The sequence below is a fragment of the Cucumis sativus genome, chromosome 4, assembly GCF_000004075.3.
Source record: "Cucumis sativus cultivar 9930 chromosome 4, Cucumber_9930_V3, whole genome shotgun sequence".
Lineage (NCBI taxonomy): Eukaryota > Viridiplantae > Streptophyta > Magnoliopsida > Cucurbitales > Cucurbitaceae > Cucumis > Cucumis sativus.
Genome location: NC_026658.2, coordinates 21,909,836 through 21,981,924, shown reverse-complemented (window position 1 = coordinate 21,981,924; position 72,089 = coordinate 21,909,836). Strand labels below are relative to the sequence as shown.

Genomic DNA, 72,089 nt, shown 5'->3' with positions numbered 1-72,089 from the left:
ATATATTTAATTTAATACATTATTTTCCTAAAGCAATCAAATAGTTTGAATTCACCTCAAACAATACCTTAACTCACAACATGCCATCCTCCAATCGCTTACATAAATCATAAATAAAGTTTGTACTTCAAATATTATTATTATTAAATACTTTCAATTATGACAACAAAAATATAAATAGGAACATTTTCAAATATAGCCTAGTGAAAAAAATATATTTACAAAATATAACAAACTTTCAGATTCTATCAATAATACATATCGATAGACTTCTATCTTGTCTATTAGTGTATTTAATAGATATTGATAGATTTTTATTAGTGTTTGTCAATGAATAGACATAGATAGAATATGATATTTTGCTATTTTTTAAAAAATATTTTCAGTAGTTTCTTCATTTTCAATAATTTCTCTAGAAAATATTTGTGTGTTGTTGTATAAAATAAAATAAAATGTCACATATTAAATATTGTAATAGTGACAACAATTTGTCATGTTTAATTGAACATTGAAATTTTAGAAACTAAGGAGTCTAAATTCAAACTAAGTCCAAATGATAGGAGCTATGTACTAAATTTATAGTTTAGCTAAAACTTATAAATCATATAACAAATCTATAAAATGAGGTAAATGATCCTATTTGTAATATGATTAAAAAATTTATTCTCGTTAATTTTGAACTTTTGATTTACAAGGATATAAATAGGTAACAGCTATCAGAAAACTACTAACAACAACTTAACTACTCGAATAATAGATTAAAAAAAAAAAGAAATTGCAATAGAGGACTATTTTAGCAATAATAGTTAAGAATATAGCAACATTTTAAAAAAATTGCAAATATAGCAAAACTATAACTGATAGACTTCATATGGTATATTAGTGATAGAACAATATTTGCAACATGGTCTATCAGTGATAGACTTATATTATTGATAGAATTTGACAAATTTTGCTATATTTGCAATTTTTTTAATATTGTGCTATATACTTAATTAATTTAAATTTAATTGCTAAATTTGTAATTATACGTTGAAAATAATACTAGAAAACTAACTTCTAATAACATCCACCTCAAATTGAGGTTTGAAAAGACATAAGTTTGTTTCTAAGAAGACACGGTCGATTAAAGGTGACTGATTTTGTTGACATGTTAGCAAGTCATTGTGTCGTTGGGATGTAGTGTAATTCAATATCTTTCCTTATAACTCATTCTTTGATGAAATGGAAGTCAATCTTCACATATTTTGCCTGGCCATGAAAAATAGGGTTTATTGAGCAAGTTGAATAGTAGAGTTATTATTATAAAGAAGAACATGAGTTGAAGAGGAGAAGATACGATGGTCTTTGAGCAGTTATATATCTTAACTAGGAAATTTTAGCAATGGTTGTAGCAATTGCTCTACTCTACTTTGGTTGAACTTCATGATAATGTTGTCTGTTTCTTTGCTGCCCAAGAGATGGGATTGGATCCCCAAGTATACAATCAAACCATTGGTAGAGCATCTGTCTTGTTGATCTCCAACCCAATCAAAATCATGATTGACTGCAAAGACTTTGTGAAGAAAAGTCCTTAACTTAAAGTACCAGCCAAACATCGTAACACTCTTTTTGTTGCAGATAAGTTTATACATAGTTTGGGATAATTTGCTAGCAACAAATGCTATGTTTGGCTTACTAAAGCTAAGGCAATGTAGTGCTCCAACTATTGCTCTAAAGGATTGAACATCATCAAGAGAACATTGCACATTTGAGATCTCACAGTTGGATTGTAAAGTGATAGGAGGGTTGCACGATTTTTCCTCATTAATTCTATATTTAATGAGAATATCTTTGATGTATTTTGTTTGGGTAACAAGGATTCCACTGTTAGATCGAGTAATCTCTAAAGCAATGAATTATTTTAAGGTGCTCAAGTCAATCATTTCAAAACAAACTTGCAACTATGGAATCAACTTAATAATGTAATAAGAATTACTGCCAATGATGATTATATCATCTACATACCGTAAAAGATAAATGACTGGGTTGCTTTGTACTTTGATGTAGAGGGAAGAGTCGGCATTTTAAGCTATAAAGCAGAGAGTAAGTATATTGTAGGTGAAGCATTCAAACCATGCTCTTGGTGCTTCTTTGAGGCCATATAAGGATTTTATGAGTTTTGCAGACATGTTAGGACTTTGAAGGGTTAATGAATCCTTAATTATGGTTGTTGCCTATAGACTTCCTCAAATAGTTAACCGTGCAAAAATGTATTCTTGACATTTAGTTATCTCAATTCCTAGTTGAATTGAGAGGTTATTGACAGTATAATTCTGACAGTTGGCTTCTTCACAACTGGACTAAAAGTATCATCGTAGTTGATTCCCTCTTCTTGGTGATAACCCTTGGCAACTAATTTTACTTTACAACTAGCTATTGATCCATCTGGATGTCTCTTGATTTTACAGCCAATAACACTTCTTCTTGTAAAGGAACTAATGTCCAAGCTCCTTGTTTCACTAAGGCTTCAAACTCTTCAGTCATCGCTTTTTGCCATACAAGAAACTTGGAGGCTTTTGTGGAAATTGTTGTCTCAAAATCATTATTTGAGTTTGTTTATGTGGCTACAAAGATTTTTTTTTCTTGGAAATACTATTTACTTCTTATCTGCATTGGATGAGAGTTTTGAGTAGCAACTGTAGGTTCAATTTCAGTGGCCATGACTGTTTTGTTTTCAGTATTTATTAATGAAGCTTCACTTTCTGTAGTAGTAACTAATGGAACAGTAGGCTCTTGTAAGATATTGTTGTAGTTGTTCTAATTTCAAATATTTGCAATGTTGTTCGTAGTAATAGGCAAATCACAAGAAGAGATAGCAGTAGGTTGTGCACTACCTAGAAGATTAAGATGAAGAAGAGTTATTTGGAAAAATTAAGAAGTGTGTATGGAAAACTGTAAAGTGTAGGAGTAAGGTCAGAGGATGAAGAAATTTCTAACTATTAAATCACCCCATTGTCAAGTTCTAAGTTCCAACACTTTTCAATATAATTGGAGGGTAAATAAAATTAAAAAACACACATATATTAATTTAACAATGTTTGATTAAACAATTGAGGTTAGTTATTGTGTTGTAGGATATCAAAGTCTTAAAAAAAGTGTAAATATAAGAAGAAAAAAAAGTTAATTTTTTCTTTCATATATTGTTTGTGTGTTTTACAAGTTGCCCTTCACAAGCCTTCACTTTTCTATTATTAGAACAATGGTTGTTAAGTTAGATATATTTTAATAAATATTAATAACACATTTCAATTATTTTTAATAAAATTGGAAGCCTTTTTATTTAATTTGATAAACTGGTTTAATACTTGTTATTGAAGAAAAGTTAATTATTGAACATATAACAATAAATGCAGTTTCTATTATAAATCATTATCAACTACTCCTACTATACATACCTTAATTCTCATTTATGTTATGAGGGTACATTTCATATATATATATATATATATCATATCATATCATATATATGTACATGACATTCATTTTTTTATTTATTTGGTTAAATTTAAAGATATTTGTGTTGCAATTTCAGTTGTGTACTTCTGAAAGTTCTAATTCTGTCCTTATTTTAGTTAGAACACAAGTTTGTATTTTCACGTCAATCGCTTTTTAATTCATTCTAAGTTAAGTATAAATTAGAACTCAAACAAAAGTATGATTCAATTCAATTGCCAATTAAGAAATGGTCACTCAAATTATTCTTGATTTGGACACTAATTAACAACTTCATTCAATTTTTAAAAATATATATGAGAATGGGGAAACCTTTCTTTACGATTTTTTTTTCAAAAAATATAACAAACTGGTAAAATATTTAAACAATTTCGAAAGTAAAAAAAGTCTGGCCCACGATAGAAAATACAAAAAATGTCTCGATCAACACACGTGTGTGTAATATATTGAGTTAGATTTGACATCATTTGATTTTTTAAATGATTTTTTAAAAAGATTTTTTGATGCATGAATATTTAGATTTTGCTATTTTTTTGTATACCATCATTTAGATTTTGACAAATTTAAACAATTTTTTTTCTCAAGATTGTTTGGTGTACCAATATATTTTTTTTATATTTATTAGATTTGGTTGTAGTCAAATGTACCAATATCCCACCTATTTTTTATTTGTTCAAGATCGTGTAACAAGATCTTTTATAGTTGATACACGATCTCGAACAATCAAATAACAATTTGAAAAAAATAAACAGTTTGAAAAAAATGAAAGAAAATTTGCTGAAGAAGAGAAAAAGACGATGGAAATGAAAAGAAAAATTGTAGAAGAAAAAAAACTCGAAATATTTAAAGAGATCACCATCAATCTCGTTTAAAGCTACAGTAACCTCGACTGAATTAAACTCCACAATCAGCGAAGGAGACATCAGCGCCAACAAACCAAGCCGATCAAATAAAGCTTACAATCCCACATCAATTGATTTCATTTTAAGGACTTTAATTCTCCAATGCTCGAAAACTCTAAGACATCTAAACCTAACTAAAGACTCGATAGAATTATGAATAATCCAGCCAACCCTAGCCCAACCAAGCTTCTCATTCTAGGATGCATCCACGTTCATCTTCCACCCAATGGACGAAGCAATTAAAAAAAAAACATGACTTGATTGAGTCTTAAGTGGAGGAACGAGAAGAGAAACTCCGAAACAATCAAATTCTAGAAAGACTCTCCTAATGAAACAACAAGCTTGATCGAAAACACCTCTTCGCCAACCATTGCACATGACACGACCAAATCCCCCACCACGCAAGAATCATTAGCTTTAACGATCTCCTCTTCAAACAAATTCACAATAATCCAATCCCAAATAAACAGAGATTTCACGAAGACCCTGCAAAGTATTGAAGACAAATCAATACGAGGAAAGAAAGCCACCCAAATTCTTTTAGCCAACTCGCAATTCTAAATAATATGGGTAGAGGATTCTCCAAGCAAATGAAGCAACAACGATCATTAACAATTCCTTTTTTTTTCATAAATTCTTATTAGATGGTATAACCTCTTTCAAGATTCTCCAAATGTAATTTTTTTGCTTTCGGAAGAACCTTAGTGTTTTAAAGTTTTTCCACCTCACTTTTTGGAGCATCAAGCTGGATGACGAAGCTTCATGAGACATATTTAATCTTAAAGCTAGACGGTACGCAATTTTAAACGTAAATATTTTTTCAAAATTTGAACCCAGAAAATGTCATCATTAATAAAGATTAATGGATAAATGTGTAGGTGTGAGATTTTCGAGATTCACACAATTATATTAGAAGAACATTGTTTATAACAATTGATGCCCCTTTTAACTATTTCTCGTAATTTCTTTAATTCATAACATTTTTCATTCTTTTAGTAAACATTTCAACTTGTAGTCAAATTTTAAAATTAAATAATCAATTTTCATAACTTAATTTAAAGCTGAAAATATTTTTAAAATCTTGGAAACATACCAAATAAGTCAAACGGTGGAAAGGATGTGTTTATATATTCAATTTTAAAAAACAAAAAACCAACCAACCCCATTTGGTAGTATTTTTTATTTCTTTATTATTCTCATTTTTTTAAAAAAAAAATTATGCTTCTCTTTCTTAATTTACTTTACAATAGATTTCATTTTTTTATGAAAAGAAAGTTAAATAGGTTTTAGTTTTTGGTTTTCAAAACTTATGTTTCTTTTCAATTTATTTTATTAACGTATGGTTTGAATCTTTCTTAAATATAAGAGTATAAGAGTTGAACTCTTAGTCAAACTCTAGAAACAAAAATCAAGTTTTTAAAAACAAAAATCAAGTTTTTAAAATGAGCCTTTTCAAATATGGCGTAATGAATCAAAGTATTTATAAAATATTGCAAATTTTCACATTCTATCAATGATACACGTCGATAGGCTTCTATAAGTGTCTATTAGTGCATTTAACATACATTGATAGATTTTATCAATGCCTATCGTTGATAAAATATGATATTTTATAACTTTTAGTAGTTTTGTCATTTTCAATAATTTTCCTTTTTAAAAACTATTTTTTAATTATCAAAATTTGACTGGTTTTTTAAAATATTGGTAAAAAGTAGAGTACTTGAACAAAAAAAGGAAGTGAAATTACTATTTATAAAATTACCTTTTAAAGTAAAAAATAAAAAGCAAAATAATTATATAAAAGGGGTGTTGTCACACCCCGTCCCGCTGACTTGCTTGCTTGTCTCGCAGATGCGATGCGACTAAAGCATCGTTGACGCAATTAAACGTCAAAGACACTTCTCTTAACTTTCTTAACTTAATTTAACCACCAAAACATTTAACAAATAAATTTAAGGCGATCAGAACTTATCGTTGAAAAGATGAAACAAATTTTAACTTTATTTCCAATAAGGCGTTTAATACAACAATATACAAAAACGACACTTAACCCAAGATACAATAACACTTAAACTTAAAACGCCTGGCAACTTCTTGCCTAACAAGCCCGAACTTCCTCTCCTCTTGACCTCAACGCCTAAGTTCTGGAAGATAAATTTTGAAACAATAAGTCTAAAAGACTTAATGAGGTTTTATAAAATTCTTTTTACAATACCTTTTTATAAACATCATTTCGCATAAACAACTTCAAATCATTTCATTTTGCATGAACTTTTCTTTATGCTTAAAAGAAATACATTTATAACTTAACAATGTCACATAAACACACATTAGTTAACATTCATTCCTTTCGCCAGGGATCTCGAATCGTTATCTACGCTTGGTCTCATTACCCTGCGTTTGACTACTGTATCAACAGCATTCGAGAACATACAAATTTGTCCTTGTTGCTCAGGCTGCTAAGCTTTATTCGATTCTTTCAACGTATAAGTCAGCTTCTTATCATCATGTAGTATGTACACCCCATGGTGACCTTGACTATTTATGTGCACATAAAAGTTTGCATCATCTCAAGGAATCAACTATTGGTTTTCAAACCATTTCATAGCATGGAAATCATAATCATCAAATCAAGCTTTAACATGATTTTTATAATGCTAGAACACATATAAACTTTTAGTAGAAATCTCTTTTTGAAATACTTTCTCTTTTGAAATCATCTTTCAAAATAGTAAAGCAGTACCACAAAACATTTAAAAAGAAAACCACTCACAGATCGTAGATCAAACCTTGATTGAAATGCTTGTCCGACTTTCTCTTGTCTTGAAATAATGGAAAACAACTCCAATTAATTCCCAAATCATAAAAAAAAAAAAAAAAGTCCCAAAACGCCTCAAAAAACCTTTCTGAATCCAAAATGCATGCCCATCATGCCATAACTTCTTGAAAAATTATGGCTAACTTATGGTTTTCAAAACGTATAGCTAAATTCCAAGGCTATCTCGCCTAACTTCTTGCCCATACTACATAACCCGACTTTGAAAAGTTATAACTTACAATCTGTAACTCTTTTGATAAAACTTCATTCTACAAAGTTTCTCCAAAATGGGTTAACTTTCTTACCACAAAATGTCAGACCAAAACGCCAAACTATGCGTTTTGTAGCCTTCTGGGAGTGCTTCTTACTCAGATTCACTCGTGAACTGACCTTCTCGCCTTCTCTTAGCCAATACGTCAAGTTTCTCATATCTAAAACACCCAACATCCTTCCTCAATAAACTAGACTCAAATTCTGAACTTTCAAAACTAATTTAAGTGTAAACAGCCAACTGAGTTATGAGAAACTCCTTTTCGAAGTTAGTTAAAAAGTCCAACCTCTATGATCTTTTTTTCTTGCCAACCTTAAACACTAAAAGCGTCTAAAGTACTTTTCCTTTATACTTAACCAAAAAATTTCTTTTTTTCAAACCTCTTAAACTCTTTGAAAAATATACACTACCTAAAGCTCCAGTCTTACATGTGCACCTCTTTTAGCTTTAAAAAAAAATTGTTTTTAACCTTTCAAAACAATGACAAAAAGTAGACTACAATTACAACATAGCAATTTAAGAGGTGAAAATAAGGTTTTTTTTTAAAAAAAAAAAAACTTAATTTTCCAAAATTAAAAAAACAAAATGAAAATAAAATTTCAATTTTTAGAATTAACTTTCAGTAAGTAATTTTGTAAAGAATTGAAAATATTAGAGAATAGAAAAATAAAATTATTATTTATTAAAAGCAGTGTCTATATATTAAAAAGAAGAAATAAGTATGAAGTATAGTAATATATATATATATATATATATATATATATGAGATACAAGTAATCAGAAACAAGAATACAGAGAAAAAGGCATGTCAGCTTTTGTTGAAATCACATTTTAGTATTAAATTTTGTACACTTGCTCTATGAAATATTTATAAATTCTCAAAACGATTTTGTTTTTGTATATTTGTTGTTACTCATTTAAAGGTTTAGACAAACTCAATCTTACAACAACAATAATTACTCAAATTTTAATTTATTGATATAATAAACTGTGTCTTGTTTGATATCTTTGAATATATATGCACCAAACATTAAAAGCATATTCTATTAATTCCAACGTAAACAACAGAATGCTATAATTGAAACCAATTTTGGAAATTGATTGGCACTGATATATATTGGGATGGGAAGATAGATATTATAATAGTTGTGTATATGTGTTAAAATTCATAAATTAAGAAAAGGAAAGGAAAGTGTAGAGAAGAGAAAATAAGAGTGAAAAGGAGAGGACAGAATGATGAAAGCTGACAGATAAACAACTTATAGAGAGGGGTCCCTTTTCTAATTCTTAATTCTTAATTCTTTATTTCTTTTGCCTAAACCATACAAAAGGGACAAAATGGGAACAACCTTTTTAAACTAAATTACTACTATACCCTTTCTCTTTGCTTTTTATTTCTACCCTATATGTCTATTAGTTATTATCAACTTAGATATGGATGACTATTTTAGCAATAATAATTAAGGATATAGCATTATTTTAAAAAAATTGTAAATATAGCAAAAATATCACTGATAGACTTCATATGGTATATCAGTGATAGACCAATATTTACAACATGGTCTATCAGTGATAGACTTATATCATTGATAGAATTTGACAAATTTTGCTATATTTGCAAATTTTTTAAAATTGTGCTATATACTTAATTAATTTGAATTTAATTTCTAAATTTGCAACTATCCCATTCAATTCTCTAAGTTACAACCCTATTTAACACATCGCTTTTTGTTCACTACGTACTTCCTCTCTTTATTTTATTTTACCTTCACCCATTCGTCTTCTTCTTTACTAACTTACTCTCATTCGACGTCTCCCATTTCATGTTTCACATACGGGTCAATCGGCGACCTCTCCACACGTCGTATAGAATAAACACACTTTTCTATGGAACAACGTGTGTTGCACATTCTTGAATTTCAATTTTATAGGTCTATATTGTTGGGTTTTATGTGTTAAAACTACTAGATAGTTTAAATGTAATTCATTGACTGATATTAATAAAATGTTGTTACTATAATTTCAATAAGGTTCTTTTTAATTATATTATTAGTTTTGTCTTAAGAACATAAATCCAATAAACTAACATGTTAAGTTGTTTAATGAGTCTTGAACGACATAGAGACATACAAGAATCAATATTACTTTAATTTGTTTTAAATTCTTGGACTCGGTTTGTCTTTTTTAGTTTTTCATCCTCAATAAAAAACTTAACTAAGATTGTTATTTTATTTTAAACATGCAAATAATGTGAAAGTCTCCTTTATAAACTCATCTATTCAATTATGGGTTTGAGACCTAAGGGCAGCAAATGCTGATATCTCTACGTGCCACCATTGGTTGTGGTAAGGAGAGGAACAATAATGTATGTTTGCTAAACCATTTTCTTATATTATAAACGTTTTTGGTAATTAATTAAACTTTCTAAAATCAAAACCGTTTCAAAATTAAATGGTAATTATTAATCGGCTTTTTTTTTGTCATTAATATTATGATCGTTGGAGTCTCTCCCCGCTCACTATATATTTGTCTCATTCTTCTCTTCTAAATAATACAGAGAGATAACATAACAATTTCGTTCTCTTTAAAAAAATTATCTTTCTCGTATACTGAGCACTATAGTGTCTATTTGAGTGTTGATTTTGATCAGTGAAAACTGCAATCTTGATTGATGAACAAGACTATTTTATAGAGACTTAAGGATGAAGGTCACGACAATTCTTGACTATCACATGTAGCCATACATCCGTTCGTGACAATCACACCAGTGGTTGGTGACAATTATGACGGTCGATGATCAGCTGTTACAATGGTCGGCCATTGATAGGTACGACAATCATTATAGTTGATCAATAACGACCGATCACTACTGTTGGTTTGTCGACGATCGATGGTAACAATTTGTGAATTGTTATTAAGGAGGGTATTGGTAAAAAAGAGGTGGAAGAATGAATTTATATTGTTTTTAAAAAAATTGGAGTGTTAGATTTTAAAATAGAAAATATATTGGGTGGATTAGGAAGTTGGTTTATAATTAATACAAGAAAGGAAGAAAAGAAGAAGATTAAGAAAGAGGCGGTGGAGATTGGAGAATCATTGTTTTCTTTTGTTTTGTTTGCATTTTCAAACTTCTCCTTAATGCCTTCAAAACTTTATCTGATCCGAATTTATCAGTTATTTTGTTATACAAGCCGTAAATATTTGGAAGTTTTGTTACATTTTCTTTTGTAAATGAATCAATATTTTATTAGTATATTGTGATTTATTTCGAAATTATAAATCTACACGATTTTCATGTTTAATTTCATAAATTAAATATAAACATAATTTTTGTTCACAAAATTCTGAAAGCATTTTCCATCGATTAACAAAATTTCCGTACATTCTATCATAAGGTATTCTATTTCAAAACTTTATGGATTTTTAAAACCTTAAATCAAACTATCATGTACACTTTTATCAGCATTTATCAATATTTTCACCTGTATAATAATTTTAAAAAAATTGCATTAGATGATAAAAGAATTAAAAAAAAACAGCTCATATCACCTATTTTTTACATATTGTGTATATGATAAATATGAAAACTAATTAATGAAATCAGACGACTATCATAGAGTTATTAGAGAGCTATCATAGAGTTATGGATTCACGTGATTACATCTAATCTTGTATAAAAAAAAGTAAGGATGAACTCTAAATTATTCCAATCATTTTTTGTTTTTTCCTTCCCAACAATGTATTCAGACGGACCCTCCAAAAAGAATGGATAAACTTTAGTGGACTGTGAGACCTTTTTTTTCTAATACTCAATCACCAAATTATGTATATATAATAAATTTTAGATCTATTCCTCACACGTCGTGCTTATTAATCTTCATTATTGAAAAAATATAAAATTTTGCTATGTTTTGTAAATATTTTCAACAGTTTTACCATTTACAATCATGTCTCATATTTTTCTTGGGTAATTCTTCATTTTTATTGAGGTGAACAGAGTATTATTAACCGTTAATACCTACTTATGTTGGTTCAGTTAAATTTGAATTGACTTTAAATGTTTCAAAATTAATAATATGAGTCTATTTGAAACGACTTAGGAAAAATATGTTTTCTTACATTTCCATTTAAACATTTTTTCTTAAAACTCATGTGTTTGGCAACTTTTTTTTCCAAAAGTGTCTTTAGGTAAAAAGTTGTTTGATTTGTTATATACTAAATATTTTTTTTTTGTCAATATAGTTTCAAGGGGTTTTGTAAAAAATATAACAAAGTGGTAAAATTTTATTATATGTAATAATTTTGAAAACGGAAAAAGCTCACAAGTCCACAATTAAAATATAAAAAAATGTCTCCGTGATTAATTGGCGCAATGTGGCTATTCTTTGTTGCACTATCATTTAGTTTGGAACCAAATCTAAACAATTTTTTTCTCAAGATTCTTTGTTCCACGATTGTTTAGATTTGACTATTTTTTGTACATGACCATTTAAATTTGATTGTTTAAATTTGGGTAGTCAAATCTAAACAATTTTTTTTTCAAAATTATTTGGTACACCATCGTAGATTTGACTATTCTTTTTACACGATCGTTTAGATTTGATCGTTTAAATTTGAGTAGCCAAATTTAAATAATTTTTTTTCAAGATTTTTTAGTATACGATCGTTTAGATTTGGCTATCCAATATCCCAACGATTTTTTTCACGATCTTGAACAACCAAATAATAGTTTAAAAAAAATAGATTTTTTATATTTGATACACGATCGTGAAAAAAATAACAATTTGAAAAGCAAAAAAAAAAAAAAGGAAAAATTGCATAAGAAGAAGAGAAAAAGACAATGGAAAGAAAAAGAAAAATTACAGAAGAAAGAAGATATAAAGGAAGAGTAAACCTGAATATCTTTTAATAAATAGCTGACTTCATGGACTTTTTGATTTTGTTACACGGGCCGTAATATTTTGGTGTTTTGTTATATTTATGAAAATTAACCTAATTTCAAACTATAATAAAAGAATTTGTCTGTGGAGATTTTGATAGAATTTTGGTAACGGTCATCGAGGATAGTGGTTGAAGGTGACTAGAAACAGTTACTATAAAATTATATCTAGAGGTTGGCGACAACGATCGTTGGAAGTCAATTGACGATAGTCATCGAAAACTGGTTGTTGGCAGTTGGCTGATAACAGTCATGGAAAAGGATCAACGAAAGTTGATAGGTAACGGTCACCAAAAAATGGTCAACGAAAGTAAGCTAACAATGGTCACCGAAAAATGATCAACAAAAGTTGACAGGCAATGATCATGAAAACAATCAAAGAAAGTTTAGCAAACAATGGTCACCGAATAGCAGTCGACAAAGGTCATCAAAAAACGATTTTCAATTATTGGCCAACAATTATTATCGAAAGATGATTGATGAAAATTGGCCAACAACGGTCATAAAAAATGGTAAAAAAAAGTTGAGTGTTGATGGTCACTGAAAAACGATCTACGATAGTTGGTAGACAACGATTAATGAAAGTTGGCTAAGGGTTAGCACTTTTCATCTCTCTCACAAAACCCCATTCTCCTCTTTTTTTCTTTCTTCCTTCTTGGTCGCTCTACATTCTTCAGGTTAGTCCATTTTTTTTTTTGCCTTTCACTTTTTCATGTTTTTTATCCATCAATTTTGCATTTGAGTATCTCTTTTTTTCCTAAAATCAATTATTCTAGCTATCAATTTTATTGGCTTTGTTTTTTTTGGGCAACGTGTGAGGTAAATCTTTTGTTCTTGGTGTTATTCTTTTCTTTTGCCTATTGTTCTTTATGCATTGTTGTTGGGGTTTTCTTCTTCTTTTGACTTCTTTTGGTTTAACTCTAGTATTTGTTAATTTGATACCTTGAAGATGATTGGAATGACTTATGGGTTTTCATGTGTTTTTCTTTCTCTAGTTGTTTTGGTTTCCCATCCCATTTCCATCGACACTCCCTAAACTCTAAGCAATTATAGAGAGAGAAAAAAATCAATCTACCAACTCAACCCAACCCAACCTTAATTTTTTTGGTTGAGTTGGGTTAGGTTGACCCTTGCATATTGAATCAATAAGGTTCATTTTTTGCCAACTTGAATAATTTGGGTTGATCCATATTTTTCCTCCAACCTGATTCAACCTAATTTATGTACATCTCTAAAGTTGACCAACAATGGTCACCAAATAACGATAAAAAAAGTTAATAGATAATGATTATCAAGAATAGTCGTCAATAGTTAGCTAGCAATTGTTATAAAAAAAATGGTCGATTAAAGTTGGCTAGCAATGGTTGCAGAAAACAGTTCACAAAATGAACCAATAACAATCACCAAAAAGTAGTCGATCAAAGTTGGCTGACAACAATCGTCCAATAATGGTCAACAACAATTGCCTAACAATAGTCACTAAAAAATGGTAAACAACAATTGGCTACCCATGTGTGAAACCTGGATCCTAATAAAGAGGTTTCTTGTAAATTAATTTTTGAAGTTCGGATAATTAAGATTAAGTAGGCATTTTGAGATAATACTAGGAAAGGGGCAGAAGGCGAAGGAATCAGATAAGAAAGACAACGCGATACAACAAAATAACACAAGAAGGGAAGGTGACAGGAAACACTTAACCAATTATCAGGTGACAAGGTAGGCAAGGAGGAGCCTGATTAGTCAACTAAACAAGTGTTAGGTTTAAGCTAAGCATGGTTTAAGAATGATACTAAACTAACACGTGTGACCCATTAAGTATGAGTTATCGAGATTTGGGAAAGTGTAATATTGACTATCTTGATTTGAGAAGAGTATAAATAGGTTTTGTGAGGCCGTGATTCAGAGAAAGAAAGTCTTATGAAGAGGATCCTTGTTGGGAAAGTTATTTCATATAAGTATAAATATATGGTACATCCATCGAGAAAGGATGCAAGAAGAGGAAAGACGAATCAAAGAAGAATGCTTAAGTTTAAGTTTTATTGCGTGAAGGTAAGCAACGCGATAAGAATAGCTGGAAAGGAAGAGCTTGTGTTGAATGCCAAAGGTTAGGCGTTTAGCGTAGTAAAGTGAGGAGAAGTACCTACGCCTGAAAGAATGAGGCAAAGAAGTAGGTGTCCTATTGAGATGTGTCACTCGCTAAGAAAAGTAAATGTCTATTGTTTTCCAAGGAGATAAAAAGAGTCAAACGATTAAAGAGTTTAGCTTTTCAAGGAGCTAAGGCGTGCGTCTCAAGGGAATGTCTAATCGACACTGGCCTTTAGCCTATGTGTCGAGTTTGGGTTGGTTACATGGCGCGGCGGATTAGTAAGGCGACACGTGTAAAGTGTGTATGTGACCCTTGAATGTGAAAGGCCACTATAAATAGGATCGAAGATCAAAGAAAAACGAAAGTTTTTGTTCGAAAGTGTTAGATTTTTTTATGAAAGTGACAAGGGAAAGTTCTGGATGTTGAACAATTGGTTGTGGGAACCACTAGGCGATAAGAGAAAGCCAAAAGCATAGAAGAAAGGAGTTGAGGCTAAGTATTTTTGTGAGTGATCCTTGTAAATGATTAATTGTTTGTAAATGAAAAAACAAGATTTCAACGCGATTTCTAAGCTGTTATTTATGGTCAAATGTTTTTCTATGCTTGAATATGAGTTATAATAAATGTCGTGTTTTGAGTAGCTTTCATGAGTAGAGTAATGGTGAATCTTTCCTTAATGGAATAATTGTTTTATGAATGATTTCCATAAATTGTTATTTTTTTTATAACATTGACATGAGAAAGAGGTACTTTATTTATGATTGTTTGAAAGTATTCATTCATTGATGCTTATTGCTTATTTTTATTTACTGTGATGATTTGTGAAGAAAGGGAGTTGGGGAGATAACTTTTATGTTTGTTGATTGTGGTGATTGTATAAGTGAGAAAAAGAGATTTATCACAAGATGCTGGTGGAAATTCCAGGTAACTCGTGTGATGTTGATTGAATGTGAATTCCAGGTCTAGGCGTGGGAAGAATTGCAGGTCGGGGTGAGTTGTAATGTGTGTTTAATCCTGGACGTTGGTGAAAATCCTAGGTAACTCGCGTGATGCTAGTTGAATGTGAATCACAGGTCCAGGGGAGGGGAGAATTATGGATCTCAGTAATGAGCATGTGTTGCGAGATGATCTAAGCGTTTGTGCTTGTGGCTCTTATTGTACTCATGATTGTTTTGTTTGTGGTTGATGAAATGAGACTTATGTGTGCGGTTTTACCTTGTTATTGTGATTCTGCAGTGCTTTCCTTAAAAGGTTTTCTTACATCCACCACTCATTAAGTCTGTTTAACTTATGCTTTAAGTTTTTTCCCCTCTCCAGATTGACAGGCATTGAAGCAAAGTGAATGATGGATCTCAAACGTTGTAGCCTAGGTAAGGAGGGAAGGCATAGTTATTCTATAGTTTTACATGGCATGCTAGCCATGATATCTCATCTTGTGTCTAAGAAGGTAGTTGGTAAGTGCATCGCTTCTTAACGAGAATGACCCAACTCAAAAGAAAGGCAAGTGCAAACCCAAGCTGGTAAGTCCAAACCCAGGGAGCCAGAGAGCCAAAAAGCTAAGTCAGGGAAAGGATAGCCTTAAACGTGGTCTGCTAAGAGAGCTGGTGGTTGGGTGACCGAGGTGAAGGATGAAGTTGCACCTTTACACTTTTAGGTACTAGCTACAAAGAGCAGTGTTTAACGACAAAGAAAGAAATAAAAGTTTAAGATCCATACCTAAAATTTAAGTTAAAAAGTGGGAGTTTTGGCTAAGTGTTCAGGATAGGTGTTTTAGAATGGTTTTCGCAAAAGGATTCAAGTAATTTGCGAGGAAGATTTTTGAAGGGGTTAAGCGATAAGAAGGTTGTGTTTAAAGTAATTCGCGTAATGAAGTTTGACGAGAAGAAGTAAGAAAAGTTCGAAGAAATTTTTCAAGTGTGATTAATGGGCCATGTGTGAAATTCAAGCTAAGCATAATTAAGAACACATCTTAAGTTTACACGTGCTCCATTAAGAAGCAGGAGCTAGCGATCTGAGAAGAGCTTAATCATGACTAAGCTGGTTTAAGATCTCTATAAGTAGAGGACTTGGGTCATTAAGTAAATACTAATATTGGTTGAAATTTGTCAAGTGTTGAAGTATTGAAGACTTGTTGGTTTAGCTACACGAGAAGAGGCTTGCGAAAAGAAGAAGAAGGACTTTGGTTCATGAGTGTTTTCTTCTTAAAAGTTTTGTGAATAACTTTTAAAAGCTTTCATGTTAAAATCTTTATTATGATTTCTCTTTACTGATTTGAAAGAAGAATTCAAATGAGAAGTGTTTCAAAAGAAATTTCTATGGTTTCAAGCATGATTTATAATGTTAAAGATTGATTTGATGATTATGATTTCAATAATATGAAATTATTTTCAAACTATTAGTTGTTTCCTTGAGATGATGTTAACTTTTATGTGCACATAAAGAGTAAAATTCATCATTGAATGAAAGAGGTTATATGGTGATAAGAAGTTGACTTATGTGTTGAAAGGAGCGTATAAAGCTTAGCGGCATGAGCAACAAGGACGAATCGTATAATCTTGGATGCTGAAGAACTCAGTAGTCTAAACGAGAAGTTATGTGATACAACATAGAGAGTGATTCAGGATCTATGGCGAAAGGAATGACTGCTAACTAATGTGTGTTTATTTGAGATGATTCAATTATGTGAAAAGATGTGTTATCTGAAATAATATATTTATATGAATTGATATCTTGTCTTGTACTAAAACGCCTTGTTGGTAATAAAAGTTAAAGTTTGTTTTATCTTTTTCGTGTTAAGTTCTGCATAGCCAAAAGTAATTTTATTAAGTTAAGTGTTCCAGTGATTAAGCTAAGTTAAGGAAGTTAGGATGAGTGTCTTTGGCCTTTAACCACGTCAAGGATGCTCAAGAGTCGCACCACATCTTGCGAGACAAGCAAGCAGGTTTATAGGGCGAGGTGTGACAGGAAGCCCTTAAGGTTGTCCTTGAGTTAGGTTGTTGATAATTCAAGGAAGAGGACTAAGATTTGGATTCTTATACTACTGTAGAACACTTTGGCGCGAGGAGCAACATCTTGGTGGAAAATGAAGGACGTAAGAAGATCAAACTAGGGTTTTATTTCCTACAAAGCAAAGTTTAAAGGTTGTCCTTTTTATAATTTGTGAACTTTGTAAAAGTGTTCATTTAATAAAGAGAGGAATTTTAATTTGTTATTTCTGCTGTGTTTTTCTTTTGTGCTTATCACCTACAAGTTGTCAAGTTTAAATGTTAAGAAGCTAGGCGACGAAGCTAAGTTAAAGAGTTGTTTTTCTGCTGCAAGAAGTTTGTGAAAGCCTCTAAGGCTTAAGAAATGCGTTGTAAAAAGGTAAGAAAAAGAGTTGTTCCGCTTACTAGGCGTTCGTGTGTCATCTCACAGGGAGGTACACGATGGATGTCTAGGTGGCAAGTTTCCATCTGGTCGCAGGGTGTGACATGTTTGAAGAAGAATTAGTTCAAGTGTTTGAATAAGAGGAAGTTCTATCAGAGGAGTAAAAAGTGTCTCCACATGAACGATTCATGATCACATCATTTGTACTAACTACAAAGCATACCGCATCAATAATGTTATAGACCGTTTAGGTTATATAGCTGAACTTGATCCATGTTTATATCTATACATAAAATTCAAGTCTACTCAAGATAGGCTCAGGACCTTAGTTTATTGAATTCAAGATTATAGTATTCAATTTTACTAATAAGTTTTCAGTAACCACTTTATTGAATAAATAAAACAAAATATGATTTGAAATTAGAAACTATGAATTCTAGGACATAAATTCCAACATAAGTTTCATTATTTTACGTGTTTATTCTTGAGTGTTCGCAAATGCTCACTTTGATCATTTACGTTAACTTCTCATTAATTGATTTAAATATTTGATAGGGATGGAAAATTAGCCAAAATTAATTCATTGTTATTCTTACCCTTCTTTTTAATTAGTTGATAAACATTAATAATAAGAACCAAATACATAGAAAAAATAAAGTTAAAAATTAAAATATAAAATTTTGAAACGTACTAACCAAAGAGAGAGAACTAAAAGTTAAAGGGGCACTTGCAAAAATGGTATAATAAGTTATAATAATTAAGTTCATAGCACTTACACTTTATTATTTGCGAAAATGACAAAAATAAAGTCCAACCCATACATCAAGAGGTAAAATGTCATAAATGTCCTAGTTACTAATATGCATTCGATACACCTTATACATGTCTGATACACCTAATACCCCATCTGATACTTCTTGATACACATGATACTTTTTGATACACCTGATACTCTTTGATACACCTGATATCTTTTGATACACACCTGAAATATCTTGATACACATTATAGTACTCCTTGTTACATTTGATTTTTCTTGATACACTTAATACCCCTTAGGCCTTGATAGTTTAATATACTTAAAGACTTCATTTATAAGTTTGATACACCGCTAATAAACTTGTTATGCTTCATTGGTACACTCAACAAATTTGATATGTTTGATGTACATGATATGTTTGATACACCCGATGCACTGCAGATACACTTGGTATTCTTCACTTGTACATTTGATTGATTAAATATAGTTGATATGCTTGAAGTCCTACTTATACACTTGATATACACTTGTAAACTTGATTCATATACTTGATAATGATTCACTTTGCTGATATGCTTTAACAATATATTGTTCATATACTTAATAATAATATATTGAGTTACATCATTCATATACTTAATAATACTTCAATGAACTGCATAAAATTTGAAAAAACAAAAGTAACGCAGTAAGTATATTAACCAACTAATACATATAGTATAAGTATATCACAACATTGATATACAAAATTGAGACAAAGTAAAACCAAAACAAAATCAATGTAAAAAAAAAATAAAACAAAATCACTTGGAATCAGATTCAATTCAAAATACACATCGAATAAAGTAAAAAAAAAAAAAAATCACAAATGAAGTTAAATTACTCCGATCAACAACCATTATATTTCATTGCAATTATTGTATTATTGATATTCTAAAATCAAGATTAAGATAGAAAAAATAAACAATTTTTTCAGTATAAGAATAAACAAATAATTAGAGCCTTAAAAAGTGGAAGAATAAATAAATAAGGGAAATTGCAATGGATGACTAGTTTAGCAATAATAATTAAGGATACAACAACATTTTAAAAAAATTGCAAATATAGCAAAACTATCACTGATAGACTTGTATTGCTGATAGACTCATATGATATATCAGTGATTGACCAATATTTGCAACATGGTTTATGAGTGATAAACTTGTATCATTGATAGAATTTGACAAATTGTGCTATATACTTAATTAATTTGAATTTAATTGCTAAATTTGCAACAACCCCAATAAATAATGGGTAGGAGATTAAAAAGAGAGAAAAATAAGTTATTGAAAAGTAGTTTAGAAATAATAAGAAACGTAAGATGGAGAGTAGTTTTATAAGTGAAAATTTTGTCATATTTGTAAAATTTGAACGCAACGTGCTATATTTACTATATTATATTCTTAAAATACTACCCTATGCAATTTTTAGAAATTAAAAGTGTAATATCGGGTAATCGAGAAACAAAGAATTAATTATATAGACGTGTGTATTGGTAACGTATATTTTTGGATCTACTATTGTAGGTTGTGGTGAAGGGTTTAGAAGAATATGATTGTTGTTGTTGTTTGAAGATGAGAATAATAATGATAATAATAATGAAATAAAAAGGTGAGAGGTAGGGGGTAAAATAGGAATTTGGTTGAGTCAAATGAGCGTCACATGATCTTCAGGTGGGGGGGCACCGACAAATGACGATGGTGACCCTACTGGCTACTCTGCTTCAACGGATGGCTCATCATTTATTCAAATATCCTTTTTCAATAATCACTTCTACATTCCAATTATTTTCCACCTTCTACTCTCCAAAGTCCTATTTGCTTGGTTACAACAAACCACTTCTTCCTTTCTTTTTGTTTCTTATTTCCTCCTTTCTTCTTTCTCCATCATCTCTTTTCTCTCCCTAAACGTATAATTTTATAAATATTTAAACTCAACTATCTATAATTTCTTATATATATATATATATATAAATAAATTGGGATAACAAAACTCTTAAAAACGTTTTAATAACTGCGATCTCTTGTCTTTGAAAATATACTGATCTTACTTGACTTGAGCTCATGTTCACAATATTTATTTTATTATTGATAGACATTAATAAGTTTTATTACTCGTTTATATATAGAATATGAAATTTGTTATATTTTAAACAGATTTATCATATTTAAAAATTCTTCGTATGTGAGTACGTGTATATATATATATATATATATTATTTTATTTATTGTAAATACATGTGATTGAAAATACAATATATTTACGATTCACTTTTTGTGTATTATGCTTTGTTCTTGTTCCCTTTCTTTCACTACACACACTCAACATGAGTTTCTGCCACTTCGAGATTTTTGGTGATCGGAATCCATTAATTGAAATATAAATATTATAAAGACCCGAGAACTTTTATATATATATTATTTGAGGTATTTAGGATTTAAAATTCATGTTCATTGGTCCAAGGACGGAGGGTTCACATTTTGTAAAAGCCATTCAAAAAACCTCAAATCTAAAAGTTGACTAATTAGAACTCCAGTTGGAAGCTAATCGAATTTAAGTGAAACAAAGAATTTCCAATCCAATTAACAAAGTGTTTTGCTAATTTTAATATGATTCAGTATCGTCTGTACGGCTCCGATCCAACAGCAGAGGCAATGGAATTGATGTGGACGTCCGATGACCAAAGGAACAGATATCATTTGTTCGAAAAAGCTTATTAGATCCTCCATGAAACTCCACTCCAAGGATTCCATACCACAATGCTCTGTTTTTATCTCTCTTTAAAAGTCCATTGTGAAAAGAGGGAGGTGATAAAGGATTCGGTGTGGGCATGTTTATGATGAATCATGCATCTTCAAGTGGCTTAAGAATCACAATTCTTGTCCTTTGTGTACAAAGCCATTGCCACTGCTGCAGGAGGAGGACTCAACGTCATAATTCTTCATTTCTTTTTCTGGGGTTCTCCCTATTTTGGATTGTAATTCAATTAATTACTCATTCTTCCCAAAAAGGAAAAATCTTCGATCCTTGTATTTTTTTTACTACTTCTGGTACTAATGATTACAACTTAGCAATGTTAATACTATGCACAAATTCAAATCTTGTGACATTCTCATCACTACATTTTCTTTTTCTAATCCTAATCTCTGTTTTTTCGTTTATAACATTTGACGATTTTGCGTCCCAGTTAAAAGAGTTTAAATGGGAGGAACACAGAATTTATAGGGTGTAGTAGTAATATAAGTAGTTTACAATATATATATATATAATTTGGGAAAATATGAATCATATTGTATAAGAAAGAATAACAAGAGGGAAAAGAATTTTTGTTTTGGTTTGAAGAAAGGGAAACTGACCATGTGATGATGGGAAGCAAGCATTTTGTAGTTGCACTTTCATCACCAAATGGTGTTTTCTTTTTTATCTTTCAGCTTCATCTTCATCATCTTTTACTACATTTGAAGCATCTTTCTTTTCTTCCTCCTTACTTTCTTCACTTTCTTTCTTCACTTCTTCCACCTTTGCTAAATCATAGTTATTTTCTTCCTCTGAATCAGAATCGTTCTTCACTTCTTCCTCCTTTACATCAGAAGCGTTCTTCATTTCTTCCTCCTTTACATCAGAATCGTTCTTCATTTCTTCCTCTGAATCAGAATCGTTCTTCACTTCTTCCTCCTTTACATCAGAAGCATTCTTCATTTCTTCCTCTGAATCCGAATCATCCTTCATCTTTCCCTTTGCATTAGAACCATCATTTGTTTCTTCAGTTGAATTTGACAAATCTTTTGTTTCTTTTTCATTTGAAGCATCATTTGTTTCTTCTTTTTCACTAGAAGCATCATGGGCTTCTTCTTTTTTGTCAGAAGCATCCTTCGTTTCTTCTTTTTCACTAGAAGCATCACTGGCTTCCTTTTCGTCAGAAGCGTCCTTCGTTTCTTCTTTTTCACTAGAAGCATTGCTGGCTTCTTTTTTGTCAGAAGCTTCCTTCGTCTCTTCGTTTTCACTTTCACTAGAAGAAGCATCACTGGCTTCTTTTTTGCCAGAAGCGTCTTTCGTTTCTTCAGTTGTCTTAAAAGCGTCTTTCGTTTCTTCAATTACACTAGACATGATGGCTTCCCTTTCTTCAATTACAGTAGGAGATGCATCTTTCCTTTCTTCTTCATTTGCAATTGAGCCATCTTTTGTTTCTTCACTTCCATTAGGCATTTCCTCCTTCGTTTCTTGGGTTACATTAGAGGCAGCGTCCTTGGTGTTTTCAGTTACTTTAGAAGCCTCCTTCTCTTCGTCACTTTTGTCAGAGTCATCCTTTGCTTCTTCCGTGTCCTCGACCCTGCAGATGACTACTAACGGTCCTAGCTGAGAATCCATTTCTTTGATTTTCGAGGTTAACAATCTCAAGTTTTGAAGACCTCTAAGGTGGTCAAGTGATGATGCCTGGAAGAGCCATTAGAAATGTAATTAGAAAAGACATAAAGACACAAATGTAATTGATGAAAATGAAGCTTACTGAATACAATCATTGTCTTATATGATACACGATGAATAGACTCCAGATTATACAGCACTGTTAACATCAGTACTCTTAGAAGTTTAAATTTTAGCATAAATTTAGTCCTTTACCTATTCTAAACTTAACAGCTTGACCCACTAGGATGACTTAATTACCACCATTCAATCAAATCGAGGTATCTATCTCGAAGATTGAATCCAAGTTCTCAACTATTTAGCTTTTCCACAAAAGAAAGAGAAAGGGACACAGCTAATTAGCTATATCTTTTCTCTTTATACCTCCTTCCCATTCATCCAGGGTCTTGGATTCCATTGTGTCAGGATGTGTGTGATAAGCATACTAATCATATTACGACTGTATGCGTACTATAAGAATAGGTATTAAACAGATTGAAGGTAACATAAAATAAAGTGAATGGAACTCAAATCATTTATAGATTAGGAGAGAAATTATACCACATACTATCTGCACCTAAGGTTTTCCTATGATTTTACCCAATATAAATGAACGGAAGGTTAAATTAAATCACAATGAGGGCATACATCTTATGGTTACAAGAACAAATTAACTCAAAGAAATATACATATATACATACACACAAATTGAAACTATTAACTAATTACAAAAGTAGCAACCAAAAACAACAATTACTGACATAAAATCTATTCTCATCCAAATATTAGGGGTCAATCAAGCTCATTAACGCTAAATTTGAGTTCACATCCACCCAAAGAGCAAACTTAACTCCAGATCACATCTGCACCATTTATTGTCTCATTAAGTCTAGTGCAGTTAAGTATTTAATCATATACAAGTGAGGTCTCTTAGCTAGTCAAATATTTAAACCAAAACTAAATCACAAAAGATGCACTCCTCCTTATGATCAAGATGAAGTGTAATTCTAATATTTATGTTCAATGAGAACCGAAAATTCATACAGACAAAGCATACAAAATCTTTATGAGACTCATGCCCATGGAAAATCAATATGCTTATCACAGTCAAAGTATAAATCAAAATGAGCATATTTCATATCAGATCACACTTTGATATATGAATGTTTTTCTCAGTTTGTCTGATAACTCTAGCAGTGATTCCACAAAGTAAATTCCCATTAGAAAAGTTATAAATGAATTCAAATAACTTTGCAAAACCTCACCTCTTCAAGCTGTTGCTGTCTATGTATAAGAGTCTCTTCATTGGCTTCCTTGTGTACAGAGTGAAGAATGTGGAGCAAATGAGAATCAAAACTCTCTGAACAATGTTGCGCTATCAAACAATAAGGAACAGGGGATTGACAACCCAAATTATGGAAGGGGCAATTCACAAGCTTCATTGGACAAACAGTTATACAATGGCGATCCATTTCACGTCTCATAATAAAGGCAGAACACTTCTGTTCACATAAAATTATCTTGAAGGGGCAAATGGAATCATGCTGTTCTGCGTGGCTTGCACAAAATCTTGCAGTGCAGCCTTCATTTGTGCAAGTTAAAGACCTAAAGCCACAGTTTTCAACATGCCCAGCTAGTTCTTCTACAGAGTGAAATTTCTTATCACAATGAAACTCACTTTTAAAATCTACATTCTTAAGCAAAGTTTGAGCAATTGCTTCTCTCCTATCAAGTGGCCAAAAGCCATTAACATCCATTTCTTGAACGAAATCATCTATCTTATCCTCTCTTTTTTCACTTAGAATCCATCCTGAAACTCTACTAAACAAATTTCTCTTGGTAGCAGAAAAATCATCAACAAAATCAGAGATAATGTCGTAAGGGTGATCAGATACCTCAGCTTCTGAGGGATTATCTAAAATTACAGATTCGGCAACACAAGTTTCGCTCCTCATTGTAAGATAATCCACCATTTCTTTCCTGATATCGGCAGCCACTGAGCCAGGGGTTCGAAAGATGTCGCCACTGGTATTATCGACACAAGCGGTGGACAATCCAGGAAGAAGAACCTGAGCAAGTTTATGAACAATTTCGGCATCGCAAAGCTCGCAATGAATGAAAGGCTCTTTGATCTCTTCATCCTCAATCTTCTCCGGTATGATTTCTTTATCCGTGGTGGGAAGATCCACATTGGGAGATTCCTAAAACACAAAGATAATGGTTGTTGACCGTTAAAACGTGAAATTCGAGGAAGCAATTGAAAATAAAGATGCATTTAGAGAAGAATACCGCGTCCATTTTGGTGAAGGCAAGGGAAACACAACAAAAACCTTTTGGTTCTTCTTCTTCAGAGAAATTGTTGGGAGTGAGAGGAAGGATTGAAAGGGGAGATTGATTGGAAAATTGTTGAATATGTCTGAAGAAGAGAGAGAGGGAGGGAGGGAAAGGGAAACAAAAAAAAAAAGCTTGAAATTCAGATTTCAATGGCGGATTAGAATTTAGAATGGGTCAATCAAACGTGGCCTTTTCTTAAAGGTTCTCAAAGTCGTTATATATAATAATAATAATAACAATAAAAGAATCAGTTTGAAACTCCCCTTATTTTCGACAAGCAAACCTCCTAATAAATCTCATTTAAGCTTATAAAGCTGATTCCACCATTTTGGGCTCCTCATATTTTATCTACCGATCATTCTGATTCCACCATTGTTGCCTTGCCTCCTCCTGATCTCTATCACTATCACCCTTTCAGCACTCTTTTCAACCCCTCCAACCAACACTTTCTTCGAAATCAGAAGGATTTGAACATCTTTTCTTGCACACTTCCACTCCTTTCCTACTTCTTAACAAGGCATTGGAGTGCAGGTATGTACATGTATGATTTTGAGCATTCATCATATCCTTTTGGGATTCTTCATTTGGAATACACCTCATCTTCTGCAACTAATTGAAAACAATCAACCCTACTCACAAATTTGTCATATACTTTGTTTTCTAGCACAAGACCAAGTTCTAGATATTGAACCACACTTGCATCAAAATCAACTTTTTCTAATAATAAACCTATCATTTTCTATAAGAACTAAAATAATGAACATAAATTAGGCATTACAATGATAACAAAAAAGATATCTAAATAAATGGCTAAAAGGTCAATGATTTAATATATGTTGGCCGCCTAAGTAAGAATTAATTTTCTACAAGCTTTTTTGATATCCAAATATTGTAGGATAAGATGAATTGTCTCGCAAGATTAGGCAAGATAGGCATATGTTAACCTAAATACTCTTAAATATAAAAGAATAAAAATACCAAAAGATGTCCATATCTACTGTCTAGTTTATATATTTAAAAATTATAGAAGTACATGTTTATGGTACTCCAATGTTGTATACATAAATAAAAACATCAAAAATGATCATATGCTTCCTCACAAAACTCCAAAGCCATTACATTACACCAAAATTTAAGTAACTTCAATTGAAAATCAAAATGAAAAATAAAATAAAATAGGAAACTTGAACAAATCCTGTATTTACCACTGATTGTTGAGTACACTAAGAAATACCATGCCCCAAACATCAATAAAAAAAGGTCTCCTAGAAAGATATGTGAATTTGGATATACAGAAACAAGTCATGGAGCAAGAGATCTTCAGCTTGAAACCGAACTATCCTCTGCACCCAAGAAGGTTGCATCCTGAAGGTTTGTTGTCGAGCCAATCAGTTGAAGGGCCTTGGCGACTTCGAGCATCGAAGGTCGTTTTTCAGGCATCAAAGAAGTGCATTGGAGAGCAATGTCTAGAGCCTCCAGCATCTGTTGTTGACAATGTTCTGAGACACTCGGGTCCAGGACTTGGGAAGCTCCATTGGTTATGTTCACCTTCCTTCTCACCCACTGAACGACATCAAGAGAGTCCTCTGTTGATTCCGATCGCTCGGCTTGTCTACCAGTCAAGAGTTCTAGCAACACTACACCAAAGCTGTACACATCCATTTGCTCTGTTGCTTTTTTGTTGTATTTATATTCTGTATTAAGAATGATAAATGAAATATGACTCTTTAGATACCACTTCACTTACCCTTGAATACTATACTGGCAACATATTTTGAACAATGACTTGTGGATCTTAGTAGAAAATGAACTTGGTTAGGTTACTCGTGAAATCAAGCCATGTTTGATAACCATTAGAATTTTCATTTTCTGTTTTTGAAAATTGGCTTATTTCCTCCTAATTTCTTACCATGGTCTTCATATCTCTCAAGCAAAAGGGTTCAATTCTTAGCCAAATTTTAAAAAGAAAAAAAAAAAGAAAAACTACTTTTTTTCTAATTTTGGAAACTTCCACTTGGTTTTTCAAAACATTGCTAGAAAATAAAGAATAAAGAAAGAAATTTAGAAGTTGAATTAATATTTATAGGCTTCATTTTGAAAAACTAAAAACCAAATACCAAATGATTACTAAATGGGACAATAGTTATCAAAAGAATCCTAAACTCAACTCCAATAAAAATGATGTTTTTCTGGATCATAAAAGTTTTTAAAGCACCCTAGCTTACTAATTATCTAATTCAATGTTGACAATAAAACTGTATACCCGGTGCAATATAGCAGGAGTGAGAAGATTCCGAAGCTACTGTCGAGTGAAATGCCGACTCTCCAACAATATGGTGAAGAGCAAAATCAGTGAGTTTTGGGACAAAGTCGGCGTCCAGTAGAATGTTCGACGACTTGACGTTTCGATGAAGTAAATGTGGGACATAGTCTTTGTGAATGTACGCTAGTCCTTGAGCAACCTCAATGGCAATTCTCAATCTCACATTCCAATTCAGACATGAATCATTTCTGCATATCAAGTCAGCCAAGCTTCCTTTGTGTAAGAATTCGTAAATCAGAAAAATGGCATCATCAGAATGGCAAAACCCCAGAATTTTGATGATATTTTTGTGTCTAATCTTGGCCAATGTCTTGATCTCAGCTTTCAACGACTTCCACGAACGTCTCCCAAAATTAATGAGTTTCTTTACAGCGATCAGTTCACGGCTTGGTAAGCTTAAAATGAATACTTGGCCAAAAGCTCCTCCACATCCTTGTGCAGTTTTCTCATTCATCCCCATGACCAACTCATGCTCACTGATTCTAAGAGGATAGAAGTAGACCGAATGCCAGTTATCGAGTCTGGACTTCGGTCTGTAGGATCGATAATACAAAATGAACCCAGCAGCTAAACTCAGAACTCCTAAAACACAAGCTAGAGAGATGAGAGCACATGTCATTTTGTTAAGTCCATACATATGGTTTGTTGGATGGCCATGAGGACAAGGAGTTTGCAAACCAGGGCCACAAAGATCAGGATTTCCTTGCAGAAATGAAGCTGGTAACCCCGAAATCAAAGAGAATGGAACAGAGCCCGATAATCGATTGAACGAAACATTAAAGAGGGCAAGCTTTAAGTTTTCGAGTCCTTGAGGAATTGAACCAGTGAGATTGTTATCAGAAAGATCAAGATAAGTTAACACAGGTAGATTTGCAAGGGAAGTGGGAATTCCTCCAGTAAGACTATTGCCAGCTAAGGACAAAGAGACCAGTTTCTTGCAGTTTTTCGGCTCGGGAATTCGACCAGAAAGAGAATTATGTGATAAATTAATTATACTCATTAATGGCGAATCACAGAAGTTTGGTGGCAATTCACCATAAAAGCGATTGAGCGAAACAGAGAATCGATACAAGCTTCGAATCGACCCAAGACCCCAAGGTATTTTACTGGAAAAGCTGTTGTTGTCGAGCTGAACTTGCTCAAGGTGAGCAGCCATTGATATAGACTCTGGAATTTCACCAGAGAAACCATTGTTTTCAGCTCTAATGAGCTTAATCTTAGGTAATGACCACAAAGCTTCAGGAAAATCCCCAGAAAACCCATTATTCTGAACTTGAAACCTTTCAAGATTCAAGCATTGGTTCAAGGAATTAGGCAAACTTCCTGCGAAAAAATTGGTATGAACACTAAAACTCACAAGGCTTTTTCCACTACAAAACCCATTTGGGAAAGACCCCACAAGCTTATTCTCAGAAACATCAAAATACACCAAATTTTTCAAAGAAGAACCCAACATTTCGGGGATTTTCCCAGTGAGATTGTTCTGAGAAAGATCCAAAACACTCAAACTTCTCAAGCCCAACAAAGACGAAGGGATTTCACCATAGAAACCAGAGCTATGAAGCAACAACTCCTCAAGTTTCTCAAGCTTCCCAATCTCACTAGGAATTTCACTCAACAGATAAGAATTTTCAGACAAATCAACGACCAGAAGTTCAGTCAGATTATGAAAAACAAGAGAAGGCACTGTACCAGAAATCAAGTTGCTTCTAAGATTGAGAATTTGTAGACTCTTCAAAGCCCCAATGCCCTCAGGAATCTTCCCTTCAACGTGATTCTTCCCAAAATCAAGCACTCGCAAAGAGCTAAACAGAGAAATCTGATCTGGGATCGTCCCCCAAATAAGATTATTACTCAGATTCAAAGTCTCCAAGGACCTGCACTGCGAGAGATGAAGAGGAATCGGCTGATTAAATCGATTGTCAGCAAGATTAAGATGAGCCAAACGAGGGAGTTCACAAATGGAAGAAGAAATTTCCCCAGAAAGGTTCAGACCCTGAAGATCAATGGCGGAAACCGAAAGCAAAGAAGGAGAAGAGGAGGTGACACAAGCAATTCCAGTCCAATTACAGAAATGGGTCTGAGAAGAAGAAACCCAATTCGAGAGAGAGTTTGTTGAATCTTTAATGGAGGCTTTAAAGGTCAAAAGGGTTGGTTCCTCAGATGAAGAATAACCCAAAATGAAGAAAGCGAAGGCCAAAGAGAGCAAGAATGGGGGTTTGAAGGGGGAAGCCATGGGAGGGAGTGAGAGTGAGCTCTGTACTTCAGTACTCCACTTATATATATACATATATATAACGAAGAAGAAAGGGAGTGAGAAATTTGTTGGAAAAAGTCATGAGCCTTTTACTTTGGGAAAAAAATTCTCGAGAAACGATTTTTTGGGGAAAGAAATTGACTTGGAAAGAATTAAGAATTAAAAAAGTTGAGGGATTCATATAATAATATAATGGTTGATTTGAATCACGGGTATAGTTTTTGGCCAATAAATGACAAAATGTTGAAACATTGGCCCCTTCTTTCTTCCTGCATGGCGTTCCTTTCAAAGGGGAGGAAGTGCCAAATTTTTACTTATAATAAATATTTCAGCTTTTTATTTTTCATAAATATTTGCAAAACCACTCCAAATATTTATAAAATATATCCAAATTTTAGCTTTATGTTTTTCAAATGGTAATAAAAATGGGTCTAATTGCGATGAAACTCTAGACATGAATGAGATTCATTACTTTTCATTGTGATTAAAATTTATTATTATTGTTACCTTTACCTCTGAGGATCAAACGGTAACAATAACAACATTGGATGCTAATTAACTGTGATTATATTCTTGAAGTTCGAGTGAATATGCTTTGTGCTCAAATGAATGCTATATGAACAAGGTGGATTTGCATGTGGTATCGAGATTTAAGGTGTGAAAAGCAAAGATAAAGATGATTGTAACTAAAAATTAGAAAATCTAGTTATGGGAGGAAGTAAGAATTATATTGTATGTAAATTGGATCACCAATATTGTTTATTAAGCACATATTGGATTGTTCAAATGGAGGTGTTGGTGGGACACAAGAGAGAACACCAAAGGACAGGTGAAATGTCAAAAGGAAAGAGTAGTAATAATAATCATCATCGTCGTCGTCATCATGATACATGACAAATATCGTATTCGAAGTTGAAAATCAGGTGAGATGAGCTTAGATGCTCTTTAGCTATATCACAAGTATTTAACTATAGGAATAACTAGAGTACACGAAAGACAAATTACACAGTACATTTCCGTAACCTAGTTTGGCAAATACAACCTATATCTGGAGAGCTTCTTTAGTCAGATAAGAAATATTGTTGAGATTAAAAAGTTTGTAACTTAACCTTAAAAGTTACATTAATAAGTTATCATCATAACTTAACCGTATAAACTCAGGCTTTCTCTGACGATAAACTTGAATCTCCTTGAGACGAATTCAGGCTCTCCTGAATTCTTTGACCGCAGTACAATTATCTCAGTCTTCATTCATATTTCTTATCAATTGATACTCTGTCAAATTCCTTGACGATCTTCAATAATCTGTCATAATGCAGAAGGTACTCGATTTACCTTCGTACATATTCTTCACCAAAAATATAAACTGTTGAACACCGCTGTGAAGAATAATTTTACAAACTTCTTTTTAAAGGACAAAAAATGAAGAACTTACAATAAAATATTTCTAAATATGAGGAATATCTTTTTCTTTAAATGAGATATTTAAGAAAAAAATTCTGACTCCTTATTAAAAGATATTAATAAATGATCCTAAACATAAAGAAGATACTTTACCTTTTATTAAATAAAAATAAAACTAATTTCATATTTGTCAAAAAATCTAACTGAAGTGTTTTCGCTTTTGTTGATTTATTTGTATTAATATGCAAACTTAAGCATTATTATAGTATATTTCTATTTATTCACAAGAGTTATATATAGAGAGAATAAAATGGTTGTCGCAAAAATAGCAAAAAAAATGATGATTAATAACATTCATGTCACTATATTTTCTAATTGTAAAAGTAACAAATTTAAAAGTCGTAACCCTATACTTACAGTTTAATATTACTAATTTTGCCACATTCGCAAGATGCAAAAAATAGATGACATTGACGGTTTTTTTCTAAATGTTTTTATCATTTAATGTAATTTCTCCGAAACAAAACTACTAAAAAACAAAATTCATTTCATTTAAAATTTTATATGAAGTGTAAATTTAGTATCAAATATTTTATTTTTCACAATTTTTCGTTATAGATCTTGTAATTATTTTAGTTTTTTTAAGTAAGTAAATATATAGAGGTAATATTTAAAAAGTAGAAAATACTAAAATGTACTAATAGTGCACATGTTTTTGTGGAAAATAAAACTTCAATTTTCTATGAACAATTTGTAAAAGATTGAAATAAAAATTTAGAAAAGTCTAAAGCTTCTTGAAAAATAAAAAAGTGATGTTTGAATTTTGTTTTTATTACTTTCAAATTATGTTATGATAATTTATGAAAAAGAATCCTAAGTGATGGTGTGGATGAAAGGAAAGAAAAATGGGGACATGACCTTCCACCTACCATTCTAAACCAAACCCTAAACCACATTAGAGAAAGAAAGAAAGAAAAAAAAGAGTACTCATATTTCATCAATAATTTTCTATTAATAAAACAAAATTGTAACATTTTAAAAAATCAATTCTAAAAATACTCTTTCTTTTCTAATTTTTATTTGAATGAGATAAAATAGTTTCTTATTATTATAAATATCATTATAAGAGAGACCTATTTTATTCACTATACATTGTGTTTAGTTTCTACTCTCCCTCACATCGGACTTTTGTGTCATGTGATACTTGTCAAATTGCCAATAAATACAGACATTTTGTGGGTTTTGAAGTACACAAACATTGGTTGAAGTACCCAAAAAATTGGAGACAGTGGATTGGTTAAGTGTTTGTTGTCGCCTTCTCTTATCACATTATCTTGTTGTATCGAGTTACCTTTCTTTACAACGTGTTGTCTGATTCATTCGCCTTCTACTCTCTTCCTCGCGTTATCTCAAAACGCCTACTCAAGCTTAATTCTACTAGCTTCAAAGATTAATTGACAAGAAACCTCTCTATTAGGACACAAGTTTCACACTTGCTGACACACACACTTACATTTCTGGCATGTATGTTAAGGATGAATTTAGTACAGTAATTGCATTACTTTAACTGTTTTACTAGCCTGTTTAATGAGGTCTCAGTTAATATTCTAATTGAATGATAACACTCAATACTTCATTCTTTCTCTAAAAAAGAATGACACGTTTAATGTAGCACTTACTAAACAAGATGCCATATGAACTAATTCTACTTTGTGTGCATCACACTACGAGGAACGTATGTAATTGAAAGCTAAAGAAATGGAAGCGTGAAAGTGATAGTGTTCTTCATTTATAAATTGTCACACCTCAAACTGTATTGTGACAAAAATGTCGAAGTAGTAGGAATATGATGTGAATTTGTTACAACTTTGAAATTTTCTTATCGCAAAATATTATTCTAAACTCTTTTTATACTGTCAACAAAACTCAAAACGCAACAGTAGTCAACCTAAACACCAAGTATAATAAATACCTGTCAAAACGTTTATTAATAACAGCCGTTTGATACATAATTACAACACTTTGACCAAACAACCAATGCTTAACTATTTCCAAAACGTCTGGAGTCATCTCGCCACAAATCCTTCAACTTTCTTATCTGCTTGGCCTAAACGTCTGATGTTGAAAGATGAATTTTTGAAAGAATGTCTAAAAGATTGAAGTTTTATGAAATCCTTTTTTAAATATCTTTTCATAAACATCATTTCGCATAAATAACATCAAATAATTTCATCTTTCATAAACCTTTCTTTATGCTTAACATATTCATGACATAACAATTTCACATAAACATACATTAGTTAACATTCATTCATTTCGTCAAGGATCTCGAATCGTTCTCTATGCTTGGTCTCATTTCTATAGTAGTTTTAGCTGAAATTTTACTTTCTATATTCGAATTAAAAACGAGTCCCACATAAATAAAATTTTAGGCTTATTGGAAATTGAAAATGACAAGGAATTGAAATGGGTCAAGCCACATAACATAATCTCTTGTGTTCTTCGACTTCATTTTTTCCTATTACACTAAGCGGAAATGAGATTTGAATTTATTTACATCTCTCACTCTAAGCTCTCACCTAAAGAAGAAAATGTATGGATGAAGTTGAACTCGTTTTGATCACATTCTCACACACACAAATGAAAGAGGTAAACTTGTATTTATAGGCTTGAATTGATGGGCATGATATGGGCTGTTATATCCTTTGATTTATGATCACTGCTATGCAGCATCACAACGTCTTTGCATTCTTTATTTGACAATATTATCACCAACGACTTTTTTCTTCTAGTGATTTATATCGCCTAGTCGGTTGACGCCAACATAGATCCCTTAATGTACCCCTTCATTTTTTACAAATCCACTTTTTTTCATTAAAAACACGCGTTAAGGCAATAAAGACTATAAAAAGTATGAATAGATAAAAGTTTTATGACAGCAGAAGATTTTACATAACCATTACTCAATTTAATATGGGAATCCCAAAATACCAGTACATTGACAAAAATAATTAAGAAAACTAGTTTTCTTAATGAGACTTAAAAACTAAGCATGCTTTCAAATTATAGATTAGAGAAATTAGAAAAACTAAGGAATCTTTGTCCATCAAGGAAAAAAGAATCCACAAAAAAGTGGACTTTTCTTGATGTACATGACTGTCAAGATAAACATTGTATCAAGAAAAATATTTGTTCTTTGCCATGACCATCAAAAAATCAAACTTTGCGTGCGTCGAGAATGACCAAATTTGTAGTAGTGGTAGCAAAGACCAAGAAGTTATAGATTGTCCTTTTAAAATGATAAATACCCCTAAAATTAAAACAAAACCACCAAGTTTAAAAGATATAAAAAAAACATACAATTACAAAATAATTATTCCAATAAAATTTTACATACAATATCCAACCAAGTAAAGAGAATAGAATCTAAACTTGAACCTATCATTACTCTATTTAATCACAACCTTAACCTATAGATAAAACAAAACCTTTTGAGATTTCTGATAAAGATTTAAAATTAATTAATTTCTCAAGTAAAGAATCTAATAGCGTTTTTGACAAAATTAATCTCCAATTACAACACTTAAATTTAAATACTTCTAAAAATCCATCCACATCAAAAATCAATACTACAAATGAAACCCTATTGAAGATCATAATTTCGAAGATAACAATCAAAGAACAATTCCAAAATCTTACTCTTCAAAAATAACAAATCATAGATATACGAAACTAAAAATTTATTATTCTCAACCTTCCTTTTCTGATATGCAATATGAAGAAAGAAACCAATTAACTCAAGCTTAGCATACAGAAAATGGCATCTCTGAATGGAACATAGATGGAATGACCGAACATCAAATTTTAAATTTAATGCATGAAATGATCTTAGCAGCCACTGCTTATAAAATACATCAAAATACAAACCATCAAATTGCCCAAATTTTCATCTCTCGGTTTACTAAAAATCTAAAAGGATGGCGGGATAATTATGTACCTTCAGATGACAAAGAACGAATTTTAACCTCCATTAAGGTTGAACAAAGTGGTGCAGACATAAATCAAACCCAATATGTTTTAGCAACCTTAATTTACACCATTACAAAAAAAATTATGGGAGAACCCGTTCAATTCCCGGAACAAAGTTCTGAGATACTTTCAAATCTTGCTTGTCCAAAACTTCAAGATTTTCGATGGTACAAAGATGTTTTTCTAAGCAAAGTTTTTACTCAAACAGATTGCAATGATCAATACTGAAAAGAAAAATTCCTTTCAAGATTATCAAAATTATTCGCTGAAAAAGCACGTCAAACTCTTAGACAAACCTTTCAAGGAACAATTAACGTTATCAATAATGAAGGATTAGCTTTATGTACGGGTCTCAAATTAAAACCAAAAATAAAAACGAATTCCACAAACAATGACAAGAGCTCGGATCTTTTCTGCCCAATATAGTTATGAAAAAATACAATCTCCTTCGGCACTAAAACAACCCAAGAAGTAAAAAAGAAAATTCTTTCGAAAACCTTATAGGAATGAATGATATTATCAAAACAATCCGAATAAACAAAATTATAAATCTAGATCGAAGAAGAAATATAAAAATAATAAATCTACAAAAAAATGAAAAAAAATTATATGTTACAAATGTAGACAAAAAAGACCTATAGCCGTTTGAAAATTCAATTATTAAATTTACTAAATCCTTCAAACCCCTCATCATCTTCCGATCAAAATGAAGAATCTTTTTTTAATCACCAATTTCACTTTCAATTCCTCCAAGTTTGAAGCAAATCTTCATTTTCATAATTTTTTTTTGCTAGAAAATGATCTACTAAACACGTCTTTGTTATTTATAATTTTTATTTTGAGCTTTTGTTTTTGTTTGTATTTTCTTAACTTTCTGTTCCTCCCCTTCATAATCCATACTTTTTCATATTCTTAATACTCATTTTTATATTCGTGAATTCAATTGTAATTATTTATATAACCAAACATATTTTAACAGACATAGAATGCATGAATTGAATGTTTACCAAGGATAGAGATTGAAATTGGTCACTCGAGTTGATCATACTGAAGTGGTTGTCAGAGTTGTTATTGATGGATGCCAGTGACAATAATCAATTGTCAGTGTTGGCTACGTCAAGGTGGTCATCGAAGTTTCTATAAGAATATTCGTCATAGCCCGAAATTGGTTGTCTGAGTTGTTATTGGAGTGATTGTCTGGTTATGAAAAAATTGGTCGTTGAAGTTGGACACTAAGATGGACATATGAAAGTGATCATCAAAATTAATTCCTAAAGTGTGACAATGACATTTGTCAATGAGTTGATGTACGGTGACAAATGAATGGAGTATTGAAAAATGAAAATATTGGAAGAGAGAGCATTGAAAACATTTGTAGTTATGATTAATTTAATATGAAATTATTTTTTAGTAATTATAATTACAATTAGTTTATCATTGATTAATTAGAATTTATGAATTACTTTATTGATTAATACATCATAGACTCATAATTAATTAAATTCATCAAATTACTTATTCTAATACTTATAATTTAATTAATCTTATAATATAATTGTTAAATAGGTATTTTTTTCAGAATCTTAAATTGGGTTTATCGTTTTTGAATTAGTATATTACAATTTTATAGAGTTTTCTCGATCAATTTCACAAATCAACTACAAAAATAATTTGTTCCTTTACCTTCTTAATATCATTCCCAATTCCCAAACTCAAGAATTCTTAATTTTCAACAATTTTATTCTTAGATTTATTATTTCCAAACATGCAATCTTATTTGCATCCCCTCAATCCAAATAAAATGTACATAAATTGGATTTAAAATATTTTATAGACCAACTTAAAAATCAAGGTTAAATTGACAACCTAGAACACTTGCCAACAAAAGTCTCTATCTCAACCCAACTCAACCTTTAAAATTCAAACTAACTCAACCTTTAAAATTCAAACTATGTGTGATACTTATTACAAAGTTCAATGTGAAACATCTAAACAATTCCAAATGAAAAATATTAAAAATTTACAAATCGATCCATCTCAGTAATAAAATTTGAAACAAAGAGTTATCTAATATATATAATTTAGGTTAAGTTGGGTTACCAAATTTCTTTTTAGTCGACCCACAACCCAGCCCCAACAAAACTAGAATAAGTTTATAGTCCACGTTCGAGTTCAATCAACATCAAATAACAAATAAGTTTATAGTCCACGTTCGAGTTCAATCAACATCAAATAACAATTAAACGATGATCAAACAATCAAATACCAACCAGTATCATCTAATGGTAATTTGACCAACAATCATATGATAATTCATATCACAATCAGATGCAATCTCATATTTTTAACTGTGAAACATTTTGACCATCTAATCCATCAAGGTATTGCAATTGAGATGTGCTGGTTAACTTTTGTTTGAAATTGAAGTATTATGGATTTAATTTTCATTTTATGTTGGGTGATTTGAGCAGATGACTCAAAATAAATTGGAAAAGAGTAAAATTTGGTTGAGGTAACAAATATAAGGATGTTGAAAATTACTAACAAACAAAATCATGGCAGCCAAACACTAATGTTGTCATCCGAAGGACTCATCATCCCAAATGTCTCTCCTTGCATTTCAACACAACTACACAAGAATGATGAATTAAATAAAGAACTCTAAGACTAACCCTAATCATCTCTCGAAATCTCTCCACTTCTCGTTAGAACAAATGTGATGAAATGGCTATAATAAAATACATACACTAACAATAATGCATCCCATCTATCTTCCTCCTGTTTCAAGAACAACATCATAGTTGGCCAAGCATGACCTCCCATTTAAGATCGTGTTAAAATCAAACGATGCATGAGCTTCGTTGCCACGACTATCGTACCCCCAAAAAGATAATGAATAACAAAGCACACATCATCTGGATGCAACAAAGTTAATGAACAAACCAATTGCAGTATCCAGCTACAGAACCCGTAGATATATTGTGGAGGCCCCGCTGAAGAAAATGTGGGATCCGGCAAAGAAATAATGGAAAGGAAGAAGGAACTTGCAAGGCATGTCATGATGTCGGGATTCATCGAGGAAGCCACATGATTAACATGCCACAGAAATCAAGATTGATTAACATAAAGGACGGGAACGAGCCCTGCCATTTTTCCATCCCTCCCGGGGCGTTTCTTTTTCACCTGTAATAGTAATGACAGTACATTAGTTCTAGTAACAATGTTGCCTTCAGGTAGACTAAACCAAAATAAAATAAAATAAAAAAACACGCTCTATTTCATTACACTCACATAAAACCAGCCATCCACTTCGTACTCAATATCGACTTCTTCACCAGCTGTTAAACTTAACTGCAAGGCAGAAGAAAATAATTAATATATAAACGCGTAGTCAAGTTGGTTTAAGAATCGACGACAGTAGACATAATCGACCAAAACCTACTACAACACTAAAATACAACTCCATTCTTCATTGAAAGCTTTATGTATGAATTATTATTCTTGCTATGTAGCTTCATGTTCTTTTACCAATAAATATTTAGACCGTTAATCTAATGTTCTCTAAAATATAGATTTTACTTCTTGTTTTCTTCCCAAGATCGACTTCCAGCCAAGCTGGGTAATATGGAGGTCGAGGGTTGGAAAAACCACAAGTGCAGCAGGTCTAAACAAGTAGCCTTACTTCATTATGTTAAAAGGCCAATAGTCATGGCCTTTGCTTATCTTTTCAAATTTCGACCGATCTTTTCAAATTTCAACCTATCTTTTCAGATTGGCCAATTGGATACCTTTCCTTGAATCTTTAAGGCACACAGACTACATGTTCTAAAACCTTGAATCTTGTAATTTAAAATCTAAATCAAGCCCAATCATAGACCAGCCTCTCCGCCACATGCCAAATGATTGCCACAAGCATATGATTTAAAGAATATTTTGATGTCATTAAGTACTTGTTTCAAGGTGAAGGATTTAAGGCAGACGATCTGGTGTATTTTGCAATTCCCATTTAACTTGTCAATCCAATATACACACACATTTATATAAATATGTAAACAGTGAAAATCCGATTCACCCATCCAATTAGCATTTCTTACATCTTGATGAAGTTTAGATGTGAAAGCATATTCTTAACTACAAATGATTAAGGTCGTTTTGTATTATACTATTATAACATCAAAGTTTAGTGCTTCGGAATCACTCAGTATTTCTCCCCACTCTCGGCACCCCTCACACCTTCTCAGTCCTCACATCCTTCCATTGAGAAAATTTAAAAAACAAAAAGAAACTACAATAGAATCGTAAAGAGCAGGTTACCTCATCATCGCCACCAGCAGTGAAGTCATAGAGAGCGGATCCACGTTGTGGATTTCCGGAAGAGGCACGCTCTTCTTGAGACCCAAAACTCTGAGAACCACGCCCTGCTAAGGGGTTTTCAAATGATTCGTATCGTTGCATATGAGGGGGTGAGTAAGGAGGGGGATCTTCCCTGATCTGAGAAGCATGAAGAGTTCCTATAAGTGAAACCATGCGACAAAAAATTACAAAGACACAAGAAACAAAAATCTAACCGGAGAATCAAAACCCTCTTGTATTGATGGATTTGGATTGCTAAATCTGCTCGCTCCTGACCTTTCCTGAAGATTATTAATATGAATCACAAATGAAAACATAAATACTTAGCAGCAACGCAACAAGTTAAAAATTGAATTATAAAGAAAAATTCAGAAACATGCCAAGTCAAATTCAGCAATGTAAAATTCAAGTCAATAATTGATAGGCTCTCCCAGACAGTTGAAAAAACCAAATCACACTTTTTAACTAACATTGAATCTCGTTAACATTTATTATAAAATTTTTGTGAGAATTCACTTTGTATCCTGATAATAAGGCAACAAACACTCATCCTAGACACTGCAAAACGAAAAAGGATTAATTGTGATGTGATCACTTAAGGGGTGTTTGGCTACGAAGGGAGTTAATCAGTATGGAGACAATATGTAGGAGTTGTTAAGTTTGTGTATGGAGTGTAGAGTCTAAGATGGAGTAACTCGATAATTGTAATAAGCAGATTAAGAGGGAAAGTGGAGTTACTTGACAATTGTGAAAAGTAGAGGTTAAGGAAAAGATGAGTTTCTTGGTAGATGTGAAAAGTGAAAAAAATTGGAAGATGGAGTTACTCGATAAATGTGCAACTTCGACGTTTATCGTTGAACTTACAGAGTGATTTACACCAACTTATCAAGTTGGTGGGCCCAATGGCCCCTTAATACTAGTTTCTTTTTTTAAGCTTCTCAATACGTGTTTACTGCCTTCAGTGTGCCCCCTTTGCTTGGAAAACAGTGATCTCTTAATACACTTCTTCATTTTCTGTCCCTTCTCACCTAATTGTTGGTTTAACATATTTTCTATGCTCAAATCAGTTTGGGTCTTTGATGGTTCGTTTAGCGCCAAATTGCTCCAATTATTGAGGGGGCCTTATTTATAAAAAAAACCTTTTCTAATTTGGGTTAATTTGATAAAAGTGTTTCTAACTAAGATTTGGTTTCATCGTAACCAAAGCAACGCATCTTCCATGATAAAAGAAAAAGGGATTGGGTTGACATCGTAGAGATTTCTAAAAGAAACGCAGCAGTTTGGTGTTCTTCAAATGCAGAATTCAAATATTTATCTATACAGGACATCTGTCTCAATTGGACCGCCTTCATTAGACGAGTTTCAATGTAGTTTCTCCAAATTTCCAGTTCAGAATTAGTGCTTCTGTAGTTTGGATGGGCTTTAATATGTATTTCTGCCGTTATGTTTTTACTTTTCAGCCTTGATTTTGTCTACTGTAGGTAGCTTCTATTGTAATTTAGGTTGTTACTTAGTCTTTTCATGACCTTAGTATTGTTCTTTTTCTTTGTATTTTGGATATGATGAGGGTGATATGGGGTGTCAACCTAGTTGAGTTGTCTGTGTGCGCACCTTCTGAACCTCTCTCTCTCACCCATTTCTTGGCTTCCCTATTATTCTCACTGTATAGCTCTCTTGTACTTTGAGTTTATTAATAATAAAGAAACTGGTCTCCTTTTCAAAAAATACTAATTTCTTTTTCCATGAAAAATAAAACTTCCAATTCCAAATTTCATCTCATAAGAAACTTTTATTGTCTGTCTCTTACCGAAGTTTGGGTGCCACCATAGGAAGGTCGTGAACTAAACAGTGAAGGATAGCTCATTCCACCAAAGTGGGAAGATATGGAAGTTTCAACTGAGCCTGTTGACTCAGGAGAGGATGTCCCAGAGGACCTTGCATCATCTTCCTGAAATTCAAAAGAATACACACTCAAACATAGCTATGGACTACCAGTCCAACAGTCACAAAACTGCAACTCTACCTACTACATGGAGAAGTAAACTATACTACCTCTAGTTCAGAAGTCTCTAAAAGAGTTTTCGCCCACATGTCATCATAACTAACTGACGGCCTTGAGATGATATTTTCTTCATCAACATCTGGAGCATCAGTTCCAGCTCCAGCAAGAAATTCATTAACCTAATGGAAAGTAAAAATGAGAAAAGTCTCTCTTAATGGAGAACATAAGAGCAATTAGAATAAAAAAAAAATTTGCAGACTTGAACAAGTACTACCTTCAAATCCATCCTTCAAGAAAATTAGAAGAAAAACCCTAGTCTTGCTTTAAGTAGCAATTCTAAGCATGATACACCATTTCATGAAATTATTAATAAAAGACGTTCAATGGTAGGAATTTGGACGTTAATTATTACTAGAGGTCTGTGGAGTATGCAATGTTTTCTATTATCAATATTTCATTTACAAGAAGCTAAAGAAAGTTAACCTTAAACTTAAGCCTAAATCAAATTGTTTAGCATCTGATGCAAGATAAACGCAAATGAAGCAATGCCCAAAAACAATTAATGAATGGTTAATCATGAATATAAGAAAATCTTGACAATTAACAGAAGCCCCCCCAACCACCCTTCAACTCGAAGTTAACAGAACTTAGAGAAACAAGCAAAGACAAGTTGAAATCATTTTGTGTTTGAAGTAGTAGATAACAATTTCACTAGCACTCCAAAAGACGTACTCTACTCATTGCTGGTGCACTGCTGCCCAAAAGTCCATCATCACCAAGATTTGCTGCCCAAGCATTCACTAGGTCATCATCAAGAGCATCTGGCTCATTGGTTGCAGGTTTTGATTCATAAATAAGATCAGAAATGCCAGTAGCAACAGCTGGATCACTCAAACCAGTTGATGCACTTATATTATGTCGTGTTCGATAGATGTCAATCAGCTTTGCACTGACAATTTGAAATCAGAAAAAATTTAAAAACAATAAAATTTGATGCAGGTAATAAACAGACAAACGCTGATCATTTCTTTCCCCATGTACTAAAAAAGAGTCAACATTGACAAGTTTATTCGTTTAAAGGAATAAATAAAAAAGTGCCAAAAATAAACCTTAGACATAGACAATATAACTACATATCATCTCGTTTAAAAGAAGAAATAAAAAAGTGCCAAAAATAACCTTAGATATAAACAGCATAACTACATATCATTTACTTATTTCACAAGTTATGCCAATGATAAGACAAGCCTTGGTGTCCATAAAATGTTTCACCTTTTGCTATAAATAATAATAGGAAAAAATAACAATGATATATATGTTCATTTCCATATGGGTTAGCTTATATACAAATAATGCAAAATTTTATTTTCTATCTATGAAAGACCCAGATAGGCATCTATCACTTTAGTGATAGATAACGATAGATAGACATATAAGTAGCTGTCTATCATTGATAGAAAGTAAAATCCTACTATATTTGTAAATATTTTCAATAATTTTACCATTTAAACAATTTCCCTAAATAAATAAATCAAGAAAGAAAACATAAAACCAGATATGAGGAAATAAAAAAAAAACACTGAAATTTTTTTGTATTAAATTAGAAAATAATAAAATAAAGGTAAACTAATCCAAATGAAAAAAACCGTACTTTGTCTGCAAATTATTGATCTAATATTCACAACTCCTGAGCAGTATGAAAAAAGAGCAGTAGAATGTCACGGTGTAATGGAATACAAAGAAAATGAAAGCTTTCTTGACCAACCAAAAATTAAAACAAAACAAAACAAAAAAAAACAATAAATAAATAAACAAAACAAACAACAAAAAACTATGCAAGTAGAAGAAACTTTAAGGCACATCTGTATTTGATATTGGTTGATTTTAATAAAAGAAGCATAATGGAAAAACGAAATGAAATGAAGGAAAATCACCTTATTGGCCCCAGAGGTAGGTACTTTGCTCTAGGAACGTAACAAAATAGTGAAACAAGATCCAACAATCTTTCATGGGTCTCGTATAGCTTTTTAAGCTCCTCATCCGTCCATTCTTTTTTAGCATTGTCATGGTAGCGAATATCTCTGTTTGTGCAGGAAAAAATAATCAGTGATCATGATAAAAATGAGAAATTTAAAGACAAAGTTTGAAGAAAGACAGGAGGGAAGAATTTGAGCTTATACTTAATCAAATCATCTTGAGCTCGATACATTTCATCAAGCACCTTTATCATTGGACTTATTAAAACTCCAAGGCCAGTACCACTGGCCCCTTGATCTTCACCATTGCTAAGATGCATCTCTGAAAATTGAGACTGTATACCACCTTGGGCTAAAGAATGCAAGAAGTCATAAATCTGAAGCCTATATGGCTCACCCGACCTGATTGCCACTGTAGTAAGAGCTTGAGCAGCGACTAGACGAATCTGAATCATCCAATGAAGTTTAACATAAAAAGTACATGAGAATTATACTAAGAGCGAAAAGGGCAATCACGATCAAAAGTACAAATGAATTGAACAAACAAAAACAACAGAACAGAAGAAAAATAAGAACAAAGCAAACTTAGAGAACTTTCCACAAGAAACCCAAAAACAGCTGAAGATTGCAGACTAAAACTTCAAAATGAATGGGAGGAGAACACCAAGGAAGTTTAACATAAAACCAACCAATTTTAGTAAAAGCCTTGTCCTATTAATAATTCAAATAAAACTAATACTAAGTGAGGAAATATAGGTTATCTAACATTCTGTGCAGTAAATACAAAAACAACACATGCTGTATGGGATAAATCTCAATGGCAGGTTGGGAATCATGGAAAATACCTAATTCATAGGATATTTGGAAAAAAGAATAAATAATAGATGCTCTTTGATGAAATAAATCTTAAAACCAATCAGAAAGTTAAAGCACTATACATTCTGAATTCAATATAATCTTCCTAAAACTTTGTAGAGTTCACAGGTTCTTTGCAATGCCTTTTTCTTTTCTACTCCCGTATCACGTCCTTTGTACTCATCTTTTCTTTTCTATTTTGGTGTACTCATCTTTATTAATAATAGTCTTTTAGTACAAAACCTTTCATTTAAATATAATTGGTCATGTGAAGCATAATAGATTGAATAAAATAATGATTTTGTGCAGCAAACACATGTTCATCTCGTTACCAACTTCCACCCTCAATACAGTTCAGTAATGTTCAACTGAGATCAAGAGGAATAAGTCATTTATTAAATCTGCCGGCCAGTGTAGGTATCATAGAAACGTTGATGACAGACTTGGCTAGATAACCAATTGGGGGGAGCAATACCTCCCAGCTTCCACTGAAGGCACTCCTCTGAAGACGAGTCAATGCACCAGCCAGTGTAGGATTGCGAGAGCCAGCAGCAGCAACCATTTTGTCTGCATCTAACATCATCAATGCTGTACCAGGAGGGGTTGCTGATTCCCAAGCATACTCGGATGCAGCATAATTTGCATTCTCCCCAAGAAACCAAACCTGTAGGGATTAATCTAAACTAATCAACATAAAAGCAGTATATTTATCACATTTTCATTAATAAAATCCAAGTACAAAACAGAAAAAAATGGAAATATCAAAAGAAGATGCTTACCGCAGCTTGCACCAATCTCTGTAAAGCCAGTGCTGACTTAGGATCAGAAGCTGCAACACGGTCTACTGAAGTAATGGAAGTCATAGAGCCAGGTTGCGGTGGAGGAAGATCTAGAACCAGAGTTACTGCTTCCAACGCTGTGTGCTTCCAGTCAGGACCAGCTCCAACGAGGCATGTCTGAAAATGGAATAACAAAATGCCTCACTTTTTCTTCTGATGTTATCTTGTAGTGAAAAGAGCAAAATAAAAGAGGAAGATAGACTGTTGATCTCAAGCATACTTCAGATTTGTCATTTAGTTATCCGCATTTGGTTATCTTGTATCTTGTTTTTTGTTTTGTTTTGGATCTCAGCTTTGTCATGCTCACTCATATTATGACGTATTCTCCCACTCCCATGTGGAGTTTGTTGAGCATTAATCTCTTTTCATTTTTTGTACTTGTTGTTTACTAGTTTTTTTTTTCTTAAACATAGTCACTACAACCCAAAAAAATCTGGAAAAATCTGAGAACAATACAAACAGATACAGAAAACTAGAATATAGAACTGGAAGGAGACAGCCATCATAACGGTCATCTAAAGCCAGAGTCCAGAATTTGAGCTTCAGTCAACGGGGAAAGATGAAAGCCTTCCAATTTAGCAAAATATCTTGTAGAGAGAAATCTTTGAATTGTTTGCTGAGCGAGCAACAAGAGGAGGCATTCAGTCGAGCCTATTTGAATCTGCTCTTCCAGGAGGAAGATTTATTATGGAAGACCCGTTGGTTTCTCTCGAACCATATTTCTGCCAAGATTGCCTTTACTGCATTACTCCATAACAAGGATATTGATTTGTCCAGAAGCGGCCCAATAAGAAGCCATCTAACATTATTTTTACATTCTTTATCAAAGGACCAGCTGAGATCAAAGATGTGAAAAGGCTTTTCCAGCACTTAGAAGCATACTCACAATCAAATAGAATATGCTGAAGGTCCTCTTGAGATTTAAGATAGAAAAGAGACATATGGGGTGATAAATAATGGGTGAGTAGTTTCTTTTGCATTACTGAGGACCAGTTTACACTGCCAAAAATCATAACCCAGATAGTTATTCTCCCTCCTAGGGCTTATGGGTTTGCAAAGGCACTTAACCAAGAGGAGATCCAAGGAGAGGCGGGAGCTAAAAATTTTGAAAGTGACTTTACTGAAAATTCCCCATGATGTTCCAAAGACTAGCTTCTTTCATCCTCCATTTATTGGTTGGTCTTCTTGTGTCTAAGGATTTAACTAGAATTTGAAAATCAGAAAGTTCCTCCTTTTTAAGCTGTCGTCTTGATTGCATCTTCCTTTTTCTTGATCAAACAAATGAAGTTCTCCTTGATACACGTGTTTAGCTTCCCATTCTCGTAGAACTCGATGAAAAGACTGAAGATATTATCCTTGAAAATCTCTTGCTCAAACCAGATACAGTAGAATGACTCAGCAATTTTACAGCTTTTCATTTCCATGTAGTTGCAGTGGGAGGAGGTTGCCGGACGGATAAAGCAGTCGAGAAGAGGAAGGGATGGAGAAGAGGAGAGAGCAGAGAGGAGAGGGGGGAGAGAGAGCCTTTGTTTACTAGTTAAAACTTAGAAACCTTGTTTTACCATTCAGTTCCTTGACAATCATACCAACAGTGTTGTCTAACAGAACTACAAATATGTTTTGGAAAACTCAGAACACAGTAAATTTCACACATGAAATTTGGAGAAACAAATAGTCACTTACTTTCCATAGTAGTTGCAAGACATCTGCATCAATCTTCCCAGGAACTTTAGTCGCAAAAACTCGAGCAATTTGAAGAAGAGTGACAGCCATATCAGGGGTTGCCTAAAAAAAAGCATGAGACATATGCATTACTGGAAGGATTATAAATACACAAATCCTGCGTGATAGTCTAAGACTGCTTTCACTCTTCTTCACATTGCAAAGTTATAATAGATTAAACTAATTTACAATTGTTACACCAAAGATAAGAATAAACGCAAGAACGTCATAGAAAGTGAATAATAAAAAGTCAAAGCTCAAACACAAACAGAATATCTTTTGTATACAAAACATACCTTAAATCGAGCATGCAAAGTAAGCAAAATATCGTTTAACAGCCCCGCTGGCCAGGCTGGGTCAGAAAGCTCTGATGCAATAATGGATTCAAGTTCATCAAATGAATCATGGGGACTTTGCATCCATATCAAGGCCTTAATTACCATGGCTCGAACATAGACACATTCACACGCTACTGTTGTTCGCACTACTTCCATCAATGAAGCCAGCAAACTAGCAATTGTATCTTTCTCGCCCCTACCATTTGCCACTGAAGCGGTTCTCCGTATACCTAATAGAAGAGGATGACAATAAATAAATAAAATAAAATAAAACAAGAACCAGGGATGTAGCAATCAAAAGGGAAGAGAACTAAAATGAATTCAAGTAGAAATTTGGTCATTTAACTAGGTTGAAAAGGATTAAAAATGGATATTATGCTAACATTTCTTTAAAAAGCACCCACACATGTTTCCGTTCCTTCAGTGAACGGTTCTACATTTTACAAATAGGAATGCATTAATCCAAATAATCATTAATGTTTACTAGAAACCTAAGAGGAACAGTCAGTCAGAAGGATTGCTATACATAAAGCTTTTTAGATTTCACAGATTGTTTTTTTAACCAGAAACAACATTTTACATTTTATTGAAGAAATAAAAGGACACTGCAGAAAGAAACAAGCTCCACACAAGAGATTTCCCACAAAAAAATTTCTTGTGTGCTCTTAAGTAACTTCTAAAGGAAGGGAAGAAAAACAGTCATGACTATCAGATTGAAAGTATCTTAAATCATGCAATTCCTCTAGTTGTATAATATTGAGCTTGCTTCTTAAGATATCAAAAAATTTGCAACTTGCAGTCAACTAACAGACTTTTCATACTGCTTTCCAAAGGGATGATGTAGATATAATGGTTTTCTATAACTAAAAAGTTGTAATATAAAGTTGTCATGAACGGTGTGTACAGAAAGAAAATTACTTTCAGGATGTGAGCTTTCGTTAGCATCTAAATCCTGAGAATCAGCAGCCTCAGAAAATGAATTAACAAAAGCCCCTTCATCAATATCCTGTAGGCCTAAGGAAAATGCAGCAGCCCGACTTCTTCCCATCTCTTGCACAACTCTTGCTGCCGCATGAAGAACAGGCCTTGAGAAACTACGGAATGAACTCTCTAACCTGCATCCAAAGAACATTCCAGTAAAAGAATTATAGCTTTTTCCTTTCTAAAAGTCAGGCACGTGTAGATCAGATAAGCAAAATATGAAATTCATTCATGCCATAATGAAAGAGGGCTTCAACCTTCGCATTACAAGTTTGATAAGAGGTTGAGGACGTCTAATCTTCTGAGATTTATCTTTGGAAGTTTCCTTTGATGGCGCTTCTGGTATCTTGAGAAACTCCCTTGTCAGACGATACCAACCGGCAGCTCGCTCTTCAGTCCTACAATAAACAAACATAAGCAAACCTATCTAATAAAAAGGAAAAACACAAGACTACAGAGCAAAGGAGAGAAAATTGAAGTATCTATTTCATTAGAAAAAATTAAATTAAATTAAAGCCATAGTAATAAAAACCTTCTACTAACCTATCTGTGTTGTCTGATTTACCAAGTACACATAAGATTGCCTCAAAACAAACCCGTTCACTCGGATCGAGAAGAAGCTGATAAAGCACTGAGTTGAACTGAGACTTAATATCCGGCCGTTCTATACAAATCAATTTCACAAAAGTTATCATGATGTAGCAAAGCTAAAACCATAACAACCACAGACTTCAATTTTAGTTTTTACCATCCAATGCCCTAGCTCTGGATATTGAATGGCACAACCGTGCAAGTGAAACCCTGGCCATAACATCATGTAAATGGAGAACATCCAGCAATGCCCCTATATGTGAAGATAAAGTTCATTTAAAAAGTTCCACATACTTTTAGACAATGTGAAATAACCAACCCATAAAGCTGCAGAAATTGGGCCAAAAAATCATGCAAGAGAGAGTTCATTGATAAAATGCCAGTTGCACTATGTTTATCGGACATCTTTTTCTCTTGACTGTCCTTTTCATTGGTGGGCAAGGTCAAACTTCGTTCTGTGATCTATATGTATAAATATAAATTGACTTATCATATTGCTTAATTTGCTAAAGCAAATAGCATTTAAAAATAATAATACAATTCTTAAATCACCATTCACCCAAAAGCTTAAGTTGATAGATAAAGTAAATTTAATTATATATTACAACAATCCCCCTCATTTGTGAGCTTGAAAGACCTAACAAGTGGAAAGAAATTTTAATTGGGGAGGAAACGACATTGCAGGGCCTTGAACCCAGGACATCCTAAAACAACCTGCTCAAATATCATCTTAAATCACCAATCGACCCAAAAGTTTAAGTTGGTGGTGAAAGTAAATTTAATATAATATCTAAACAATAATAATAATTAAAAAAAAAACTTTGGGAAAAATATAAATCTATACTCACTCAAACTAACAATTTTATCGATTTAGTACTTTCATAAGTAATCAATTTAGGGTTTTCATAATGAAATCGTTTCTTTATAATAATAATAATAAGTGAATCAATATAGATCCCCATTAGAAATTTTAATTCAAAACCATTGATGCATAACTTCCACACATGTATAAGACTTTTTTTTAATGTAAATAAGAGAAAAATTGAATTAAATAGATAATATCAATTTTTTCATCTTCCAAGGCTTCCTCGATTTTTCCTTTTTTATTCAGGAATAATTATGTCTTAAATCATCACCAATTGACCGAAAAGCTTAAGCTAGTGGGTAAAAGCAAATTTAATATTACATCATTCAACATTATCCCTTGCTTGTGGGTTAGAAATATGAAGAATGCACCACAAGTGGAAATTAATTTTAATTAGGGAGGAAACAACAATCCAAGGGCTTGAACACAGCATCTCCTTAGACAACCTGCTCTGATACCATCTTAATTCATCACCAATTGACCCCAAAAGCTCAAGCTAGTAGGTAAAGGAAAATCTAATATTATATCATTCAACATTATGTGATATTTTTCTTCCAACTTCAGTGGAATTTGGGAGAAGATGCAAAATCTCCTAGCTACAACTTTTGTGGGGAACCTTGACAGAAAAGAGAAAAAGGTCTTATGGCTCACATTACCAGAGCACCTTTTTTGAAGTTTGGCTTGAGTGAAATAACAGCACCTTTAGAATCTTCTAAAACATTCTTATATTTGGTTCTTTTCATGGTTTTAGATTAGTATAAATGCATACATACATTTTCCAAATATAAACTAAATCCAAGAAAAACAAATTAAAGTGGAGAAAACCAGGAAGAGTACTGGCTAAGATACAAAAAGCATACCTCCAGCTTGTACATGTTTTCCTGCAAAATGGCAGGGTAAATTATTAGATGCTTAGAATTTAACCAAACGTCAGTTAATTTTTAGATAACACATTCTGACAATATAAAGTCTGGAGAAATTAAAAAAGTAGTCAACATAAAATAACCTAGTGACATTGCTACTGCATAAGGATCTCTTGCAGCTAGCTCGGAAAGCATTTCCAATGCATGTCTCACAGCAACTGGATCAGTGAACAACACTCTGCAGTTCAATATAGAAAAAGAAGTTGATATTATCACATAAACATCTCAAAAAGTTCAACATAAGGTAATCAAAACATCAAGCACTACATATAACAAGAGAGAACAAGCAAAGTAGAAAAAATCATTTTTTTAAATATAACATGATAACGATAGTAAAACTTGAATTATCAAAAAATAATAAAACTTAAATCCAAGCAATGCTTAAATGAATAACAATATCGTGCTTGTACTTTTTCCTTTTTTCCTTTTTTTTTTTTTCTTTTCTTTTTTCAATGTGATGAGGAAGCTGTTAGGATCCCACCTAACAAGGATTACCTCAAGAAGAAAAGATGAACTCAAGAATACTAAAAAACATCCAAATATGAAATATATATTAGAAGATCTTAATAACAAGTAACAAGTAACAAGTAACCCTAGACTTTTGAGAGGGATAGACTCTCCCAAGGTCCCCTTACAAGGAAAACTTTCTCAAAATTCTTCACACCTCTCCCCAACCCCTCTTCCACTATTTATAACAAAAAGACCTAACCAACTTACCATTTATTTACTAATATGACCTTACTAACAACCATTTTCATTTTCTCCTAATAATCCACTATTTTTCTATCTAGGGTCCTTACAGAAGCATGCTTTCATTCGAAACAAATGAATAAATACAAGAGATTAAAGAACATAAAAAAAACCCAACAGAATGAAATGTCCCCAACCCAGAAACGCCATACAAAAAAGGAGATCCAACCTTGCTTGGTGAAAAGCACTCAAAAAGTGCTTCTCTAGGACCTATTGCTAGATAGCTTTATCTTATAATTGTCTGCTTGGATGATTTCGAACAAACGAATGGAATCAAAAGGAAGAGTTTAATACTGGAAGACACAAGCTTTAGGATGGAAGCTGAAATAGGTGTTCCCAAACCATTGCAACACTTAAAATGACATTGCACTACGCTTAAAATCCAAGAGCGTCGTGATGCTAGGGACAGCAATGTGATGGTTCTAAGTTGAATCCCCATCAACGTAGAGTAACACTGCAGCACCTTGGGACAAATCAATACAGCATTGTGACATTGTAGTGTATTGAAAGTTAAAATGCTTCGTTTGCTAGGTCAGAGTGGGAAAACTAGTGGAGTTTCTTTGGAATCCAAGAGAGGAGAAGCAACATTTCTAGAGAGATGGAGGCTTGGACATGAGCTTGAGCATGAGGATCGAGATGAAGGCCCCTCAAGAGCTTGAGCATGAGAATCGACAACTTCAGTAGAAGCTCTATTTTTGAGACAAAGTTGGAACGTCGACAAACTCCTTCTAACCCTGTATTCATATTTCTGAATGTTTATATTTGTGATGCTACATTTGTCTTTCCCTATCATGAATGGTTGAAGTAGTTCAAGGATTTGAAAGAGTTATGAATCATTGTTGACGTAATTGTTGGACCTTGAAATGATTTTCTATAATTTACTTTCTAGCATTCTCTACTCTTAATGGGATTAGCGCTTGATCACATTACTTGATGATATAATGTCTTGCTCTCGTCATAGGGTTTTTACTAGATTTTGCATGCTAGGCTATCATTTGAGTATAGCAACGTTGTAGGAGAACGGTAGAGGCTATCAACGAAGGGTCTGGTCATAGTGCCTTGCAAATTTGGCTACTTCCAAAGCAATTTAGGAATTAGTAATTAGGTAGAAAAGGTTAGCCTCGAGAGGGGCAACCCAAATAAAAGACTGCAAGATCTAGGTAATTGGTGTTAATCAATCCAATAACTAAATAGGTTTAAATCAACGATCCATTAATGAAAAGGATCTTCTGTGATGTCCTCTGATTTCATTTCCTTAGTTAATTGTTTACTTTTGTTTGTTGCATTAATTTGTTTCTAAAACCATCTTCTGTGAATCCTGATAAGATCAGGAAAGTTTTCTTTTGGGAACAAAATTCTAGCTAGTATGAAAACTAATAGCTAGAAGGATTGAAACCCGATGCCCCACTTGGTCCTGTACCATTTTAACCATATTATTACTCAATGTGTGCCTTACGTGTATAACTCGTATTAATGAATTGTTTCAGCAACCTAAAATGCTAACTTGATTAACCCCAAGTAATCAGAGTAAACTCACACAACTCCTTCTTCAATATTTACAATTCTCTAAAGAATTTTGAACCAACCAAAGACAAGGTCTTTCCACTATCTTCACACATTATCACTCCCAATTTCTATTGCTTCTCAGCTCTTTCGGTTCCAATTCTTTCTCCATCACCTCATTTACTCCTTTGTGAGTATGTCAGCAATCTGTTGGCTCGAAGGTATGTAAGGGATGCAAATGCTACCACTGGCTAATCTCTATTTGATAAAGTGTCTCTTAATCTCCACATGTTCAGTTCTGTCATGTTGGACCAAGTTATTGGCAATGCTGATAGCTGCCTTGCTATCACATAATAGTTTCATAGACACCTCATAGTCCTAACGAAGATCAGACAACAACTTCTGAAGCAAGATTTCCTCACAGATTCCCAAACTCATAACCCTGTATCCAGCTTCAGCGCTGCTTTTAGCCACAACTCCTTGCTTCTTGCTTCTTCATGTAAAGAGATTGCCCCACACAAAGGTGCAATATTTTGAGGTGGATTTTCTATCAACAATAGACCTATATAGGCCTCAATCCACCTTTTGTCTGTCTTCAAGTAATTTTAATTATATATTGATATTTTTTAATTTAGTTGCACAAAATATTTTGCTTTTGAAATGGGGCGGGGAGATTTGAACCTGGGACCTCTTATCCACAGGTACATACAAGTGTGAGTTGAGCTGAGCTCATATTGGCTGCACAAAATATTTGTTGATATAGCAGATATCTAGAAAACCTTTCATTTTCCACTTCTCCCTATCTTCAACTATATCTTCTTAAAATTCTCGTTTGCAACTTCCTTTTTTCCATTATTCTTTCTCACCAACGGTAAGGGTATTTTTGTTTTGTGATTTTCATCCACACAATTTTTCTTCCTCATCAATAGCAAGGATATTTCTTGAATCAAACAGATTGGACGATTCAAAATCTTGAATCATGCGATAGTAGTTGTTATTTCCGATTTAAATCCACGATTTGTATTGTTTTCCTTATGTTTCGTGTTGATTGTACAATACAACTCGTGTATAGTACGTTTTTAACAATGCATATTTAGATAAAGAGAATCCTCTCAGCTATAAGCCAAAAGTCAATGTCATATGGAAGATAGAAACAAAAGCTAGTTAAGTTCATATTTATGTTTGTTTGTATGAAGTAAACTAGTAAATGCTAAATTGAAAGTTCTAGGCATTCATATATCAATTGAGGTCCATACCCCTGGACGGCACGATGCAGAAATGCAGGATTTCCTGGATCAAGGGGAAGTCTTCTCAATGCACTCAGCGCAGCTTGTTGCAAATTGCTCCTTATGACAGACTACTGAATCGCAAGAGGTAAGCAAATAAGCAAATATTGTGGACATGACACGTACTGACATGATCATAGCAATAGAAACATGGCAAACAAATTATAGCGATGGGAGAAGAAATGGATAAAGCCCAAATAATCAAAGTGTAGTAAGCTTTTATATTTTGAGCATTGCACCATATTAACAGTGTTTTGTGCATTCAATAATTCCCACCCATAATCCTATGACTACAAATGTTTTCAGTTTCAAATGAACTAATAAAATGCAGTAAAATTTATCCACCCAAATGAAACCAATTTCGCATTCAAACTTTTTAGAGAATAGTAAAATGAAAATAAGGAGAATTATTATAAAACAAAAAATAATAAATAAAATAAAACAAAAAGGGGAGAAAGAGAGATCTAAATCAGGACATTTAACCAGGGGAGAAAATAAATCTAATCGCCAATAAATCTAATCACCCAAAACTTTTTGTGTTTGTTTTGGATAGGAAACAAAAACCATTCAATGAAGTGGAATACAAAAGAACTCCCTTTTGATTAATAATTACGAAAAAAACAATTGATTAGTGAGGGTAGATAAGTTATTTTGTAATTACAAAAAGAAGCTATTTAGTTGTTCAATAAGAAAAATAAAACAGTAATTACAAAAGAATTTAGTGAATTTACACCAAGATATAGATATATAAATAAAATGTTCTAAAGAAAGGTAAATATGTTGCTTTGTCTTCGAAAATACGGTAGTTTTGTTCAAGCCAAAAAAAGAAAGTTGTGGTGGTGAATGTCCATATGACTTTCTTTTTCTTCTCAAAAGGGTGTTGACATGCAGACCATCTGGAGGAGGACGTGTGGATCATTTGGGAAAAAAGTACTATTTGGAGGCAGCCATCAATTTGGTCCTGAAAGATTGAGGATAGTCACAGTTATGAAAAGGTGCATGAGGGTCTCACAATTTTTATGACAGAGAACACACCAACTGGGGGCTGATGCAAGTCATGGTACTTTCTTGATCAAAATGTTTGTGGTTTCGATACATCCATGACTAGTTACCCACAGAAAAAATTTAACGTTTTTTGGGGATAGCGTCTATCCAGATATTTGTATAAAGATCCTTTTGAAGGTTATTGCCATGAAGAGATAGGTCTTGGGATAGAGATTTGGTAGTGTATGTTTTTTTTTAATCAACTTTCCAATTCCACCAATCCTCCACCATAGGTCAAATCAGGGGCTGTAAAAGCATAGATGATATGGACCATTCGATGATTTCAGCTTCGATGAGGTATCTTTTCGGTCCAAGATCCAAACCATTCTCTCTATTCCAGCATTCAGCAAGCTTCGATTCTTATGGTTAGATAGAGCATAAAGTCAGGTGAAAGCATCCTTTGAGATGTCCAACCCAAACATCTTTCTAAACTAATATAGATTCCCCAGTGCCAATGGTACTAACCACATTTTTGAAAATCAAACTTTGTTGCTGAATAATATATTTCCATGGGTCTTTTGACTTCTGAAGCTTTGTCTTTCCTAGGTGAAGTCAATGATTGCATTTAGGGACAATGAGGTTCTTAAATCACCGGTTGACCAAAAAGTTTAAGCTAGTGTGTAAAGGAAAATTTAATTATATAACACTAACACTCACTCTCACTTATGGGCTTGAATATGAAGAAGGCCCAACAAGTAGAAATCAATACTAAATGGAGAGGAAATAACATGGAAGGGGTTTAAACACAAGACATCCTCAACCACACTGCTTTGAGAAACGCTAAACAATCTCTCTGTTTTTATCAAGCAAATTCCTTGTTGAATGCAATATTAGATTAATGGAATTATTTGTTTGAGATTGGGTTTAGAAATTTTTGGATTTGGCAGAGTTTCTTTAGCCTCTTTGCCAGGTTTTATTTCATATTTGTCATTCATTTTTGCTCCTTCTAATAGACATTGAAATTTCAGTTGAGTTCCTTTCAAGAAAGAAAATCACCAATTGACCCAAAAGCTTAAGCTGATGAGTGAAGGCAAATTTAATATCATATCTAAAAGAGGTGTCTCAATAGTGCAGAGCTTTCCCTGTGATATATCCAAATCCATTTGGCGAGCAAGCTACAATTTTTGGTCATGAGATTGGTCGATGTGAGCTCTCCTGGCAGAGGGAGTTTGAGTTTCTGCCATCTTAAAGAGTGGAAGCGCATTGTCTTTGTTGTCATTCCACATTAATTTTTGTATAGCTTTTCCATGTGTGTTGCTGATTTAGATGACAGCTCAAAAAAGAGAATTGTAATATGTGGGTAGGTATGTGAAAGTAGCTTGGATCAATGATAACCTGCCGCCTTTAGAGATGTGTGTACCACACCATCCCTTACCCTTTTCTCCACCTTCTCAATAATTGGGTCACAAAAGGCAATAGTATATGGTTTTCTGTTAAGGGGCTAACCAAGATAATTCTAGTGCCAATTTCCAACTTTACATCCATAATCACTAGCTCCTGATGCCACCAAGTTGTCTTCCAAGTAAATAATATGTGATTGATAGAAAGGTCATTGTGCGCAAGCATGCTACTGAGACAATCCTACACCATAATGAATAAGAAGGGGGATCAGGGGTCTCGTTGAGCTCTTGATACCTTGATTTTACCCCTAGGTCTACCATTTTTTTTCTATAAGAAACATGTGTATTCATATAACAAAAAAGAACAACCTAAGGGCAAGGCACAAGAAGGCCCTTCCCAGAAGAAACTAAGAAATGATGGCCTTCCAATTGTTGAAAATCATTGAAAGGCTATAATTACAAAAGTGTTTGGTGTAATTCGTGCTCCACCAAGAAGCTGTGTGTTGCACAGTCCAAAAAGAATCAAAAGAATTATAGCTATCTTCAAAAATTCTACTATTCCTTTTTTTCCAAATGCACCACAAAAGGGACCGAGTCGCACATTTCCATAAGATGTTTCCTTTTGGGCTATAACCTCTAATGTTGATTCCTTCAATCATCCAGCTATCAATCTTACTAGGAAGACAAAACTCCAAGTCAAAAATCCTAAACGAAGTGTTCCAAGCTTTTTTTGTAAAGAGATAGTGTAAAAATAAATGGTCCAAAGTTTCCTCTTCTTTGAAGCAAAGACAACACATCGAGGGGCTAAGCATGGTGTACTGAACTTTTTTTTGTAGCTTCTCATGAGTGTTAAGGCTTCTGTAAGCGAGCAACCATAAGAAAAACTTCACCTTTTTCGGAATTTTATTCTTCCAAATATGACGAATCAAAGGAGCAGCAATGGAGGGGGATCTCTTGGTTAAGTTGAGAAAGGTAGACTTCGTAGTAAAGTTGCCATTAACGTTAGGAGTCCATTTAAGACTATCATTCCCATCTGAGGGGGCCCAAGAATGACGAATTTCTAAAATTGACGAGGTGGGCAATTGGATTCATAGACCCTCCTGTTCAAACAAACTTCCTGATCATCTTTTCCAAACTATTGATAACACCAACCGAAGCTTGAGCAAGGGAAAAAAAATAACAAGGGAGACTATTGAGAACTGATTGCACCAGAGTTAGTCTACCCCCTTTAGAAAGGGACACATTCCTCCACCTATCGATTTTATATCTGAATCGCTCTTCAAGGGTGTTCCACATCTCTTTTCTATTATGACCCCCTCCAATAGAAAAGCCCAAGTAGTTAAAGGGAAGACTATCAACCGAGCACCCCATAGAGTTACTATAAGGAGGTAAGTCACCACTATTAAGGTTAATACCAATCAGGGATGTTTTAGATCTATTAAGGGATAGACCGGCTCCCAGAAGAAAGATATTAATGACCTTCCGCCAAGTCTCCAAGTTTCCATCCTCCCAGGAGGAAAAAAGAAGAGCGTCATCTGCATACTGAAGGTGGGTTAAATCATCTTATAGGTTCTCAAAATGGAAGCCTTTTAAACTCCCTTTCTCATTACAGTAGTGAATAAGGCAGCTTAGAGCATCTCCCACAATCGTAAAAAGAAAAGGGGCAAGAGGATCACCTTGACGAATGCCCCTTTAGCAGGAATCTTTCCTCTAGGCCTGCCGTTGACAATGATGATAAAATTAGTTGTCGACAAGCAGCCCCATATCCACTTCCTCCATCTCTTACCAAAACCTTTAAGTTTCATGGCCATATCAAGAAAAGACCAATCCATCTTATCATAAGCTTTCTCCAGATCAAGCTTCAAAAGAACGTCTTTTCTGCCTCTTAAAGACCATTCGTCAATAGCCTCAAAAGCAATCAAAATAGCATCAAGAATTTGCCTTCCCTCCACAAAAGCCATTTGTGAATCATTAATTATCGAAGGAAGGACTTTTTTAAGTCTTGTTGCAAGCACCTTGGAGATAACTTTATACAAGGAGGTAACTAAGCTTATGGGTTTGAAATCACGGACACGAGCCACCTCTTTCTTTTTGGGGATGAGGCAAATATAGGTCTCATTACATCTTCTATTAATAATTCCGCTTTTAAAAAAATCTTGGAACACCCTTACTAGGTTGGACTTCAGAATGTTCCAAGATTTTTTATAAAACTCTCCAGTCATGCCATCAGGGCCAGGGAATATGAGACAACCCATCTCAAAGACAGCTTCTCTAATTTCTTTTTCGGTAAAGGGGGCCTCAAGTAAACTAGAATCCTGTAAGCTAAGGCCTTTCCAATTGAGACCATCACAAATAAACGGCTAGGCGATCCTTGAGCCATATAATTTGGAGAAGAAACTAAGGATCTCATTCACAATTTCCTTCTCTATGACAAGAGCCTTCCCTTCGATATTGACCAAAGAATAGATAATACTTTTACATTTACAAGCTGAAACCCACCTGTGGAAGAAGCTTGAGTTCTCCTCCCTCTCTCTAAGCCAATGAAGCATTGATTTTTGAATCCACAATTTATGTTCTTTAACAATCAAATCAAGCACGCCCCCTCTACAAAGATCTCTTTCCGCCGCATTTTCCTCATTGAAACAACTCGACTCTTCAAGTGAGTCGAGAGTTAATCTTGTCAATCAGCACCTGTTTTTGGGAGAAAATGTTGCCAAAAGTCTCCTTATTCCAACTCTTTAGGATGACTTTCAATCCTTTTAACTTTTCCATGAAGAAAAAGATAGGTCAGCCATCAACAGCCAAACTGCCCCACCAGTTCTGAACGTTTTTTAAGAAAAGATGATGATCCAGCCAAGCATTTTCAAATCTAAAAGGGGTAGGACCCCAGGAATGTGCCCCCAGTTTCAATAGAATCGGAAAGTGATTTGATGTGGTACGAGGAAGTCTTTCCACACTTACTTCTCTAAAGAACTCCATCCAAGGCTTGGATAGAAGAAATTTGTTGAGCATCGAGGCAGCCGACCTAATCCCCGACCGGAACCAAGAGAACCTGCCATTTTGAAAGGGGATATCCACCAAATCCAATTCCTCAATCAAGCTGTTAAAGCGGATCTTACTTCTAATCGGTCGAGCGCCAAAGCTCTTCTCATTTAACCATCTAACTACATTGATGTCACCCCCTACACACCAGTTTTCGTTGCACAAACTATATAAGCTAGAAAGCTCCCACCAAAAGTGGTCTCTAAGTCTATAAGAGGAAGGATCGTATACACCTGTTATCTAGCCATAGAAGCCAGCATTAAACTTACAGTGAATAGAAACAGAAAACTGACCTTGAATTGAGTCAACCACCGTGACCGAGTTCTCTTTCCATAAAATAAGAATACCACCCGAAGAGCCATAAGCCTCTAAGGCTGCCCAACCAACAAACCGACTACTCCAAACTAACTTCACCAAATGTCGATCGACAGTGCTAACATTAAACTCTTGGAGAATAACCACATCTAGATTGAATTTCACAAGCAGCTCTTTCACAACCACTCTTTTGGGGCAAGCATTAAGACCCCTTACATTCCAAGAGAGAACTAACATAGATCACCATCGGAGCCCGGAGGATTACTAACTTTTGCCACTTGGGCTTCCCTTTCCCAACTACCTATCAGTGCTTTTACTTCTCCAGTGAGCTTTTTGTTGCTGTTCGAGGAGGCCCCGCCCTTCCTATGTGGTTTCCCTTTTCTAGTCACAGGCCAAATGCAAAAGTCATTCTAGAAGAGCCGCTACCACTTCCTTGCTCAGAGGAAAAGGATTTTGTATAAAGACTGCTGGTTCTAATTCTGTTACACTTTCAATTTCAGTTGTCTCTTCATTGGGTAAGGGAAGGACGATATTTTTCTCTAAAGCTATTAATTGAAGGCCCTCTTCCCTAACTCTTTCTGTGGTGCTTACCTCGTGGAAGTGTCTATGGACGTCGGAAGAAAAATCAGAGATGTGTTGCACGTCTTCAACTTCAAGTGGGGCAAATTTGTCTTCAGATATGAGGCTGCCCGGACTGGAAATAGAAACGTCTATAGTTGGATCGATTTCATCATGGATGCGAGCTGATGTAGACGTCGAAGTTGAAGAGCCTCCAAATTGTTTTGTGGAGCAAATCACACTTTTTTGAAGAAAGGTCGAATCACTTCTTTTTCTGCAAACTTAATTTTGTGAGCTTGGGTAATTTCTGGGAAAGGGGTTGGTTTGCACAGGGAGCTTGGGAGTTTTCTCTAATAAGAATCCCAGGTTGAATTTTAATGTGGGTGGGCTTTTGAGTACTTATTTCATCCAATGCAACACCTTTCCCTCTTAAACCAAAAAAGCCCACTTCCTTAGTGAAACCCATTTCATTGGTCAAACCCACTTCATTAGTCAAATCCAATAGGGTTTGCTTGGGCGGTAAATTTAAATTAGGTCCTCTTATGTCTCCTTCAGTTTGCAGAAAAGGACAGAAATTCTCAGCTTCTTCTGCCGCCGTACTCACCAACCCAGAGTTCTGAGAAGCGTAAACTGACAGCCTTGAGTTCGGCCTCTCCACGCGCCAAATATCAACCGAGTTTGGATCCGGGCCGCCTGGGCCTTTGAAAAATTTATCAGCTTGTTCCGACGAGAAAGATCCATAGATTCCGGCAACTTTATCAATAAGAAGATTGGGATCTTGGAAGGAATCCACCTGCACAAGAAAAGAATCGGAGCCATCGATCAAATCAAATTCCGCCAGAATGAAGCCGCAGCAATTTCCTCTAACTTTGATATTCACTTCCAAGCAATTAATGAGGCTCGAATTCTCTTCCGCAAACTCAATGAAGCTTCCAAACTTATCACCGACCCTCTTAAACACCTCCTCGTTCCATAAATGCAAGGGAAAATTCCTTAGTTTAATTCAGCCTCCATAAGAGGGAACAAGCGACATTCTCCCATGTTTTTTTTGGATCCCACCTTTCCATTTTCAAGGTTAAAGGACCATCAGTAGCCCAGCCCTTGTTCATCGTGAGAAGTCTTGCTATCGTCTGATCAGGGCATTTGAGCAAGGCTTTGTCAGCATGGAACATATTGATAATAAAGGTATTTTGTATTTGAGCTTGAAGAACTTCCAAAATCCTCTGCCAATCATCGTGGAAGTCACGTTTAGTGACAACCAATGTATCCTCCCAGCAAATCTTTCTAATTCTTTTTTCTCCTTTGCTTTTTCCTTCTTCATCATTATGACTAGGCATCACACTTGGAAATTTTCCATGGATAGAACTTCGCAGAGGGTGACGAGGTTGAGAATGATTTTTCGATCTAGTTCCAAAAGGAGGCTTGGGGATTATTTTCTTCTCAGAATGAGGGGCCCTAGGTTCATATTCAGCATTCAAAAAATCCAACAATAAACGCCTAAATTGTTCCCATCCTTTTAAATCAATACCAGCTGGAACCACAATGTTTCCTTTTTTCCCCGACTTCAACACCTTCGAAATCTCAAGAAAGCTTCCTCTCTTATTTGTCGTTTCTTGAATCCAGGAGAACCCTCCATTGCAAAATGTCTCTCGGAAAAATTTATCGGACTTCGGGGTCTGCAAAACTTCCTCCAGAGAATCAACCAGCCATACAAAAAGAATTTCCTCTCCTAAAAGGGTATAAGACTTGTTCAGATGAGCTTCAGTTAAGCGAATCACTCTTCCTTAACTGTTCGAATCAAACTCACAAGAGAAGAATTTGTTTTCGATTTTTTTCGATGTCCGTCTTGAAGTCCCCATGGTCGTTCAGTGAAGAGATGACCGGAGAAGGTAGAGCAAAGAGGGAGGGAGATGAAGAGGTAAACGAAAAAGGTAGGTAGAGCAGTGAGGACAGGAGGTGGCAGAGGAAGGAAGAGTCGGAAGCCATCAACACGAAGAACAGCGGCAAGGGAGCTCTCTCTCTCTATCTCTCATCTCTCTTCTCTGATCTTTTTATTTTTTTATCTTACCCGTAGATCTACCATTAATGATGGTAGAATAATTTGATGAAGATATACACCCCGATCCATTTTCTCCATGTTTCACCAAAGCCTTTGTTTTGTCGAGGAATTCCCAGTCTTTTACAGCCATTATTTTGTCTGAGTTCCTCTTTGATAACCTTCCCTTTCTGCCTTATGTGGGATTAAAATTCATGTTCGTCCTCCGATTCCTTGATTCAGGCAAGTTCATTTATCAAATCTGTTCTTTTACCTTTGTACAGCCAAAAGTTTGTTCCATTATCTGAGAGCTAAGTTTAGATCTTTCAGCTTCTGTATGTTGTGCCCTGGCCAACCATTCAATTGATTTTTGTTCAACCAATTGGTAACATGCTGCTCAAAAAATTGGTGTTCCATCCACATGTTCTCAAATTTAAAATAATTGGGACCCCATCCAAGAGTAAGGATGATTGGATGATGGTCAGAAACTACGACAATTTTTTTAAGAAATTACCTCCTTATCACCACCTTTGGTTCCAAGTACCCCTTTCTTGCGTTTTTGAGGAGCATCAGCAACCTGAAAATCCGTGTAAAAAATAAACACAACATTATGTTAGAAGAAAGTAGTAGCTCAACAGGAAAGCATTCATAAATTGAGATCAACCATTGGTTAGCAGATTATAAGATCTAAACAAACAAGGCAAACAAAAGAAGTGTTTAAGAGGGTTGTATGAAAAAATAACTGGAAGCTAAGAGACTTATTAAAGTGTTTAATAGGCAATGGCCTTCTACAAGAAAATGATTGGCCCAGTAATAAAGAAAGAGACATAGTCTCAAACTCTCAATAAATGGCTCATAGGTAATGGATTCAAGCAGGATTGCCCCGTGGAATTAATTGTGGTGTGCGTAAGCAAACCTGACTCATAGAGATCAAAAAATGAAAAAAATGAAAAAACAAGAGACTAATACTTCTAAAAACTTCCTAAATTTGACAATTTGAGAACTTTCTAAACACTTTCTAAAGTAAACAGGCCAATTAGACACAACAATGAAAATTCAACGACTTGTAAGGACAGCCACCATCTCAAAAGTTCAAATAACCCAAAATGTATGTGTATACCAATCAAAAATATCTTAGACCAAGGTTTAGGAAAACCCTAGCTAGATTATTTATTTATTTATTTATTTTTCTTTTTTTGGATAAGAGAAGGCCTAGGCAGATTCTTAAGGATCTAAAATGGATTCTCTGATACTATTCAAATTATCAGACTATCACGTAAATAGCACCTGAAAATTTGATTGCAAACTCCAACAACCACCAACCTTTAAGAATCTTAAATCTCTTGTATTTTACTCTAAAACTTATCCTGCATCACTTAACTATTCACTTTCTGCGCATAAATACCTTACCGCCTACAAAGCAAAGAAAATAATGCACATAACAGATTTCATCTACCAGAAAACTAAACAAACACTGTGCATATAGCCAGTAAAGACAAACCTTATCGAGAATTGAAAAGACAATTTCATATAGTTGGGATAAAATCTCAGAGCTGCTTGAAGGAGCATAGGTAAGAGCCTTTAGTGCCTGAAGTCTTCTAGCATGAACTTCAAGAAAAATACAGTGTCAAAAGAAGATGCAAACATTTTACTTGAGGAACCTCCAACAAGTAATAATATATTTAGTTCAAATTCAACGAAATGGACCAACAAAAGAAGCAAAGAAGAAACCCTAACCCCAAGTAACACAAAATTGTACAGAAGAATTATATGCAAAACAATTGTTTGCTATAGAAAACAAAATCAGCTATAATGGTGGCCAAACCAAAGGGCAAACTATTCTCAGTTTCTCATAATAAATAAATAAACAAAAACCCAAAGGATGAACCAAAAGGCAGTACAAATCACATAAGAATGAAATGTGTCAATGCACTACTAGAGCCACAGGTAAAAAGTATTGAGAAAACCCCGAAAGTAAATCCACAAAATCGCAAACCGGAAACTAGATTACATGACACTAGGAGAGACTCCACTACGTTTTTCTTTGATAAAGAATGGTTTTTAGTGAACTCATATATGTCTATCTGCTAAAGACATTTAAGACATTTATTCTGATTCACCATTGGATCAGGAATTAAGGAATAGCTGACAAACATGCTATTTTAATCTAACATTGAAAACACAGAAACAGAAAAAGCATGGGGGGAGGAAGGGAATAAGGAATTGTAAGAGCAAACTATAATAAAAGAAACAGAGCAAAAGAAACCAGCTTACATTCAACATCAGGATTAGAGGCTTCTTTTACAAGCTGATTGACTATTCTTGGTACAACATCAGCTCGAGTCACCCCCCCAACTGCATCAATATCAGCTAAAGCATCCCAATTAGGGGTCGGGATCCCACCACCTGTACTGACACCTTGTGCACCATTATCAGATAAAATTCTGGCTAAATAATAGTACACATAACGGAGGACACTCCTATCTTCACACTGCTGATTTAGCTGCAAATTTACAAGGGGATAAACATCAAGGTTTGGTTTTTTTTGTCCGAAATTAAATGAAAAAAGGTTGTATCCTGTTGTATCTCGAAGCACTAGTCTCTTTTTGTACTCTTAAAGAAAAGTTTTGCATCTTTTCTTTTTAAAAAATTAGATAAAAATGTCAAACATAAAAGTTGTTAATGGAGTCAGACTCCAACGTGGTATCAAATTCAGATCCGTGTCTTCTAATTTTCTGCAAGTGCAATATTCACCCAACTAAAGATCAGGATCCATCAATTGGTAATGTCAAACTAAGGATCATTGTAAAACCAATCAAGACTTTTATAGATATCAAGAAACAATTATATCGTCAATCGTCAAATTCTTTCTTTTCCCCTTTTCCTTTTGTTTTCTTTATTTATAGAAACAAATGTCAATGGAAGAACAAGTAAATCCAACCAAAAAGGTAAGTCCACTCCCCTCTCCCCTCTCCCCTCTCTCCTCTCTCCTCTCTCCTCTCTCCTCCCTGGCAGCCAGTCGGCTGCCCTCTCCGATGAGCAACATATTTTCAAAATGGAGGTTGTCAGCTGCAAAATCAACCAGTCTCACTATTGCATTTGGAAAGAGAATGATAGTTGTATCATTGAAGATGAGGAAGCCAACAGAAGTATTTCAATCTCTGATGAACCCAATCTACTATTGTTGAACTCGTCAAATCTCCAGTTGAACGTTTCTTCCAAAAGCATGCTGACATTGACAGAGGCCGGCTGAAGGTCTCCAAGTTTCAAGCAAAATCTGGTTGGGTCATAGCTAATGACCCAAGAGTCTGTTCCAGTGAAAATAAACAAGGTTGGTGGTCCTTCTGTAAGATGCTGACTAAGTTTGTAGAAAAAGTGAATTACATCAGTTGGTTCTCAGGAAACTCAACAAAAATCTTCCCTCAATCATCGGTGGAAAGATCAAGTTACATAGAGATGGTCAAGTCCAGAAGTTTTAACTTACCAGCAACAAGGCCCAAAAAAGGGACCCTAGCCATCTTTTCAATCAAAAAGGAAATCATCAAGCTCCCTGTCATCCTTCCCCCCAAAATCACAATCAATGGTTAATTATGAAGTGGTCAAGGTTGATTTCGATACCCTATGCATTATTTCCAAACTATTTGCATCGAACAACTGGAGGTTGATCCGTAAGCAGTTGGAAAAGAAATTTTTAACCAGAGTTGTTATAAACCCCCTCTATAATGACAACGCACTCATTAGCTTAGAACAAGGTTCAATCAAAGACTTCATCTGCGAGGAAGAAAAGTGGCAAGCTGGGAAATTTCCATCTTAAATTTGAAAAATTGGACACTTTGAAATACAGTAGGCCACTTGTGCTAAAAGGATATGGGGGCTAGATCAAAATCAAGAATCTTACCCTGGATTTTTGTGTAGAAGTACTTTTGAATCAATTGAAGATCATTTTGGAGGTCTAATAGATAGAACCACTGAAACTTTGAATCTTACTAATTGTAGCGAAGCCCTAATTTAGGTCAAGAAGAATCTTTGCAGATTTTTCCCTTCATCGATAGAAATCTTAGATCTAAAGAAGGGTAATATCTTCCTGCATTTTGGTGATTTTGAGTTCTTAAACCTCCCTAACCACAGTAAAGCCCCAAGTCTGCAAGATGATTTCAGCAACTCCATAGACCAGCTGAGAATAAGGGAAGTTTTTCACAATGAAGGATTTGATCTCTCCTCCTTTCCACCAGTTTTTGGATGTACCCAAATCATCCTTTGCAGTACTACCCAGGAATAGAAGCCCATTCGAAATCCTGAAGCATTTTTCGGCCTCCTCACCAGTGCTGGAGAAGAAGACAGGGGCCAACATAAACTTGGTAGACGATTTAATTGGGCGGGCAACTGAACAGTCTTTGATTAATACCAAACCCATTCAGCACAACTGTCTCAAAAAGGTTATGGGGCCCACTGGAAATAATTTAAACCTTATTAATCCAACTGTTAAAGAGCCGGTAAGTGAGAGAAACAAGGGAAAAGCCCACTTAATTACTATCATGAGTAATTATGATTTATCGTCCGCAGTAATTAAGGATTTGGCCACTCTTAAACAGTTACTAAACTCTAATTCGGCCACTGCAGTTCCCTTTACTGTCAGCCCAGCGGCCCATCCAGATTCTGGTATCTCCAAAAGGCAAAAGGTTTAACCCATCCAAAGGAGGTAAAACCTTTCAAACCCCAAAAATCCTTAAGCATTACATCAGAAAGCAAACTTCTTTCAACAACTTATGGACAGCTCTCTTAAAATCTGAACTGAATGGATTTTGTTCTCTCAAAGTTCTACTTTCAGCCCCTTCTCAAATCCACCGAACAGAGCCATCCATCTCAGAAAAAAAAACCCTGATCTCCTGGAGGTGTGCAGCACCAAAGTTCAGTCCTCTGATTGCTTCAACAGGTCAGTATCCACAGGCTCCCCTACCAAGTCTTTTTACTACACTAAACTCCCCAACCCTAACACTAATGTGCTCTGTTGCGAAGCTCCCCCTGTCATATTACCAATTCCTCTGAGAAGCATCTTGCCAAGGCTATAGATTCACCTTTCAGTGTCAACAGTGAAGAATCAGTGGGTATCCTAAGTGCTTTTGATCATAAGGTTAATGCAGAGATTGAAGGGGCAGACCTTACTGCCTATTTGATGAAGTTACCATCCCTCCTATCAAAGTCCCCTCGGAATTGTCTAAGGACCTGATGTTTTTAGTCAATGATTGTGGTATAATTCTGGTCTAAGAAGACAACCTAGTATTATTTTCTTTCACTCAGCCTCATGAAGATAGTTTCCTGGAACATGAGGGGCCTAAAAGATACCTCTAAGCGAGAAGCCCTCAAAAAATCTATAAAAAATTGCAATCTGGACATTGTCATGATTCAAGAATAAAAAGTGCAAGCTATCAATGATATCTTTATAAAATCTCTATGGAGCTCTAGAGTTATTGGTTGGGACTTTATGGAATCAGTTGACTGAAACCATCAATTACAAAGTACTAACATAAAAGGGCTAGGGTGTCACCTTATCTCAAACCCGAAGCTCTTGATAAACCCCCCAGTCCTCTGTTAATGAGAATTGAGAAGGAAGTGTTGGAGATACAAGCCGATATCGATCTTATAATTCTAATCCATAGACCAAAAAAGCCTTTTCTTTTAAGAACTTCAAGAAGTAGATATCAGCCCACTGAATCATATGCTTTCACAAAATCAAGCTTGAACACCCAACAAGCCCTTTTACTTACCGTCTAATCACCCCAAAGCTCATTAGAAATTAGAATGGGATAAAGGATTTGGTTATGGAATGCAAGAAAATATAGATGTTTGGGATTACATCAATGTCTTACCAATAAAACACTAATAAGCTAGACAAATTTAATATCTAAATCAAAAAGTTAAAGAAAGAAAGGAGTTATTGTACCATGAGAAGAGATGGGGCCAGCGAAGGATCGACTGAGTTGTAGACGGCAAGTTTTGGGAATACATGATGCACCAACTGCTTCTGGGAGCTTTTCTAAAAAATTTACAAAAACATAGCAAAGTTCAAAATGTTACCCTTCCAAATCACAATAGTAAGACTCGTGACATACTGCTCACCTGATCAGACGTAGCAGCTAGTTCATGGATACTCCTCGCCAATTGGGAATAAGAAACAGGCTGCAAAACATATCAAATTGAACAAAACATAAATCAACACAAACACCAGTAGTAACAGTTCAAAAATTTTCCCTTTCGAACTCCAAACTCCACTTCCAGATTCCATCCTATTTCTAAAAAAAATGGAGCACACAACAAAAAATAAAATAAAAGAGAAAAAAGGAAAAAACACTCCGAGAAAGAGAAGAAAAGACGTGAATAATGTAAGAGATGGACCTTCTTCTTGCTCTGCCTTTGCGGCATAATGTTGGTCCTCACAGGATTCAAAGCTGCTTTAGCAGCAGAAATTGTATCATTTTGGATCTGCATCAGTGCCGCCCTCTTAGACCTCTTCTCTCCGGCTGGCTTCCCCAGTGCACTTGGGAGAACACTTGAGGAGGAATTTGAAGATGAACTAATCATTGACGACTGGACCGATGAAGCAGCTGTGGAGGTGGATCCCGCCGAAGTCGTTGATGGGTCGGCAGTAATCAGATCCATCAGCGTCGTCCCCGACGAATCCTGTAAACACCCCAAAAAACGAATGTTTAGGAAGGAAATGACAAAAGGGAGTTGTGCAGAAAGAGAAGATCTGGAAAATTACCGCCATAATAGATTGACGAAGCTTTTCCCCCAATTCGATTGATTATTTCGATTCTCTCGCTCTAGTTGCTTGCTATGCTCTCTGTTTTGTCTCCGCTCAACTTCTCATTTCTGTTCGCTGGACTTTACAAGAATAGCAGTCAGCAATTCGAATCCCAAATGTTTTCTTTTTCTTTTTCTTTTTTAATTTTTTTACTATTAGTATAATACAAAGTTTACTTCTTTTTATTAAATTCTTATCAAAATCTCCTCCAAATAAACTTTATATTATAACTTGTTTGAGTTGTATCACATGCCGTTTTTGTTTTATAAATTTCAACCATTCAAATTTGTGCTTTCAACCTATTTCATTTCGTTCTTGTTGTCGAGTGATCAACTAGCAAGGAGGCCTTATTAATCTATAACTATAAGCTTCAATGATCCAATATTGATTAAGGTAAACTATTTTATCATTTATGTGAACTTTGTGCAATTGAAATTCAAGTTTGAAACCAACAAAATATAGAGAAACAAAAACATACTTTTAAAATTAACCATATTTTTCTACCGAGAAAAAGTTTGGAAGAACTAACCCTTGAAATACACCATCTTAGAAAAAATTCAACATACAAAGATCACCTTGCGACACTACCAAAAATTCGCAAGTACCTAAAGTTTCAAAACATACACTTTAATCCTCATCTTTACAAAATGATTTTAAATGGTTTCTAACTTAACTTTCAATCACTTCCATTGAGTGTTGAGTTGGATAAGATGACAAAACTAGTTCACGGAACAAAAATCTATTTAATTGGTTAGAAAAAGTATTAAAATTTTAACATTATACAAAAACACACTAATAAGCAAAATTCAAATGGTATACTTTACATTAAAAAATCAAAACTAGATGATCTTGGTTATCACTTTCACAATCTCATCGTTTATCATCTTCGTTTAATTTTTTTTCCCTTTGGATCGTTAAGAATTCCCCTGCTTGTCCTGAGAGTTTAGTTATTCAATAGAACTACTACCCCACTACCCCAGTTGCAGTGAGCTTTTTCAGACCCGTGAATCTTCAGACGATGAACACTTTCGGGAGGAATTTTCAAGAACTGATGTGGTTACTACTCATTTCGTCGATGCCCATTTGAGGAAATCAGAAAATCATTCTACCCATTGGAAGAAACCAGCTGACAATGTTACTGGGTATGGTGGGTTTCCAGTTTCCGGCGAGGCGAGGAGAGAGAACGACATGGAAGAAGGGAAGAATGACAGCGACACTGATGGGAATACCACTGAAGTTCGGTAGCGGCGGCGAGAGTTTGATTAAGGAAATTGAAGCGGAATAGGACTGAGAAGAAGGATTTGAAAATCCTCGAACGAGATAGTGAGAACAAAATCTCAACAGTACGATTTAACAAAAAAGGAAGTGGGTTTATGATGAGAGTTTCCCAATTTTCTCCAATAGTTTGTGTATTTTTTTTAACATAAAGTATACAATTTCAATTTTGTTTATATTGAGAAATGGTCAAAAATAGGAATATAAATGAAGGACAAAAGGGCGTGGTTGACATAAAAGGTCGCTTACGACCCTCACTCTTCGAAGGTCTTATTAGATTTGAATGTGTTAGCAAATCGGAATTCACTTGAATCGGTTTAGCTTTTGTTGGAATGTTCAATGCATTAAATTCTCTTGAATAGAGGAGATTAACTACATGTTTTTTTCTATTCCAAAATGCATTCGATAGACTTGAGCAAATATCATTTTCAATTTTAATTTGGATCTCCTTTCTTCTATTTTCAATTGTAAATTCTTTTAAATTTTCAATTCTTTTGTAGTCAATTTCTTCCATTAAAAAGCTAATTTGTTTTTGTTTTTGTTTTCTTTTTATTTGTTCACTTTTTAAAACATTGATTTTTAAAAGCTTGTGAGACAAAATTGGAGAATTAAATTCAAAAATCAATTCTTTCCCAAATTTTTTTTGTTACTGAACCATTTTCAATTATCGTTAAATGATACAATTGAGTAATGAAAGGTGTACCTAGAATTAGTTTTTGGCGAAGATCTTTTACGGAAAGAAAAGATGTTTTGAAGCAATGGTTTTTATTACAAACATGTACTTTTGAAAGTTTGAACTCGATATTTAACCTCTTACCATTTGCTCCAGGGAGAAATTCTGTGGTTTTCTCAAAATATTTTGTGGGTATTAGACCTTCTTGAATACAATTTTGATCCGCACCTGAATCTATTAGTGCTTTCAAAGTAATTTTGAAGTTGCCTACCAATGCATCTATTAGGCTTTATAAGGATGTTCAATGTTCGATCCTAATTCTCTTGTAACAAATGCCTACTTTACGTTTGATTCATTGGTAATATCATTTGCGTCTGAGAAAGCAGTATGTTATTCCTCAATTTCTTTTTGAGAGAGTTCTTTTGAAGATGATTTAGAAGATAGAAATTTTTTCAGAAAATTAGACATTTGAAAATTTTAAGTTCTCATGCTATAATTTTATTTTTCAAAAGTTTCTATTAATTCTAAAATTAAAATTTCTTGGGTCAAGAATCTATACCTGTATGTGCTAAGACTGATTACTGATGACCAACG

General features: G+C 33.8%; 3 protein-coding genes across 3 annotated transcripts; all 3 read right to left on the bottom strand.

Annotated features, from left to right (window-relative positions):
* Positions 1-21,878: 21,878 nt before the first annotated feature.
* LOC101209212 (FK506-binding protein 5) lies at positions 21,879-26,007 on the bottom strand. Its single transcript, XM_031884013.1, has 3 exons — positions 25,370-26,007; positions 24,346-25,281; positions 21,879-23,110 (listed from the first exon to the last, which is right to left on the bottom strand). The coding sequence occupies exons 1-3, from the start codon at positions 25,376-25,378 to the stop codon at positions 22,097-22,099; spliced, it is 1,959 nt and encodes a 652-aa protein (XP_031739873.1). The 5' UTR covers positions 25,379-26,007; the 3' UTR covers positions 21,879-22,096.
* A 392-nt stretch (positions 26,008-26,399) lies between these two features.
* LOC101222175 (probably inactive leucine-rich repeat receptor-like protein kinase At5g06940) lies at positions 26,400-30,145 on the bottom strand. The gene is made up of 2 exons (XM_004144611.3): positions 27,678-30,145; positions 26,400-27,108 (listed from the first exon to the last, which is right to left on the bottom strand). The coding sequence occupies exons 1-2, from the start codon at positions 30,025-30,027 to the stop codon at positions 26,735-26,737; spliced, it is 2,724 nt and encodes a 907-aa protein (XP_004144659.2). The 5' UTR covers positions 30,028-30,145; the 3' UTR covers positions 26,400-26,734.
* Positions 30,146-37,934: 7,789 nt separating this feature from the next.
* Positions 37,935-69,667, bottom strand: LOC101209457. Its single transcript, XM_011655640.2, has 27 exons — positions 69,506-69,667; positions 69,139-69,423; positions 68,863-68,922; positions 68,687-68,779; positions 65,020-65,248; positions 64,247-64,353; positions 63,260-63,322; positions 54,382-54,482; positions 50,956-51,050; positions 50,810-50,830; positions 49,242-49,337; positions 49,037-49,157; positions 48,751-48,891; positions 48,431-48,627; positions 47,471-47,742; positions 47,136-47,237; positions 45,393-45,569; positions 45,089-45,277; positions 43,963-44,204; positions 43,717-43,863; positions 42,515-42,731; positions 41,833-41,961; positions 41,588-41,728; positions 39,996-40,061; positions 39,742-39,918; positions 38,719-38,778; positions 37,935-38,610 (listed from the first exon to the last, which is right to left on the bottom strand). The coding sequence occupies exons 1-27, from the start codon at positions 69,509-69,511 to the stop codon at positions 38,536-38,538; spliced, it is 3,609 nt and encodes a 1,202-aa protein (XP_011653942.1). The 5' UTR covers positions 69,512-69,667; the 3' UTR covers positions 37,935-38,535.
* Between the last annotated feature and the right edge of the window lie 2,422 nt (positions 69,668-72,089).

Excerpts from the sequence above, each read along its gene's own strand:
- LOC101209212 (XM_031884013.1), bottom strand. Across the intron at positions 23,111-24,345 it reads GACAGCAACAGCTTGAAGAG|GCATCATCACTTGACCACCT; the intron begins GTGAGGTTTTGC and ends TGGCTCTTCCAG.
- LOC101209457 (XM_011655640.2), bottom strand. Across the intron at positions 68,780-68,862 it reads TAGCTGCTACGTCTGATCAG|AAAAGCTCCCAGAAGCAGTT; the intron begins GTGAGCAGTATG and ends TAAATTTTTTAG. Across the intron at positions 43,864-43,962 it reads GCTCAAGATGATTTGATTAA|AGATATTCGCTACCATGACA; the intron begins GTATAAGCTCAA and ends CTGCACAAACAG.
- LOC101222175 (XM_004144611.3), bottom strand. The coding sequence starts at position 30,027 with ATGTATATATATAAGTGGAGTACTGAAGTACAGAGCTCACTCTCACTC. Across the intron at positions 27,109-27,677 it reads CTCCTGCTATATTGCACCGG|AATATAAATACAACAAAAAA; the intron begins GTATACAGTTTT and ends TTCTTAATACAG.